Raw genomic sequence first — 57,791 nt, 5'->3', positions numbered from 1 at the left:
CAACCTTTCGCAGCATCACGGACTTTTCCAGTGAGTCAGCTGTTCGCATCAGCTGACCAAAATACTTAAGTTTCAGCCTCACCATCAGTCCTTCCAAGGGGAGTATTCAGGGTTGATTTCCCTTAAGAATGACTGGTTTGATCTCCTTGCTGCCCAATGGACTCTGAGGCGTCTTCTCCAGCACCACAGTTCCCTCATAGGTCCTACTGCTCCCCATGGTCCTAAATAAATAATCTTCGGGGCGATGGTCCTTAATTCTGGGAATCCCAAACCGGAGCAACAACCCACCCCCTGCGGCCTGGCAGCCCCGCCCCTGCGCCAGTGCCGCGCCTGCGCACTGCCCGGCAGGTGTTCCGCGAGCTCAGCTACCAGCCGCCGAGCGCGCGCCTGAGCTCAGCCGGCAGGCTCGCTGTGTGCTTGCTCGCGTGCCACGCTCTCGCCGGGCACCACGGCCTCGTCCTCTGCCTCCGCCACGCTAGTCTGCACACCCCGGCAGGCAGCCCACGTTCTGTATTTCAAGGGGATACAGCATTCACGCCTTCCTCCGCAGGCGGCCTTTCATTGCTGTCCGGGCCAGAGGTGCCCGGCCGCCCGGGAACATGGAGAAGTGGGAGCAAGTCCTGAGCCTCGAGCTGCTGCGAGAGCTCAAATCCTGAGGAAACGGCCCGCCTCCCCGCCCGGGCTGCGAGTTGGGTCACGAATTAAAAACCGAGGTTTGAAGCCCTCTGTGGCAAATGAGCAGCACAAGAGGGCTTATCTGATTTACCGGGACAAAATTCCGGAGGAAAGGAAATGGATAGGCATATGAGTGTAGTGGTCCTGTATGTGAGGAAGGCGTAGATCTTGAAGTGAAAACTTACCAAATGTCTATGGGAGGAAATAACATTCTTATGTGATTCTCAAAATCACACTTGCTTGTAATGTCTGCTGATTGTGTGACACAATATAGTCTTAGAAGTTACTTTGGAAGACAGATCATTGCCAGATGAATAAAACTTTATGTATTCATTGGCCTGCTAGAACTATTTGGCATCCTTTTTAGGAACTCTGGAATGAGTGGGTGGGAGCGAGAGGCAAAGTATACTTTTATGATTCAGGATGGATGGAAGAGGGAAATGGGGATGTGGAAAGCGGACCACTTTCTTTTGTGGGTCCCCTAACCAGACCAGAGAGTGCAAAGTGAGATTAGAGAAGCTGTTAGTTTAATACAGACTGGACTATTTGAGGAAACAAAGGATGGAAAATGCCTTTTTAGGGGGGAAATTAGAGGTGATGTTTTTGCACAAGATTTTAGGTTTTAGAAGTAGACTGCAATATAAACCATACCAGGTAATGGTGTTTACACTCAGTTAAGTCCAACATCCTTGTGGGAGAAGGGAGATAACTGAGATACAATAAGAAGATTAGTTAGTGAAAAGTTGAAAGATACAATATCAAAAGGCAACAACCTATAAGAACCCTACAAATTAAGAAATGAATTTCTGGATTACTGTTTTCAGGCATTAAATTTTCCTTGGTGATTAACCAGCCTAGTCAAAAAGGCTGCTATTGGTAAAAATACCCCCTTTTAAAAATATGGTGAAATTGGCTGGTTGGGGAAAAAGAGAAGTCACTGAATAGTAAGAATTAGATGGTAACTAGAAATAAGGCAACCAAAACACTTGGACTCAAAACCAACTTAACAAAAAACCCTCCTAAACCTTTAATTACAGTCTAACGCTGACATAACTCAGTGTGAACACATCCATGTAACCACCACCCCAGTCAGGACGAGCACATCCACACACACCCTCACCCCCAGAAGCTCCCCTATTCCCCAACCTCGGCCACTGTCTTGAATCCTGCCTCGTTGATCTTCACCAAAGTTAGGTGTCTATTTTGACTTTTAATACCATAGATTAGTTTTGTTAGTTTCTGAGTTTTATAGAGATGGACTGACAATAGGTCTTCTTTTAAATCTGCCTCTTTTCTTCCCCTCAACATTATGTTTGTGAGATTGTCCAGGTTATTGTACATACCAGTGGTTAATTTTTATTGGTAGTATCCCATGAGAGATTACCATTCCACAATTGTATTTTTTCCTCCTACTGTTGATGGACTTTTGGGCTGCTTTCAAATACACTGCTGTTTTGAGCATGCTTGTTTATGCTTTATGATGCAGATATTTCTTTTGGGCACATTTCTAGGAGTGAAATTGTTAGGTGAGGGGATATGCAAGTTTTCAGTTTCCCGATTGAGGCTGTCAAAGTGGTTGACTCAGTTTACACTCCCTTCATCACTAGAAGAGTTCCTGTGGCTCTCCTTGCCTAAACTTGTATTATCAATCTTTCTAAGCCATTCTGGTGATAGTGTTGCAGGAAGTGGGGGGGGGGCGGGACCCCTTCCAGGGCCCGAAACTGGGCTCTTGTCTAACACTCGGAAATGAATTGTCTGAGGAGACACATGTGCTGACAAAGCAAGAGATTTTATTGGGAAAGGGCACCTGGGTGGAGAGCAGTAGGTAAGGGAACCCAGGAGAACTGCTCTGCCGCGTGGCAGTCTTGGGTTTTATGGGGATGGGATTAGTTTCCGGGTGGTCTTTGGCCAATCATTCTAATTCATAGTCTTTCCTGGTGGCTCACGCATCGCTCAGCCAAGGTGGATGCTAGCAAGAGGGATTCTGGGAAGTGGACGGACAGGCAGTGTCTCCTTTCAACCTTTCCCGAACTCTTCCGGCTGGTGGTGGGTTATTAGTTCCTCATTCCTTATCAGGATCTCCTGTCATAAAACAACTCATGCAAATGGTTACTATGGTGCCTAGCCCGGGTGGGCGGTTTCAATCAGTGTGCTTCCCCTAACAATAGTGTAGTGATAGCGCATTGTAGTTTTAATTTGTATTTTCCTGATTACTGATAAGATTGAGTGCCTTTCACATGCTCATTGGCCTTTGGGATATCTGATTTTGTCAATGTCCTGTTCAAGTCTCTTGTCAGTGTTTCTTTAGGGTTGTTTGATCTTTTCTTATTGATTGATGGGCATTATCTATAAATTCTGCACGTGAGCCCTTTGTTGACATATGTGGTGTATATCTTCCTCCGTGGGGTAGCTTGCCTGTTCACTCTCTTAAAGGTCTCTTTTGATGAGTGGAAGTCTTTCTTATAATCTGATTTATCAAATCATTTTCCCTTTAAGACAGTAGGTCTCAACTGGCGGTGAGTTTCAGGTAAAATACAGGACCCCTGGTTAAATCTGAATATTAAATAAGTAGTGGAAAAATTTATTGCCTAGGAAATTTTTGGGACACACACTATTTTTGTTGTTGTTGGAGCTGAAATTCAGCTTTACCAGGGTGTTCTGTCCCTCTCCCCAAATAGCAGCAGTTCCCCCGCAGGAGCCATTTGAAAGTGTCTTGGAGACATTTTTGGTTGTCATGACTGAGGCTGTGATGGTGGTGCTTTTGGCGTCAGTAAGTAGAGACCAGGGATGCTGTGAAACATCCTATAATGCACAGGACATTCCCTACAACAAAAACTTATCCTGTTCCAAATGTCAGTGGTGCATGGTTGGGAAATTTGCTTTAAGTTTAGTGATTTTTGTGTGCCTCGAAGAAATCTTTTTAAACCCCAAGGTAACAGAGATACTCCTGTCATGTTGTCTAAAAGTTTTATTATTTTACCTTTAATGTGTGGAACACCTGGTATTGATTTTTGTGTGTGTGTGAGATGAGGGTCAAATTTCATTTTTCTCAATAGATAGTCACTTGGTCCAGCAATATGCACTGGAATGAGTGCCCTTTCCCACTGCCCTGCACTTCCTCCTTTGCCTAAACCAAGTATCCATGGATGAATGTGTCTTTTTTTCTGGACTCTGTTTCATTGCTCTAACTGATTGTCTGCATCAACATCACATTGTACTAATTACGGTAGATTTAATAAATATTGATTTCGAGGGATATCTTAGATTGGGTTTTCCGAGAAACAGACACTGATACAAAGATTTGAGCACAAGTAATTTATTTATGATGTGATTCTTGGAAGGGATGTGGCTTTAGGACTATCAACCAAAGACATGAGAGACAGAACAGGCCAAAGGACTCAATGGAAGTTTCTCTTAGGAACTGGGCGCAGGCAGGAAAAAGCTCTATTCTCTACTCACCTCCTCAGATCCACCCTCCACCTTGCTCTGGGATCCATTTTTTGCCCTGCTTCTAAAGTCCTCCTTGGCCTTTGGTTTTCAATTTGGATTGGCAAGCGGGGGCACTGACAGGAATTGGGGGGCAAGGGAAGAGTGAGATGGTGGAGTTTTCCACTCAAGCCCCTTTGTGCCAGAGCACCGGTTGTGAATCCTCCCACGGCCCACGGCTCCTGTGCTGCAGCCCCAGCTGGAGCTAGCGGAGGCAGAGCTTCAACTTTGCTTCTGAAGTCCAGGAACCTCTCCTCCCCCAAGTCCGCTCATGGCCAAGGGCAGTGGTGGCTTCTCACTCTTGCCAACTCTGGGGTGCGTCACCACCTACTATTGCTTTCCTATAACTCTGCTCCCTTTGCAAATAGATCCTCCGTTAAACTTTCCCTAAATTATTCTGGGCAACTGTGCTGTTGAACAGACATACCTGACAGACACACCCTTTGAGGCTGCTGCTGCTACTAAGTCGCTTCAGTCGTGTCCGACTCTGTGCGACCCTAGAGACAGCAGCCCACCAGGCTCCGCCGTCCCTGGGATTCTCCAGGCAAGAACACTGAGTGGGTTGCCATTTCCTTCTCCAATGTGTTAAAGTGAAAAGTGAAAGTGAAGTCGCTCAGTTGTGTCCGACTCTTCGAGACCCCGTGGACTGCAGCCCACCAGTCTCCTCCGTCCATGGGATTTTCCAGGCAAGAGTACTGGAGTGGGGTGCCATTGCCTTCTCCGACTTTTTGAGGATAACGGCCCAAAGAACAGATTGATGTGGTTGTTCCACAGCCCAGAGGTGGAGCTGGTGACGGAAACATTCATTTGGTTGTGGTGTGCTTTTCAGAGCCAGTAGCCCCAGCAAAGATAAGCTCATGTGTGAGATGAAAATCAGAGGAGATTTTCATCAGGAAAACCATTATGAAAACTAGGAAAGAGCTTATCGTCCTATCTACCCTTGCTAATGACAAGTTATTGATGAGAAAAATGAACCCGAAGTGATGCAGGCAACTCCTCTTCTGGGGAGCCATGGTTTTGGATAGCCCTAAAGCCATGCAACAGAAACAAATTTCCCAAACTACAGAAACTTCCAAATAAACTGAAAGCCCTGAAAGGTTGAATAAGGACAGAAGCTGTCCATCATTTAATAAAAGACATATACTTAGTAAATAATAGCTCCAGCTGCGAACCATGTAATCTGGCCAGGGATCTATTATCTTCTCCACCTCTGTCTGGCCTGGTAGACTGAAATGAGATGTTCAGTCATGTGAGAAGAGGAAAAGTCCAGGGTCTTCCCAGGAAAAACAAACCCTGCCTTAGAACCCCCATCAGTTCAGTTCAGCTCAGTTCAGTCGCTCAGTCGTGTCCAACTCTTTGCGACCCCATGAATCGCAGCACGTCAGGCCTCCCTGTCCATCACAAACTCCCGGAGTCTATTCAACCTCATGTCCATTGAGTCAGTGATGCCATCCAGCCATCTCATCCTTTGTCATCCCCTTCTCCTCCTGCCCCCAATCCCTCCCAGCATCAGGGTCTTTTCCAATGAGTCAACTCTTCTCATGAGGTGGCCAAAGTATTGGAGTTTCATACTAACACAAATTTCCCCCACCCTTACAACATACTCAGTGCTGGATCTTGGCACATAGTCAGAAAAAGCAGTTTTATTTATTTATTTTTTAAGTTTTATTTATTTTGTGGCCATGCCTCACAGCCTGCAGTATCTTAGTTCCCTGACCAGGTATCAAACCGGTGCCCCTTGAGGCAGAAGTGCAGAGTCTTAACCACTGGACCGCCAGGGAAGTCCCTAGCCTCCTGACTTCTGTTCCTGCCTTTTTGGTAGAACCCAGGGTAAATGGCTGCTTTGGACTCTGACTGTTAGTGTTTGTCCTGGGTAGGTCCTGGGCCGTTCTTTTCCATGGCATGGGGAAATCCTCTTATATCTGAGCTAATTCTACTCTAGATGTTGTAGCATTTTCCTTCGTCTTATCAGACCCCAGCATCTGATATCTGGAGCGGTGGCTTTCTCTGCATCTCTGAATCAAATCTACACTGGTTGATCTTGTTTTTTTCTGAGTAAACTAGTTGATTAGTGTGCCATCAACAGCTTTTTCCACATTCTGTGTCCAAGAAGAGCTTATTTTTTCTGGACTCATAGCCCTGCAGAGCAGCTCTGGAAGAGGCCAGAGAACCGGCCCATGATCCTCACTGAGCAGTTCTTGGACAGCGCTGCCCTGGGCAGGGGATGTGGCCTTGGACGAGAGCAGCTCCTGGGGAGGGACTGTGGGCCCCCCGCAGGCCATGCTCACCCTGACCCTGCAGGGTTCCTACTGCTGTGCAAGCACACCTCTCTGAGCCTTCTTCCTAGGGTCCCCAGGCCTGGTACTTGGACAACTTTCTAATATCCTGAACTTCCTCATCTGCTGGGGAGCTCCATGGTGTGTCCACATCTCTCTCTGAGCAAGAAATGGAGGCTTTTGGTCCCAGTTTCTAGAACTGTCACTAAGTACTTTACATGTGCTGCTGACTTTAATTCTAGGAGGGGCATTAGCTGTTATCCCCATTTTATGGATGAGCAAACTGATATTCAGAAAGGTGAAATGAATGCTCAAGGTCAGGGTCAGGATGTCCCCTAAGTCTGCCTGGTACCTTCACTGCCCTGTGACTTTTCCTCTCACCATCCACCATTTTCTTATTAACTGTGTCATCTTGAGCAGGTCGCTTAACCTCTTTTGGCCTCAGTTTCTTTGAAAATAAATTCTAGTCTCTGTTGTGACTCCCTCTGAGGGTTGTTTCTGTCTGACTTTCAAGGAGACAAGACATAGTAGACCTTGTGTCTGGGCCTGTGACCCTGCTTCTCTGACTCCCTGGGCCCAGCCAGCTTGCCCTCACCTCTGTTCCCCCTCATCCAGGCCCCTAGTAGCTCTAGGCCCCTGATCCAGAAGAGGAGGAGGAATGATGGGGGGTGGGGTGGGGAAAGATCTCCTCTCTGACTGCTTGTGGTTTTCAAGATTGACTTGTCACCTTTGTAGTTTCTCTTAATGCTGGGAATTATGCAGGACTGCTGTGAATGATCATATGGTGTATATGCTGGGGCTTTGCCAAGGAAGAAGTGGGGGGTTGAAATCCAGCCCACGCTGGGCACCTCTTGCTTGGCTCAAAGGCACCATCTGCCAAGAGGATGCATCTGCCCAGAGGGGACAGCCTTTTAAAATTCTTACAAAGGCCACACAGAGGTTCGCTGTGGGCTGGGAATGTGTTGGCTTTGCAGGAGCCCAGGGCTTGCAGCTCAGCCATCAGACCCTGGAATCCAGATGGAGAAGGGGAGTGAGGAGTAAACCCCAGATGCAGGGGGTTTACAGGTGCAGTTCCAGAAGCCATTGGAATCCCTCTCTGGAAGCTGCCCAGCCTCCCAGAGACATGCAGAGGGATTCTCAAAGCCTTCGGCTCACTTCTCCCTGCAGACCTCTGCATGGAGGGCCGCATTCCAGACTGAACTCCCTAGAGCAACCACAGCCAGTCACAGACTATGTTTTTACTTGCTTCAGAGAAGTTACTTCCTTATTCATCTCTCCCTTCCCAGTCCTTTCTGTATGGCCTCCAGACTAACATGCCTCAAACCCAGACTTCACTACATTCCTTCCTTCCCTGACTCAGAAGCTTGTCCAGCATTCAGTGTACATGATCTCACAAACACACACACACACACACACACACACACAGAGCAATCTCTTCAAGGCCAACAGCTGCTTTCTTTAAGCGCACATGATCTCACACACACATACACACACACACTCTTTCCAAGGTCAGTGGCTGCTTTCTCCTCCCTAATTTTAATTTCCCTTCGACCTACCACCTCCTATCCCCAGGTCTCACCTTCAGATCTTTGCCTCCTGGATCTGTATCCTCACCCACTCCTTTTCGCTCTGTAAATAGCGGCTTCCTGTATGGGCTACACAGAGCTCCCCTCATTCCGGGCAGAGGACCATGGGCTTCAGGGGGTGCTGCAGGCCAGGTAAAGCAGCTCCAGGGTGCAGCTTGGTGCCTCAAGTGCCTTGAGGACTGGATTTGAAGCAGGTGCTCTGTGGGGCCTGCACCAGACAGCAGCTTCCTGTGTGATGGGGGCTCCCTGGGCGGGACTTGGGGGCCTGAGGGTGCTAACAGCCTTGGCAGGGAGGCCAGAGGTCCCCAAGCAACAGGAGGAAATAAACTGCAAGTGGCAGACTTTTTTCCCTTCTCTCTTGACACCTGGTTCCTCCTGAACTTTTCTTAAACTTTGAGCTAACCAATGCAGTTTTTCCTATGGAAATGTTTTTCTTACGTTAATGAAACTATGTATTTGCTTTGGAATCTGTCTTTCTACAAATCGGTTCCACCTAAGGCTAACTTTTTTTCTTTTCTCAAACCTTGGGCTGATAATGGCTCAACAAACCAGTACTCATGTGAATTGTTTTATGGCCAGGGATGACACATCTTGTGCCGCTCCATCTCAAAAGTGCATATTGTGGGAGAGGGGCCTGGCGAAATTCCCTCCGCCTTGAGGTGTCTCTCATCTGATTAGCAGCTCGCTAACAGACATAAAATGGCCTTGCTAAAAACTAGCAAGTGGGCATTCTCTCTGCTGTCTTTTGATGTCTATGTCAGAAGCTTTCTCTATCTCTATCATACTTTAATAAAACTTTGCTACACAAAAAGCTCCGAGTAGTCAAGCCTCATCTCTGTCCCCGGATCGAAATCCTCTCCTCTGGAGGTCATGAATCCCGGCGTAGCACATGGCTCACAACTGCAACCTTTCAGGCCCTTCTAGCTGTGAGTGGGCTCCAGGTCCCCCAGAGGCGCCCAGGACCCCCTGTATGGGAGGATGAAAGGTCAAGAACTTGCAGCTCCTGGGGCCCCTTGGCCCCTGCTGTTGTAGGATCCCCAGGAGACCCCAGGCTGTAAGCCAGACGGCACACTTCTAGGCCCAGAAGGTAACAGGGGCCGTGACTAAACGCTGCTCTCCCCCTCCCCCTATGCTCCGGTCACTGGCCACGGGTGGCTGCTGAGCACTTGAAATGTGGCTCATTCCAGTTAGGATATGCTGAAAGTGTGATATACTAGTCCGTAATAATATTGTGGATATATTGGGTTAGATAAATCTTTTCACCTTTTTTTTTTTTTAATAGTTTTAATGTGGCTGTACTCCTTTTCCTATTGGGAACCAGTCTGTTGTTCCATGTCCAGTTCTAACTGTTGCTTCCTGACCTGCATACAGGTTTCTCAAGAGGCAGGTCAGGTGGTCTGGTATTCCCATCTCTTTCAGAATTTTCCACAGTTTATTGTGATCCACACAGTCAAAGGCTTTGGCATAGTCAATAAAGTAGAAATAGATGTTTTTCTGGAACTCTCTTGTTCTTTCGATGATCCAGTGGATGTTGGCAATTTGATCTCTGGTTCCTCTGCTTTTTCTAAAACCAGCTTGAACATCTGGAAGTTCACAGTTCATGTATTGCTGAAGCCTGGCTTGGAGAATTTTGAGTATTACTTTACTAGCATGTGAGATGAGTGTAATTGTGCGGTAGTTTGAGCATTCTTTGGCATTGCATTCTTAGGCATTGGAATGAAAACTGACCTTTTCCAGTCCCGTGGCCACTGTTGAGATTTCCAAATTTGCTGGCATATTGAGTGCAGCACTTTCACAGCATCATCTTTCAGGATTTGAAGTAGCTCAACTAGAATTCTATCACATCCACTAGCTTTGTTCGTAGTGATGCTTCCTAAGGCCCACTTGACTTCACATTCCAGGATGTCTGGCTCTAGGTGAGTGATCACACCATTGTGATTATCTAGGTCATGAAGATCTTTTTTGTACAGTTCTTCTGTGTTTTCTTGCCACCTCTTCTTAATATCTTCTGCTTCTGTTAGGTCCATACCATTTCTGTCCTTTATCGATCCCATCTTTGCATGAAAAGTTCCCTTGGTATCCCTCATTTTCTTGAAGAGATCTCTAGAGACATTACTTTGCCAACAAAGGTCCGTTTGGTCAAGGCTATGGTTTTTCCAGTGGTCATGTATGGATGTGAGAGTTGGACTGTGAGGAAAGCTGAGCGCCGAAAAATTGATGCTTTTGAACTATGGTGTTGGAGAAGACTCTTGAGAGTCCCTTGAACTGCAAGGCGATCCAACCAGCCCATCCTAAAGGAGATCAGTCCTGGGTGTTCATTGGAAGGACTGATGCTGAAGCTGAAACTCCAGTACTTTGGCCAGCTCATGTGAAGAGTTGACTCATTGGAAAAGACCCTGATGCTGGGACGGATTGAGGGCAGGAGGAGAAGGGGATGACAGAGGATGAGATGGTTGGATGGCATCACCGACTTGATGGACATGTGTTTGAGTAAACTCCAAGAGTTGGTGATGGACAGGGAGGCCTGGCATGCTGTGATTCATGGGGTCGTAAAGAGTCAGACACAACTGAGTGACTGAACTGAACTGAACTGAATGTGGCTGTTAAAATATTAGAAAATACATTTGTGGGTCACATTGTATTTCTGTTGGACACTGCTGGTCTGGGTGTAAAAAACATAGGAGAGGACCTTGGATGACTGTTCACACTGTGAAACAGGTGATGTTTAGGTCTAGGTTAGAGGAAACAGAGGCAACACACAGAGCCCAGACCATCGCAGGTGCCAGGTGTGGCCCTAGTGCTGCTCTGGGGCGGGAGGGCATGGCTGGTGCAGCTGCTTCCTGCTCTGGGTGCATCTCGGAACCGAGCCTCTGCTGGTGGGAATGGCAGCATCCTGGTATCTGAGCGCATGGTGTGTGCAGACGAAGACCTGTGTCTGGGGAGGAAGCTGACAGATCCTTTCCAGGTGGCTCTTGTTACATTCTGAGAGGTGACTCATCCAGACCCTGCTCCCCTCAGGCCACCCTGCATAAATGACCATCACTCACAGCAAATCACTCTGAACCACAGTGTGTGGGGGACTAGGGGTGGGGAGGAGGGGCTTCCCAGCCAAGAACTGGGGTGTGAAGGAGGCCATGGTGCTCACTGCATCCACCCACGGGGCTCTGGAGCTGTCAAGAGATGCTTTCAGGGGGACCTTGATGGCTTTTCTGTCCTAAGCTAATTGCCAGTTCCCAGCAAATCTGCAGCCAGAGTGAAAGGCTTAGGACTTCTGAGAACCACCACCAACACCAGATTCCTTCCCCCACCCTCTTCAAGTCCCCCAGAGTTTCTCTGGCCTAGCTAGAGGCTAGGCTTCTTCCCCTGCCACCCTCCACCCCAGCCAGAGCACAGGGATTGCAGAATGACTCTATGGGCTGGCAGGGTGCCTTCTCCCTGGGGCAGCCGGGCCTGCCAGTGGAGTCCTGGTTTGTGGAGGAGGTGCACCCTCTGCAGGACTAGCGTGCAGGCGCAGGTTCCACAGCAAGGAGGTGGTGGCTGGTTCTAGAGTCTATACCTGCAGCTGTGGGAAGACACAGTCTTGAAAAGGCCTTTCCTCCTGTGGCTGCTGCTTCTTGGGTTGCAGAATAAATGATCATTGTTGTTTTTGTTCAGTCGCCAAGTCGTGTCTGACTCTTCTCGACCCCGTGGACTGCAGCATGCTAGGCCTCCCTGTTCCCCACCATCTCCTGGAGTGTGCCCAAGTTCAGGTCCATTATATCAGAAATGCCATCCAACCATCTCATCCTATGTCAACCCCTTATCCTCCTGCCCTCAGTCTTCCCCAGTATCAGGGTCTTTTTCCAGTGAGTCAGCTCTTCGAATCAGGTGGTGGAAGTATTGGAGCTTCAGCTTCAACATCAGTCCTTCCCATGAATATTCAGGACTGATTTCCTTTAAGATTGACTGGCTGTCCAAGGGACTCTTGAGTCTTCTCTGGCACCACAGTTCAAAAGCATCAGTTCTTTGGCACTCTGCCTTCTTTATAATCCAGCTCTCACAACCATACATGACTACTGGAAAGACCATAGCCTTGACTAAATGGACCTTTATCAGCAAAGTGATGTCTTTGTTTTTTAACACACTGCCTAGGTTTGTCATAGCTTTCCTGCCAAGAAGCAATCATCTAATTTCATGTCTGCAGTCGCCATCCTCAGAGGGTTTAGAGCTCAAGAAGAGGATATGTCACTGCTTCCACCTTTTCCCCTTCTGTGTGCCATGAAGTAATGGGGCTGGATGCCATGATCTTTTTTTCTTTTTAATAGCTTTAAGCCAGCTTTTTCACTCTCCTCCTTCACCCCCATCAAGAGGTTCTTTAGTTCCTCTTTGCTTTCTGCCATTAGAGTGGTATCATCTGCATATCCAAGGTTGATATTTCTCCTGGTAATGTTGATTTTAGCTTGTAACTCATCCAGCCTGACATTGCTCATGATGTGCTTGGCATATAAATTAAACAAACAGGGCGACAATAAACAGCCTAGTCGCATTCCTTTATCAGTCCTGAACCAGTCAATTGTTCCATACAAGGTTCTAACTGTTGCTGCTTGACCCACATCCAGGTTTCTCAGGAGGCAGGTGAGGTGGTCTAGTATTCCCATATCTTTAAGAATTTTCTACAGTTTATGACCCACACAGTCAGAGGCTTCAGCATAGTCAGTGAAACAGAGGTAGATGTTTTTCTGGCATTCTCTTGCTTTTTCTATGATCCAGCGAATGTTGGCAATTTGACCTCTTGTTCCTCTGCCTTTTCTAAACCTAGCTTGGACATCTGGAAGTTCTCAGTTCATGTAATGCTGCAGCCCAGCATGCAGGATTTTGAGCATGACCTTACTAGCATGGGAAATGAGTGCAACTGTCCGGTGGTTTAAACATTCTTTGGTACTGCTCTTCTTGGGAATTGGGATGAGGATTGACTTTTTCCAGTCCGTGGCCACTGCTGGGCCATAGATGTTCATGGTGCACCTGAAGCCTGCAATATCTGCCCAATAGCTACCAGTTCTTTGAGTTGACATTTGCTGGACTAAACACATTTTTAGTCATCTGTGTTATAGTCTGTAAAGTAAGTCTTTTTATTGCTAATTTATAGGTGAGAAAACAGAGGTGCAGAGAGGTTATATGTGTTGTCCAGAGGGCCACACAATAGTTACCTGGAGTCTGACTCCAGAGTTCATGGACTAAACCAGTTTACCTTGCAACCTGCTTAGGGTGTGGCCTCCCAGGAGGGAAATAGGGCAGACAGCTCTGGTGACTGTCATTGTGGTGACCTAAATGAGGGGAGGGTGATGGAGAAGTGGAGGGGACATGGGCCCAGGGGTAGGAGTGACACCAGGCCATTTCTGAGTTCTGAGAAGAACTTGTCAATCTCCCAAGCCCCAGCAGCATGTGGTATGTCCCCCTGGCTTTCCTAACCCCTCACCAAGACAGCTTCATTCTGCTGCACATACTCTGTGGTCAGCCACAGGGTCCCTGTGGAAGAGAGAAAAACTCATTCATTCATTTGGTTTTCATACTTCATCCCATTTCACAGAGGGAGAAACTGAGGCCCAGCTGTGGGCAGTGTGATTTCTCCAACCACAGGTCACCCCACTGGTCGCTTGCAGCCCTCAGGCCTGCTTCTGTCAGTGAGTGGGACTGAGTGGTGTAGCTGCATCTTTGCTGAGGAGAGAAGTCAGGAGTTGTCGCTGAGTTTTTTTTGGGTCTGTGCTTGGGAGCCTCGCCCCTCCTCTCCCCATCACAGCAGACCTTGCGTGTCTTCTACGGATTCCTTCCCTCCTTCCTCCTGCCGTTGTTCTGATAGGCTAACATCCTCCTCTACTGAACTTAAGAGTTTTGAGAACTCATCTTCCCCAGTTCTGCCTCGTCACTTCTGTGTCGCTTCTGCATTGCTCTCATCTCATGCTGCTCGTGACAGTGACCTTCACCACACCCACCTCTCCCCCTACCTCTGTTTCCTGTACCCCTCAGCCTCTGCTCGCACTACCATCACCTGCCATTGCTAGCGGCATCGCCAACAGCACTGTCTTCCTCCTCATGACTTCCATCAGTCTCCCCTCCTTGTCGCCATCTTTTCTGCCACAACCATTGTCAACATTACCTCTAGCATTCATAGCATTACATCCTATATCACCCCCATAGTTACCATCACCACCACTCCTGTTACCTCCATCACATTTACCATCACCTCCATCACACTTACCATCACCTCCATCACATTTACCATCGCCTCCATCACGTTTATCATCACCAGCGCCGTGGCCACCGTCTCCTCCAGGCCCATCTTCACCTCTGTCATCGTCACTGTTTCCAGGAGCTTCACCCTCCCCTTCACCTCTGTCATCTTCTCAGCCATTCCCAGCCCTGCCACTTCCACTGTCATCTCCCATTACCTCCATCACCTCCACCACCCCTGTCAGCATTGCTCTTTCCCCCAGAGAGAATGACCGGCATTGCATCAGGGACTTGGGTAAGGAACCCTGGCAGAGAACAGCCTCCTGCCTGACACTGGCTCCCAGATTTCTCAGAGAGAACAGTCAGCAAGTGGGTGTCAGAACAATCCTTCCTCTTGACCCTTCCTTAGGATGCCTCTGACAGGAGACAGCTCAGCCTTCCGTGTCAACCATGCCTGTACCTAAAGAGACAGCTGCTGTTTGGATGAGGGATCAAGGCCATTAATCTGGGACTGCCCTTGTTTGCATAATGATTGCATATATTTGCATCCCATTTGCTCCCAGCTTCTGAGCGCAGCACTGTGGGTGTTTAGGAGCCATTTGCACATCACTGCAGGTGAGGCTCAGGCCTTTGAGATGTGGGCACTTATTAATTCCCTGTTCTTTTATGTGCTGGTTCAGAAAAAAACTTGAAATGCCTAATTCTAGAGTCATTCAGATGCAGGGTTCTGAGGGTGGGGGAGTTGGGAAGGTCCAGTTAAGAGCCGGTGGGGAGAGGGCAGCTGGAGCCTTTGGTGTGTCCAAGGTGGAACCGATGGTGGGGTTCAGAGACCAGCTGCAGAGGCAAGCTCTGGTTCTTAGTTATCAGTTTAGAATAGTGGCCTTCGGAGCCGCTCCTGTCCTCCCCCGCTATGATCCCTTCACGGTGTGACCTTGGGAATGTCTCTCCCCCATCCTGTGTGGAAGGCATTAAGCCTCTAAGCCCAGTCCATCCAGTGTCTGCTCTGAGCGCAGGGGTTCTCCTGACTGCATACTGGAATTAACTAATGAGCTTTTTAAAAATACTAGTGCCCTGGCACTGCCCCCTGAGATTCTGATTTCATCAGTGGGCCCCGGGTACGGGTTATTAATAAAAGCTCCCTGGTGACTTTAATGTGCAGCCAAGATTAAAAGCTACTGCCTCTGGCTGTATCCTTCCACCCTGCCCCGGCCCCCCACAGCCTCCTAAGACCCACCTCCCTCATTTCCAGTTGCTGCTAATCTTTCTCTCACTATAGGCTCACTTAGCCCCAGGGTCTGGCAGGGCCATTTGGTTGTTAGTGCTTCTGTTGGAGGCCTCAGAAATAAATCCCTTTTCCCCACTCCCCCCCTACCCCCGCCCACCACGTGGTTGATGGCCCACATGTGGCAGGATGGCACTTGGCAGCGGCTGGAAGCTCCTGTCTCCACCTTGGCCTTGCCCAGTTTCAGCTCCCTCAATCTCATCACTCTGCCTGTGGCTGGTCCAGAGAGGGGTCTGCAGGGGCCAGGATGGAGTGGGGGGCTTCTTCCATGCAGCTCCCCTCCCCACTCCTCTCCCAGCCTCATGCATCCAGCTCATCCCACCCGCCCAGACTTGGTTGTCACTATTTCCCCACCCCCCAGAGAGGCCTGGTAGCCCCTCTTGGCTCCTTACCCTCAGCCCTGTGCAGTGGTCTCCCTGTAACCCCAGAGCCCCAGCCCAGCCCCCTCCCTTCTCCCACCCCACTTCCCCACCGCCCGCCCCCAGACCTATCCTAGAGAAGGAATGTCCGGAGCAGCCTGAGCTTTATTTCACACCGAGTTGTAGTAGATGTGGCTGTCATTTGGCCTTCCCCACACTTGCTGGGCTCCTAACAGGCGTGTCCTGCACGGGGCAGGATGAGAGAAGTAGAATGGAGCCTCTGCACTTCCCCCCCACGTAATCCAGCCCTGGAACATCCTGGCCCACGTGGGTCCTCAGTTGCCAGGGGCCTGTGGGATGGAGGTCTGCCCACAGAGGACCAGACAGAACACCAGGCAGATGTGTGCCTCCGGCGAGATGGCAGACCTTGAGAGAGACTATGGGCAGGTGAAGATGTGAACGCGGGGACCGAGGCTACCGGTGTGGGCCACGGGGCTCACTGTCAGCGCTCACATTCTGACTTTGCCGTCACTGGCTGTGCAGTCCAGCGCCTTGGGCTCCCCACCAGTAGGAAGAGTGCGATGCTGGCTTCTGTCTTCTGAATTTGAGGATTGTGGGAGAGAAAGACTGTGATGTGCTTAGCATGGGGCTTGAAAGAAAAGTGAAAGCGTCAGTCGCTCAGTGGAGTCTGACTCTTTGCAACCTCATGGACTGGAGCCCACCAGGCTTCTCTGTCCATGGAATTCTCCAGGCCAGAATCCTGGAGTGGATAGCCATTCGCTTCTCCAGGGGACCGAACCCAGGTCTCCTGCATTGCAGGCAGATTCGTTACCGTCTGAGCTGGGCTTGGGACATAGCAATTGCTCAGTAAGGCTGTTGTGATTACTGCGCTCTCCTTCCTGACCTCCCGGAGCTCCAGCCACTCCTGTGGCCACAGTCCCCTCTCCCTTGGGTTTCAGGCCCCTAAGCGGTTAGTGGGAAAGTGGGATTAGGGAAGACTTGTTCCCTTGCCCTTTGGGGTGGGGACTTCAGCTCCACCTTCTGGGGCCTGAGGCTTCTCATTGGGGTTGGTGGTGACAGCAGCAGGAGCACCAGAGCTGGGGCAGCCCCTCCCACCTACCAGGATGAGCTCGGTTCCCGGAGTTCACAAGCTTTGTTCCTGCAGACCCTGGCCCGAGTCCACCCAGAGGGAGGGGGGTCAGTGGGCTTGGTCAAGCCGTATTCCCTCCCCAGCAGTGACAGAACTGAGCAACTGGCCTAAGTAGGTGTAAAACTGGCGGAACTCGGTGATCAATTGAAATGTGTACGTGTGTGTGCATGGAGGGGAGGTGGCAAGTGCAGAAGGGAGGAGGAGTAGAGAGTTCCTTTAGTCTAAATGGACCTGAATATCCTTCTTCTGAAAGGTGGACAGAAAAGACATTTCCAGCTTAGTTATATCTCAATCAGGTTGAACAACAAAACCACCAAGGATACCCTGGGGCCGCAGTGTGGGTGTGTAGAGTGTGTGTGTGCGCATGTGTGTCTGTGCACACATGTGTATTGTGGCTGGGATGGGGCAGTGGCCTGGGAAACACATCTGTGAGAAGCATTAGGCTTAAGGCTCAGCGCACAAGTACCATTTGTCACTTTGCCATGTTCTGCCAACACTAATGTCTCTGTTGATGGTCACTAAGATGATCGCTAGTTGAAAAAGAAACCTTACATTCCCACCTATTTCACTGCCTCCCCCAATGTTCTAGCACTTCTCTTTTTCTTTCCTTAAATTCCTGTTCATTCTTTTTCTTCCCTCCATGTCTGCTTGAGAAGCCAGTGTTCTATCCTCAAGCCCAATCACATTAGTGCAATTGAGTCCTGGGTAGTGGAGGCCCCATCCACCAGCTATGTCCTTCCCCCTGCAATATGTAGAGCCCTTACCCCCCCAGACAAAGGTCTGGGCTTCAGCACAGGACTAGGCTCTGCTGGTCACCGCCCTTTTCCTTTATCCCTCTCTGAGTCAAAAATACAGACTCTGGGGCCCAGAGAACTTGAATTTACACATGCCACCTCTGTGAAGCCTTAGCTGGATAGAGAACCGTTTTGGTTCCAGGAACAAAGAGTAGGCTTAGGGTCATTCAGGGAGAGGGAAAAATGAATAACCTCCAGGAAAGAGGCTTAGAACAAGAGTGAAAGGAGGAGAGGTGGGATGAGATCATAGAATGGATATAGCCAGTCCAAGCTTTCATATGAGGCTCAGGACCAAGTTTTAGAAAGCTTGGATAGGGCCTGGGTGCTTCCATTTACTTTATCTCTATGCTCATGACCACTATCGCTCTTTTAAAATATTATATTTAGGTCTTGCTCACTGGAATCATGTAGACACTAGTCTTTCCAGAATGAATTTGTCCCTGTTTTCATCTCCACCATGACTGCCATTACCACCAACCCCATCACCAGTATCAGTACAGAAATGGCCATTGTAGACAGTTTTTGTTGGCTGAATGAAAGCCAACCACCACTGACATCTTCATCTCTTCCACTGCCAGAATCAAATCATCCCTACAGCCACCTCCACTGTCATCAATTAATACCAACAATATTGCTAACAACCGCCATTATCACCAACATCCCCGCCATCATCACCCAAACTTATATTGCCCCCTCAGGCACCAATACTACACCAGTTTTGACATCAACTCTACCACCACCACCACCGTCATGGACATTACCGCTATGGTCCTTATTGACATCGTGACTACAGCCATTCACCACCATCATTACCAACATTGCAACTTCTCCCACCCACTGTCCTCCCCATAAACATCATGCCTGAATCACCACCATTGTCATTGGCACCATCATCACCACCACTCATTGCTATCTTCTCTCCTAGAACCATGTTCTTTCCTTCAGAGCACAAAAGGAATGTGCAGTTATACACACTTCAAGGTAACTGTCTGGTTCCCACTCAGCTCTGAGTGCCATGGAAACAGGGATTGTGTCCTTCTTTTCCCCACAGTGGAATTCCCAGTGCCTGGACAATGCCTCGCAGTAAGTGAAGTGAAGTCGCTCAGTCGTGTCCAACTCTTTGCGACCCCATGGACTGCAGCCTCCCAGGCTCCTCCGTCCATGAGATGTTCCAGGCAAGAATACTGGAGTGGGTTGCCATTTCCTTCTCCAGGGGATCTTCCCGACTCAGGAATTGAACCCCGGTCTTCCGAATTGCAGGCAGACGCTTGACCCTCTGAACCACCAGGGAAGCTCACAGTAAGGACTCCATGAATATCTGTTGAATTAGCAAATTATTTAGACCCACACAGTCTCTACACTGAAGGGAACTTAGTCTCTTGGATCTGAATGCTCCCCATAGGTCTACCTCAGCACTGGACTTGACTAGAGAAAAAAAAAAAAAACACTGGGTGATAAAAGTGATAAACTGAGAGAGGAGAAGCCTGTGCTGGCTCCATGATGCACACAGTAACAGTGTGGGAAGATCTTAATCTACAGTCCACCAGCCAGGAGCACAGTGGGTGAGCTGAGAGATGTTCAGTCCTCTAAGATCTTCATTTCCATCACTGTATCACTTGGAATTTATCTGAGCCTGGATCACTTCAGCATAAAGACTTAATCCAGGTCACCTTGAAGACAAACAGTGGTGTTCAGACATGCTCCCAGTAAGTCAGAGCCTCCTTGGAGGTAACTTGGAGGAAATGATGAGCTCCAAAAAGGGGTCTGAGAGAGAGATCACAGACAGACAGGCTCTGGACTTCCCAACCAAATTTCAACCATTGAACTCTTAGTGTAGATTTTGTAATAATGGGGCTCCAGTAATTTTAAAATCAGGTTTGAAAACCACTGGCCTAGAAGGCAAGTACTTGAATTGCTTAGTTGTGGAGTAGATGTTTGTCATTGATGTCCCAAGCAAAAATCATAAGCCAATTAATGCCACTAGGCCAAAAACAAGCATTAGAAGATGCACACCTGATGTTTCTATGGACTCTTCCCAAGGCCGCAGTTAGCTCATCTTTTATTCTGGTTCTTTTTTGAAGTAGAAAACAGTTTTGTTCTTTGTTCAGTGTATTCCACACAGGATCCTTATTTAAATAAAATGTCTTGGGAACAGAAACTTTAGGAGGTGCACAGTATATGAATTTACTCATGTACCCTCTTGCTCAGCAAATGCTGGTTTGTTAACCCTGCAGAAAAGACCCTGGGGTGGGGGGGAAGCAGGACCCCACTCTTCCGAGTAACCCCCTCCAGCAGAGGCACAGCAGGCAAGAGACTCAGAGCCAGCCATGGATGGGAGATTGTCACCTGAGGGGAAGAAGACCAGCCACTAGAGGGGACATAGTGCCTTTCCAGTGATGGTCACTGGGAGTGACAGGTGGGAGCAAGGGTGTGGCGGTGATGGTCATGCCTCACCCACTAGAGCCAGGTCCACTGCGAGACCACAGATCCCTCCCGCCCATCCATCAGCCCCCTGCTGAAAAAGTGTAGCCGCTGGGCAGGGCTCATGTGTATACATACACATGTACATACACACAATAGGTGTACACGCTTGCCAAGCAGCTGTGGAAGCACCTGGCCAGACTCCTGTCTCTCTGTAGGTTCAGCTTCTTCTGGCCAGTCTTCATGTCTGCCCTCAGGGTCACCCTCAGAGCATGGGCAGGCTGGGTGGGGGGCTTGGGGCAGGTGCACATTTTGGGGAGAGCAGGTGGCAGGAGCCTCTGCCCTCAGGGAGAGACTACTTTGCCCGAGTCAGGGAAGAGATGGCACTACCTGGAGAGATTAAGGCTGAAAAGGGGAGTTTAGTTTGAGGCGGTATTCCAGGCTGAGAAATGAAGGTGCAATTGTGAGGGGCTTTGAAACAAAAGAAGGAGCCTCTTGCTAGCCAGAGATTTGTGCTGTGTCCTTCCACAGGCTGCTGGGGAGGTTCTGGAAAAACAATGTCATGTATGATTCGTGTGTGGGGAGTATAGAAGAGCCATGGGGTGGGAAGCCCTGGGCTCGGGCCCCCTCTCCGGACCAGGGATTGAGCAAGCATGTTGGACGTGTCCATCTCTTCCACAGGAGGCAGCCTGCTCACAGAGTCGGTTATGCCCTCAACCCTTTGCTGCCTGGTGCAGAACCACTGCAGCCTTGGCAAACCCTCAGCCCCTGAGGAGTCGCCGACCAGCAGTCTCTTCCCAGTATGTGCCCTTTCTGTAGCCTTCCCATCTCTCTTCTCATCAGACAATCCTCTCTCTGCCCTCACTCCCCACCCCAGGAAACACACTGCTCACCGCAAACCATGACTCCAGAAGGCTGTTGTTATCACCGCTGTATTACCTACGCCCGAATGCCCCATTGGACTTCATCCTGACCTCACAGCTGAAGCACCACCTCCTCCTGTCCACGGAGGGTGTCTGTCCATTGTGAGCAGTCTCAGAGAAAGAAATCCTTTAACGACTGAGGAACCTGGGGAGAGGGGGGTTCTCACAGGTAGGGGTGGACAGACATTGGTCTGTCGCTCTCATCCTTCAGTTTGTTCAGCCAGTAATGTTCCCCTGAGCCCCTGGGTACCCAGCCCTGTGCCCCGATCTACCCGGATGGATGCAGGGAATGAGGGGTGAGGGCTGGGTTCTCAGGAAGCACAGTCTGCTCGGTGAAGCACGAATTATGCATGCAAACAGTGAGAAGTCTGTGCAGAGCAATCCCCGTGGGTTGGTGGCAGAGAATATAGCTCAAGCTATGTCTCTGAAGTTGCATTACACCTGCCATGGACTGGGCTTGGGCGACCGGAGAAGGCCTCTTGGAGGAAGAAGGGGAGGACAAATAATCAGAGTGACTTACATCCTTCTGGATGAGCTCAGCGTAAACCACGCAGGCAGCGGAGATCAGCTCGTCGGCATCGAGGTCAATGAGGTGGTTGCAGGCCTGTGCCGGAAGAAGGTGGGTGGAAGCAGGTCTGCCCAGGCACAGGCAGCGACCTGCTGCTTCACGGGGATGAGGCCGCTGCTCGCGGCAGTCACTTGGGGCCACCCAATCTCTTCTCAACTAGTTTGGCACAGTGCCTGAATTTTACCCTCGGAATTTTATATATTGGAGAGATGGGGAATGCAGTTTTCATTCTTGGCACTAGAGGGTCCCCAGGGTTTCCCTGAGTTTTTCATGGGATTCTGGGAAGACTTGTTTTATGATGGGGGCGCCATCTAAGATGTTTTGGATCAAAGACTTCAGCTGCTTTTCCAAATTGTTGGAAAACTCTAGGTCTTTTGTCACAGGAGGACTCTAGGGCCAAAGAGTCAACTGTCAGTCAGTCCAGCCTCAAGGTTAAGAACCGTTCAGGGCCTCAGCTCCCCCAGATGCTAAGCAGGGGTACTGGTGATGATGATGGTTATCATGCCTCTGTGTCAGGCTTGTGTGGAGGTTTACATGAGCTGGTCTATACAAGCAGTTGGCACGGTGTTCGGAGTATGTCAGTCTCCCCACTATTGCCCAGGGGCAGCCGGGGCCCCTGAGTCTGTGTCAGGGGTCCCCGGGAGCCGGTGGGGCTGGGCTGGGCCTTGCAGGAGGCCGCTCTCACCAAGAGGATGTCGTCGCCCGTCATGCTGTCCTGTAGCGCCTGCTGGCGCACCATCTGCAGCATGCTGTAGGCCACCAGCACCTGGAAGTTCCTGCAGGGCTTCCCTGTGAGCAGCACCTGCAGGGGCCAGTGAACCTCGGTCTGGCCTGTGGCCTGAGACTGCAGATGCCCTTAAGGATGGTGTGGTACCCACCAAGCCCGTGACCCACCAGCCATGTCTGGGCCTTGCTGCCCAGGTGCTCATTCATTGACTCTCATTCATTCATTCAACCTCTGGGGTTCTAGGCATTGTGCTTGCTGTTGGGGGACTCAGGGAAAAAGGCTTTAGGGAATTCATCAGCTAGAGGGAGAGAGAGAGAGAGAAGGAAGAAGGGAAGGAGGAAGGGAGGGAGCAGGAAAGAAAAAAGAGACGGGGGAGAGAATGCCAAGAATGACTGGGTAACTCTCTCTAGCTTTGAGTGGTGCTTTGGCAAAACAACAGTTGATGGAAAGTCAGCAGTCCAGGGGTGTCACTAAAGGCATGGTGGTTGATCACGGAGATCAACAGGCCAGGATTGAGGAGTGAGGTAGGGGGAGTTGACTTGTGGGGCACTGAATGCCATGAGCCATAGACCCAATCCTGCAGTCAGCAATGGCCATGGGGTAGGGCGGTGGGTGTGTTCCTGGGGGAGTGCATCTTGCCTTGGAGACTGGGGTCAAAGAAGTGCAGGTGTGACCTGTCCTTGGGGGGCCCCTCCTTCTCCAGGAGTCAGGTGTGGGCACTCAGGTGGAGGGGAAAGCCAAGGAAGAGGCAGCTGGGAACGTGAAAGCAGAATGAGGGCCCTTCGGCAGGCAGGGTGGCAGGGAAGCTGAATACCGACCAGACTTCTGCTGCACGAGCCTCGAGGCCCCTCCTGCCTGCGCTGCCCTGAGAAAGTGCAGTGGAGGGATAAGATGAACAGAGGGATCAGCTGATGTTCTCACATCTCTCAACAGGGCAGGAGCAGGGTCACTGGGCCAATAAATCCCACTGAACTGTATCCAAAATGAAGTGAAGTGAATTGAAGTGAAAGTCGCTCAGTTGTGTCCGACTCTTTGCGACCCCATGGACTATACAGTCCATGGAATTCTTCAGGCCAAAATACTGGAGTGGGTAGCCTTTCCCTTCTCTAGGGGATCTTCTTAACCCAGGGGATCTTCTTAACCCAGGTTTCCTGCATTGCAGGCAGATTCTTTATGAGCTGAGCCACCAGGGAAGCCCAAGAATACTGGAGTGGGTAGCCTATCCCTTCTCCAGCGGATCTTCCCGATCCAGAAATCGAACCCGTCCAAAGCTGGCAGTTAAGAGAAGCAAAGACAAGGGCCTCCCTGCCGCCTGCCCCAGGGGGAGGGCCTGTCCCTCTGCCCCAGAGCAGCAGGCACCTCACCTCCCAGAGCCTCCAGACGTCGTCAAAGGTCTTGAAGGCACGTTGAAAGCAGAGGCAGAACCAGGGGAAGAGGGATGGCACAGCCCCCGCACCCTTCCCTTCTGTGGGGAGAGAAGCCGGGCACCAGCCCAGGGGCCATGGTTAGAGGATGGGAGATAAAGCAAAAACACATGGGTGAACAACTGAGCGCGGAAACACACTTGGGAAATTAAAAAACCCCAGGCTTTCACATTTCCATCTGCCCTTGGAGAGTGTTCGGGGTGGATTTTCAACTGTCCAGATCATCCAGGTGAACCCTCCTCCTGGAGCCGAAGAAAAGACCAAATGATCTCACTTCCTCCCCCATGCTTGGGAGCTGCTGCCTTGGACCGGGTCCCGGCCCCCTCCCACGCCTTCCCTGGGGTTGAGGGAGGTGTATGGTGGCAGAGGGGGCCACTCACTTAAGTGCTCAGCGAACACGGGATCCAGGAAGTTGATCAGGGTGTTGAGCATGTCGAGGTTCTTGCCTACCCCGATGTTGATGACACAGCTGTGCTCCTGGGGGAGATGAGTGGGCGGGAGGGACCCCCTTGAAACCACCAGATGAGTCAGCCTTGCTCCATCAACTTCCCAATGCTGGAGGCCCTGTGTGTGTCTGACTGGGCCTGGCCTGAGTCTCTGTATGTGTCTGGGTGTTGGAGTATGGGTGTTTATAAACACACATTTTGTTTGTGGTGTGTGTGTGTGTGTGTGTGTATGTGTGTGTGTGTGTGTGTGTGTGTGTGTGTGTATGTAGAGATGGACCGGGCATGGCTCACAGTGCAGTGAACTCAGATATTCTTCCAGACACATACCATGGGTCTGAACCAATGAGGACAAGGAAAGAGCAGTGGCATATTGTCTCAGGGATGGAGAAGGGGATGAGGGTGGGTTCTGGGCAGCCTCTCACAGATCATGAGGAAAGGGAGTAACAGGAAGCAGCACCTTTAAAGCTCTCAACCTCACAGTGTGGCAATACCGAGTCCCTGAAGGGCCTGGATGCAGGTCAAGTAAAAGTAGCAGTGAGAGACAAGAGTGAAGACAAGAGGCCTGGAATGTTTGGCTGCGGTTTTGGGATTCTATTACGGAGCCTGTAGGGAACCGTGGAGGATTTGCAGGAGCAGAGCCATGCTTGGGGCAGGGGGAATGTCAGGGGAAAGGTGCGCTCATTGGGCCTTTCCAAACCTTTCAAGGTTTGACAAGAGCTGGACCCAGTGCATCGTTATCCTCGTTTTCTCAGTTCCAATGCTTCCACCCCCCAACCCAGAACAAGCCCCACTGGGGCTGACATTGCCTTTTTCTGGGAGAAGCTCCTCTGGGACTCAGAGGGCTGTTTCAGGGCTGGAAGAAATGCCTAACCTCAAGGGGTCATTTGAGGAACATGGAGGTCCCTAAGCCAGGCCCAGCTCTCACCGTTTTCTGTAGGAAGAACTGGAAAAGCCAGAAGGTCTCATGGTCATGTTCTACCATCAGCTGGAAAATCATCACCATCTCATGGAAGCCCTGCTGGTACTCTGGAGTGGATGGGGGACCAGTGAGGAGGGGCCGGCGGGGGGAATGATGGGGGGAGGTTACGGCAGAGCCTGGGCTGGGGCAGGGGCACTGTCCCAGGAAGGAGTTGAGAAGGGGGAGCTGAAGGGATCCCCAGCCCTGTGGCGCACCTGCTTGAGTGTTGCAGACATAACTCAGGAGCAGGATCTTCTCCAGCCTCTTCTTATCGATGAGGACATTACCGAGGGGGTCTTTGTCATAGAGTTTTTTAATGTCGTATGCTAGGTTGGGGGCAAGGGACAGGTGGGCGTCACCAGATCACGTCTAGCAGAAGGTCCATGGGTGAGTTTATTACCCCCAATCCAAGAGGGTTGGACCCAGGACATCCTGGGAAGAGGGCTATGAAAAAGTTTACATTGGGAACTTCCTTGATGGTCCAGTGGTTGAGAATTCTGCCAACACAGGCACATAGGTTCTACCCCTGGTCCAGAACCTAACATCCTACGTGCTGCGGAGTGACTGAGCACAAGTGCCACAAGTACTGAGCCCAGACGCCCTAGAGCCCATGCTCCAGAACAAGATGAAGCCACTGCAATGAGAAGCCCATGCAGTGCAACAAGAGAAAGCCCCTGTGCAGCAACCAAAAAAATAAAATGAAAAAAGATACATCAGACCACCAAGCTTTACCCTTCACCACAACCTGAGCTGCCTGGAATTTCTCCTGCCTCCAAATCTTTGACCAGTCTGTACCCTTTGTCCTGCATTCCTGCAGTACAAATCCAACCTAGTTCAAGGCCAAGAGGGGAAGAGGTGTAGACAACCAGTGAAAGAGCATACACCCAGGGCACACGCTGCTGGGCCACTTGGGCAGCCGGCGGAGCCGGGCTGGTAGACTAACCGAGATTGAGCCGGCAAGATTCGCAGCATGTGTCAAGGTAGCACCCAGGAGCCAGGGCACAGACGTGACATAGGAAGCGCCGGGGAGGAGGGCTTCCAACCCTCCCCTCTGCCGGGCCCAGCCCACCCTCCTCGGCTCACTGATATTGTTCCGAGTCTCTATGAAGTTCCGGTGCAGGTTTTCCAGAAGGGGCTGAATCTTCTGGTACATCTGGCATAAGGCCTCGTAGTTCTTCCTGCGAGGACAGACCCAGGCTGAAGGAGGCATCCTTCCCTCCAGGCCAGTCGGGGGAACTCCGAGCAGTGCCCTGACCCAGGCGGTGCATGCCCCATGTGCTGCCCCCCATGCCCCCAACTTGCCCAACCCTAACCATCCTCCGATGGGTGCCTGGAGTGCAGGGGAGGTGGCTCTGCAGTCTGACCACTGCACCTGAATCCTGGATCCATAATTTAAGAACTGGGTGTCTGCCATTAGGGGATATCAAGACTTGGGGATATCACTGACCCTCCCTAAGCCTCTGTTTCCTTGTCTGTAGAGTGGGCTAACACTAGCACCTGAGCCTCAGGATTGGAAGGGCTGGATGAGGCAGGGTTTCATGCCCATCATTGGAATGAGTTTAGGTGTGTAGTGGGCTGAATGGTGACCTCCAAAGATAGGTCCATGCCCTGGAACTTGTGAATGTGACTTTCTTTGGGAAATGGGTCTTTTGCAGGTGTACTTAATTAAGGGTCTTGAGCTGAATTATCCAGGTGGCCCTAGATCCCCAACTGTCCTGGAGTGCTCTCTGGCTGGCCCCTGAGCATGTGGATATTCCCTACCTCAAGAAGGCCACACAGGCCTGGGGACAGCTGGGCTGGGCAGGGTGGAGGGGCAGCGCGAGGAGGTGCTAGGGTCGAGCTCAAGTTGGCAGGGTGTGGACTGGTAATCACGAGCAGGCGGGGCGTGCAGGGTCCAGGGTGCAGGTGGTGGAGGTGCCTATGCCCCCTGAGTCAGGAGAGCCATGGGGGTTTTGCCTCTTGAAGAGAGAAGTCCATTTGAAGGAAGCAGCCTGAACCTAACAGGCTGGGGTGGGCACCCCCTCCTGCTAAGGGGGTAGTTAGGTGACACCTACGCTGTCACCTCCCTCCCTTGAAAGGATCTGAAACGTTCTACCTCCTTGTGCTGTCCACCGTGAGCCGCTCATCCTGGGAACTCTGCCACGAGTAGTAGCCCGTGAGGAACTTCCAGGCTTCTGTCCTCACCGTGGGGTGCAGGCCCTGGGTGGGGGCAGAGGTGAGAGGTTGTGAGCCCCCTGAATGCCTGAAAGAGCCCCTTCCAATGCCATGCCCGCCCCCTCGCCCACCCACGCCCCCAGTTTCAGGGTGAGGCCAAGGGTAGCTTAGGACTGTACCCTTTCCAGGATGTTGACACAAATGAAGTCTCGTGACTTGGCCAAGTGACCGTTCTCATCAAAGAAGCCATCCCATTCCGTCTTGTCAATGGGTGGTTTTCTCTTCACCTGGCAAGGACAACCACCTCAGCCCTCGATTAGGAACTTTGGCTTTTCTTTAAGAGTAAGTTTTAAGTGATATACTCTGGATTTTGCAACATGAATCAAAGTTCACAGCCTCTGACTCACTTCTGAAAATTTTAACCTGAGGAAATTACTGAAAATATATAGGAAAATGCTGTATGCACAATAGTTTTCATTGCACACTACTTACTGGAATGAAAAATGCAAGTACTCTCTACATGTTGTGCAATAAGGGAATAGTTAAGTAAACTATGGTTTATATGCTCAGTGGAATATTGTGAAGCATTTAAATCGATACTTACAAGGAATGAGTAATAATCTGGGAAAATACAAATGTTAACGGAAGAAAGCAGAAAGCAAAGCTGTATATTCAGTCTGTATTCTGTCTATGTACAAACTCCATAAAGGTCTGTTACATCTTGTAAAAACCACACCTTATATACTCTTAAAGTGAATTAACCACTATAAAAATCCTTTTTGAAAAAAGACTGAAAAAACACCCTGAGAAAAACCACCTAAAAACAAAATAGTGATTATCTTTGAATGATAGGATTATAAGTAATTTTCCCTTTTTCTTGTATTTTCAAGCTTTTGTATAACTATAATGTATCCTTGCCTTGATAATGGAAAAATAAAATAACTGATTGAATACATCTATGAGATCCATTTTACCTTTTCTAGAAGAATAAAATGGTACATCATAAGGGATGGTTTCTGTTTACATAAAGGGTGTGTGTGTGTGTTGGGGAAAGGTGAGTACAGTACATGCAAAATAATCTAAAATGCTCATAAAACAATAATTAGGAGTTGAATTCCTGTTGGAACAGGGGAAGATGCCTAGGGGAGTGTTGTATTGAAGAGAATATCTTGAAATGCCGCACCTCAGTCTGGAAAGTGTGCTGATAGGGAGCTTGGCAGGTGACTAGACATGTCTGATATATACATTCCCAACTTCCCATTAATAGATACCCGAATATGCATAGATGTGACTCAAACTTAAATTTGCATACAAGTCACCTGAAGATCTTAAAATTTTGATTCTGACTCAAAAGGTCTGGGGTGGGGGCCAAGATGACACGTTTCTAACAAACTCCCAGGGCACTGCTGACGCTGATCTATTGACCACAGGTGTAGAAAGGTGTCACAGACAAAACAGCACTGGCAATCAAGAATTAGAGCCCACAGGCCCAAATGTGGGGTAATTTCCGCTAACTCTGTTTGGTAGAGATGGATCAAGCAAAATACTTTAATGACTCATACGTGCTCCATCTTCTAAACCAAAATAGGATATATGGGCCCAAGAAGGTACAAAAAATCTTGGCCTTGGCCTAACCTTGGCAAGCAGGGCCTGCCCTGATGCCACGTCCCAATTGTGTAGATGCTGTCATCTGAGCTGATCAGAGCCAGGCTTTGCCCTCTGATAGCCCTCATGTTCTCACAACCAAACTGCAGCTCTTGGCAGGAAGTAGAAGGGAATAGGAAGAGCTGGGCTGTGTCCTGGGATCTTTCATTATAAAAGGGAAAGACTGAACTTGAGGAATAGATTTCCTTATGAATTTTAGTCAGTTGGTCAATTTCTAAAAAAAAAAAAAAAAAAAAAAAGGCAGCTGTGATTTTGATGGGGATTGCACTGAACCTATAGACCAATTTGTGGAGAATTGATAATGCTATTGAATCTTCTGACCCATAAAGCATAGTATATTTCTCCTTTTATTTAGGTCTTCTTTAATTTCTCTCAGCAATGTTTTGTGCATTTTGGTATGTAGGTTATTGATATATTTTGTCAGATTTATTCACAAATGTTTCATATTTTGGATGGTGTTGTAAAAGGTGTCATTTTTAAACTTTCAACTTCCAACCCCTCTTTGCTAGTATTTACAGATATAGCGGATTTTTATGCATTGATCTTGTATCCTACAACCTTGCTAACCTCACTCATTAGTCTTAGTAGCTTTTTTGGTGGATCAATAGCGCTTGTTATATAGGCCAGCAATCAGCAAACTATAACCCACGGGCCAAATCTGGCTTTCAATCTGTTTTTTTTTTTTTCAAATAAAGTTTTATTGGCACACAGTCATGCCCGTTCACTCATCTGTTGTCCACAGCTGCTTCTATGCTACAAAGGCAGAGTTTAGCAGTTACAACAGAGATGTATGACACACACAGACCAAAGTACTTACTACTTTGACCCTTACAGAAAAAGTTTGCCAACCCTGACATAGATGGTCATGTTTTCTGTGAATAAAGGCAGTTTCGCTTCTTATTTTTCAAGCTGGATGTCTTTTATTTCTTTCTCATGTTTCATGCACTGACTAGAACTTCAAGGGCAATGTCGAATAAAAGTGGTGAGAACAGACATCTTTGCTTTGTTCCTAATCTTAGAGGGAAGGCATTTGGGCTTTTATGTTTCGGTGTGATGTTAACTGTAGGCTTTTTGCAGATGCCCTTTATCAGGCTGAGGAAGTTCCCTTCTGTTCCTAGTTTGGTGAGAGTTGTATCAGGGATGGATGTTCTGCATCAATGGAGGTGATCACATGGTTTTTCATTTTTGAGTATGTTAATACAGTAAATTACATTGACTTATTCTGAATGTTGTCATTCCTTGGATAAACCCTCATGGTGATGTATTATCCTTTTTAGACATCATCGGATATTATTTGCTACAGTTTTATTTAGGATTTTTGCATCATTGTTCATGAGAGAGCTTGGTCTATAATTTTGTTTTCTTGTAATGTTTTTGATTTTGATATCAGGGCAATGTTGGCCTCATGGAATAAGTAGGGACCTATTTCGCTCTTCAATTTTTTTAGAACAGTTTGTATAGAATTGGTATTATTTCCTTCTTCAGTATTTGGTGTAACTCACCAGTGAAGCCAGCTAGGTCTGGAGTGTTCTTTGTGGGAAGATTTTTGACTACAAATTCAATTTTTTATTAGATTGAAGGATAGTGTAAGAAATTATTTTATTTTTGACTTTTTAAAATTAGAGATTTATCAGAATAGTACATTTCCCTTCTAATTCACTTTAAAAAACAATACAGGAAACAGCAAGGAATCAGTAAATGCATAAAGCATAAAATGATTGAAACCCAAATAAATTATGGAAACAAATGCTTAAGTTTCCTTAATAGTTGTAAACACTTTAAAAGCACTGATTTTATTTATTTTAAGCACTTTATATTTACAACTGTTTAATCTTCACAACCACCTATGAGGCAGGTGAAATTGGTTACACTGCTTTACATGTTAGGGAACCAGAGGTCTAGAGGGTTACTTAGTATATCTGAAGTCACACAGTAAATATCAGAGCTGAGATTTGAACCCAGAGTTGTTTGGTGCAAGAGTCAGGGTGCTTAGCTCCAATGCCATGCCACCAGGGAGTGTAAAAGGCAAGGATTTTCAGTTTAAATAAAAAATATACACCCTACTCGAGCTGTTAGGCTTTCCGGGTGTCTCAGTAGTAAAGAATCAGCTTGCCAATACAGGAGTCTCAGGAGACACGGGTTTGATTCCTGGGTCTGGAAGATCCCCTGGAGGAGGAAATGGCAACCCACTCCAGTATTCTGGCCTGGAAAATCCCATAAACAGAGGAGCCTGGCAGACTACAGTCCATGGGGTCACAAAGAGTTGGATATGATTGAGGGACTAAGCTGTTAACAACAGGGGTATTTTAAAATTAAATGCCACAGAAAGATTAAAATATAAATGATGAACAAAGACATGAAAAAAGGGTTAAACATAATGAAAGTTGCAAACTAATCAAAGCTATATTCACAGAACACTATAATAAAAGATATGGCATCAACATAATAAGGCAGAGATAATTAGAAACATCACAAGAAGGCATCTGCTGAGTGCTCGGAGAATCTGCGTCACTAAATCTCTACCTGCAACAATTGGCCATCTGCCTACTTTGCCTTGGCTGAATTTGTTTTTAAAAAGCCACTGACTTCTTCCAGTAAACTCTACTTCTCTCTGCCCAGCCTCTTCCCTGTATCTCCCTGGACCCCAGCAAACTACGGGGCACTCACAAGAACATGTAAGACGTTTGCTAGCAAGCCAAAGTGAAAAAGTGAAAGTGAAGTTGCTCAGTCGTATCTGACTCTTTGTGACCCCGTGGACTGTAGCCCACCAGGCTCCTCCGTCCATGGGATTCTCCAGGCAAGAATACTGGAGTGGGTTGCCATTTCCTTCTCCATAGCAAGCCAAGGACAAGCTCAAAAAGCCTGACCGTTGCAGAGGTCTACAGTTTGGTGGGTCGGGGGTGCAGAGGGAAGGGGGGTGGCGATAGGAATTTCTACAGAAGTCCCCTCCCTCTCTTCACTAGTACATCAACACTGCCTGTCTATGCCAGAAACCATAGAATCTGTATCTGGGGTTCTTCAGAGTAATGAGTGATCTCAATTTGAGTGAACTCAACTCCATCTTCATCCTCCTATATTCCTCTATTCCTTGCTCTGCCAGCCTGTTAACACCCTGCCCACGATCTGGGTACAAGGACCTGGTCATCCAGCAGGAGACGTTGGTAGTCCGTAAGGCGCTGCAGTAACACCTTTCCTAGTCCTGACAACACCTTTCCTAGTACTCCCTAGAGGAGTACTTCTAGGCAAAGCATGTGTGGAAGTCTCTTTCCGCCTTTGTGGTGTACCTCAGCAGGGTGAAGCTCTCTACCAGCAAACCTGGAGAAAGCTGGGTCATGCTCCCCCTGGAGAAGGAGGCCAGAGGTGGGAGCCTTTAATTGTTCAACCCCTCTAACCGCTGTTAGTGGCTCTGGCTGCAGGCGTACATCTGTCAAGTTTCTTTCCCCCACTGCATCATTAGGTTAAGGATTTTCTCCAGTATTTTTTAGTAAAATAAGAAAGCCACTGGAGGATAAGAACTTTTCTTTAAGGGTGTTTTGATGCCATGTTGCTCTGAGTCCTCATAGCAACGGTTGTTGTTTAGTCTCTTGTCGTGTCCGACTCTTTGCGACCCCATGGTCTGCAGCATGCCAGGCTCCTCTGTCCTTTACTGTCTCCTGGAGTTTGCTCAGATTCATGTGCATTGAGTTGCTGTTGCTATCTGATCATCTCATCCTCTGCCACCCTCTTCTCCTTTAGCCGCCAATCTTTCCCAGCATCCGCGTCTTTTCTAATGAGTTGGCTGTTCGCATCAGGTGGCCGAAGTATTGGAGCTTCAGCTTCAGCAACAGCCCTTCCAGTGAATATTCAGGGTTGATTTCCTTTAGGATGGACTGGTTTGATCTCCCTTGCAATTCAAGGGACTCTCAAGAGTCTTCTCCAGCACCATAATTTGAAAGCATTGATTCTTGGGTGCTCAGCCTTCTTATGGTCCAGCTCTCACATCCCTCATAGCTACAGAGCCCCCAGTAACACCTGAGTTCAACTGTGGGACAAGACATATTCCCAACAGCAGCCATAGCCGTGTCGGTGACTCCTCCTAAGGAAAGAGAGGGGTCCCAAGGAGGGCTGGCATATTCAGAGTAAGTTTAGGGGGGATGTGTATGACTTGAGAGTTATCTGGGTGATATTTATCAACCCAGGTGTGGAGTGTGTATCATCAGAGTAGTACAGTTATCTTTAAAAAATGGCTTAGGGACTTCCCTGGTGGCCCAGTGGTTAAGAATCCACCTTGGAAGGCAGGGGATGCAGGTTCGATCCCTGGTTGGGAACTAAGATCCCATATGCCGCGGAGCAACTGGAGATCCGTATGATGCAAAGAAGAAGTTAGGTGCACGGTAGAATCACCCAGAGGGCTTGTGAAGCTATAGATCGATGGGCCCCACGCCCAGAGTTTCTGGTTCAGAAGATCTGGGACTCAAGGATCTGCATTCCCTATTAGACTGAAGTTGATGCCGATGCTGCAGACTCAGTCACCACGCTTGGAGAATCACTGATTGGGAGATGGACTCCACAGCTTGGGTTTAAATACCCACTCTGCCACTGACTGGGCTTCCCAGGTGGTGCTAGTGGTAAAGAACCCGCCTGCCAATTCGGGAGGAGTAAGAGATGCAGGTTCGATCCCTGGATCAAGAAGATCCCCTGGAGGAGGGCATGGCCACCCACTCCAGTATTCTTCCCGGGAGAATCCCATGGACAGAGGGGCCTGGTGGGCTGTGGTTCATGGGGTCACAGAGTTGGACATGACTGAAGCTGAGCACAGCTGCCATCTACTAGCTGTGGGTCTGTAGGAAGTTGCTTAGCCCCCCGGGGCCCAACGTTCTCATTTATAAAGTGAATGTAATAGCTTCATCCACCTCACAGAGTTATGATGAGACTGACTGTAAATAAATCATTTACAACAGTCATTGTACATAATAAATGCCATATGACAGTTTGTTATTTTATTATTATCCTTCTCTAAGTTTAGAGAAATGAAGAGAGATATAAAAGAAAATTCAAATCAAGGCCTGGTGATAACTTGCAATAAAGCAGTAACATTTAAAACTTAGGAAGAGAGGTGCCCATTTTGCATTTCTGCTTTTCTATGTGTCACTCTCTAAATCACAATGATTCATGAGACTTGAGATTGGTTAAGGTCATTATAATTAGTCACTATGATTTTGAGAAATATACAGTGTGGAAAATTCTATGACTGAGGCTGAATTCAAATGAATAGCTCCTCTTATTAACTGGACGTGGAACCACCTGCTAACAAAGGCATTACTGCCACCTGGTGGCATCATGCCAAAATTGTTGGCAAAAACACGAAGGAAAATTCAGCATCTTTACGACAACTTGCAAACCAGGAACTTGTTGGTTAGAATGTCACGAATGGGGGAGAAGTAACACTGGCTTAGATAGAAGGGTAAAGAAAGGACTTGTGTTTTTCAGTCCTGTTGGCGGTGATGATGGTGAGACCAAGGTTTGACCTACCCTGCTCCGCCTTCTAGGCCAGCTCAGGGTTCTGGTCCTTCCCACCCAAGAGGGGAAAATAGCCCTAACAGGGGAAAATAGCCCTAATGCAAACCAGAGATTGGGGAGGCAGGGACTCGGAGTTGATGAAGAACACCCACCAGGATGAAGGAGGCCGATTGCCTGGCAGAGAGACTGTTTTCGGGAGAGAGGGTGGTCATGGCCCCTGCTGGCTGTCTTCAAGCAGCCTCTGACTGGAGCTTACTTGGAGCCCTAAGTGATGCTTTAATTAAGCAGGGGATGGTGGTCTTCCTTTGGGGGGATGAGTTGCTTTCCCAGGAGAAACTGGGCCTCTGCTAACCTCCCGTACTTGAACAGAGCCAGCCAATATGACATAAATCCCCTGGAATGCTCGTCACAATGGCCTTGGAACATGGGAGCACTCAACTTTGGAGGTAAGACACACCCAAGAACCAAGGGGACTAAACCTCCCGGTCACCCAGAAAAACTAGTACTCACAGGATGTGTAATGGGGGCTGTAGAGGGCATGTAGGGGTCTACAGAGGACATGTAGACCAGTGTGATGGGCTGATCAGGGAGGGCTTCCTGGAAGAGGCGAACCAGGAAGTCTTTCCATCTCTGGCTGTCCCTCTTCTGGGCCCCCTTCACTTGTTATCCCACCAGACTAGTACTGAAACCTGGAAAGCACCTACAATAGGAGATTTAGGTCTCTTGGGTGTAACTTTCAGAGATTCAGAATCAGAATGTCTGGGCTGGGGACATGGGGAACTGTATTTTGAAAAACTCCCCGGGTGACTCATATTAGGTATTTGGATGGTAACTTCATGGGGTAGAGGTCAGTTTCATTTATCTTTATATCTAGAGCACTAAAGAATGCGCAAGTGACTGAACAAATAATTGAAGAGTAAATGAAGCCCTTGGATCTCCTCTTACTTTCCTCTCTGTATATATTATAGAGGTTTCTATATGTGCCCCATCCCCCCTCCTTCCCTGAGTTCCTTTTGGCCAAGGTCAATGTCTGATCCTTGTGTTTTCCCCTCCCAGTACCAGCCCCATCTCCTGGCACTTGGTGGGTGCTCAGTATTTGCTAAATGAACCTGAGGAGCTGGCTTCTCTTGACTCCAGCATCAGTTCTCCACCTTAACCATCACTTGCATTCCTGCTCAGGTCTCAGCCGTTAAAGCCATCTGGCTCTAAAGCATCCTTAGTCATTAGGAGAGGATAGTAATTAGACCAACCAAATTGAAATCAGGAGTTTAGAGCTGGAGCGTGGACTCTGACCTCAAATTTGGATGTTCCCCCCTTCTGAGCCATGGATCCCCCAGCCATGAAATCAGAATACAGTCAGCCTCTGGCTTGCACTTCCTTATTAGCATAATGAATCAGTGTCCATATGGAATTCTTCAGTGGACACAATTCACTGTCTCATTTACTGTTACTGTTCTGCTCACTTGCGGCACTGTATGAAGCCTTTTAAATCAAAACGCTTTATTCTCTGCCTCTCTCCACTACTCCATCCCACCCTAGGAAAGCATGACAGCCTCTTCCTCTTGATCTGTTGCTCCTAGGTCTTCAAGGAGCAGGAGGTGGGGCAGCTTGGAGTAGGGGAGGGGTGGAATAAGGACAGGGCAGCCTCTAACAGCAGGATACCGTCCTTCTGCGCCTTTCAAAGCAAATGTCCAGAGTGGGAGGCTTGGCAAGGGCATTACTCACCATTTGGGATTATCTATGCCTCTGTTCCTCCACATCAACGACGTCGACAACTGAGAATTAACTATGATTTTGCCCCGAGAAGCTGAGGATCAGGCAGGGAGTTGGAAATTCTGAGTGCTAAACCCGATGTGGCTTCTAAAATGAACATGACGGGCATAGATCATCTACTGAACTTCCTTTCACCTCTGGCTCCTTATCTGCAAATTGCAGATAATAACCCTTCCCCAATTAGCCAGTATAGTTTGGTCATATTACAAAAGCCTCATAGCAACTGCATGGAGACTTAATATTCAAACAGGATCCTGCGCTGAAGTGAGAAGGATTTTGATCCCATTTTCCCCTCTTTCTGATTCTTATAAGGAATTTACATGTGTCAATCTCATATTCTCTAGGGCTGAATGGTCCTTCCCATGTCCATTTATTTGCATGTAGCTCAGCTGGTATAGAATCCGCCTGCAATGCGGGAAACCTGGGTTTGATCCCTGGGTCAGGAAGATCCCCTGGAGAAGGGAACAGCTATCCACTCCAGTATTCTGGCCTGGAGAATTCCATGGACTATATGGGGTTGCAAAGAGCCGGACACACTGAGTGACTTTCACTTTCCAAATTCTGTAGATTCTCCTGCATTACACTCCCCTGCTCCCTGATGGGGGCCCACTTTTCTGATTTAAATTCCTGTATATAGGGATTCTTCAGGGCACAAGAATCCCAGGTTTTAAAATATTATTCTTGGTATTAGAGTGTAGGTAAATGTTGGAGAGATGGAGCATTTGTTTTTAGAGAAGTCCTGGGAGGGAGAAAACCTCCCAGTACATCTTTGCTCTGAGGACTCTGGTTGTCCAGGGGCTGCCGGGACAGTGGTGGGGAGGTAGATTCAGAAGAGAGAGTGGCTATGGGAGTCTCTTGGTTATAACTTACCCACCACCCCCACCAGAGCCTATAGATCTATGCCTGTTCCACACTGCATATTTATTTGCCATTTGTAATGCCGATCTGGGTTCGATCTCTGGGTGGGGAAGATCCCCTGGAGGAGGGCATGGCAACCCTCTCCAGTATTCTTGCCTGGAGAATCCCATGGACAGAGGAGCCTGGCAGGCTACAGTCCACAGGATCACAAAGAGTACGACACGACTGAAGTGACTTAGCGGGCACACACGCAGTGCTGATCTGTGGTACAGTTTTTCTGAACCCCAGTGAAACTGAAACATGCCTGTTTCCTGCGTGGAAATGGTGAGAGGTGCCTGGTGGAGTGACCGACAGTGCTGGTGCCATGAGAAGGCTCGTGGGCTTTGATGCCAGAAAAACCCAGGTTCAGATCCTGACCCTGCCACCCAGCCCCCAGGTGAACTTGGTCCCACTTGTTGGGAAAGACCACTGCGTGCGTGCTGTCTTTCCACCCCTGCTTGGCATGTAAGAGTGGGCCTGAGGCCTGGGGTGCTCCCTTGCCAAGAGATAGGGAGCCCTTGCAGGCTCTGCTGGACTTATCGCCTCGTGTGGGGTAGTCTTTCCCTGTTTTAGATTCAGTGTGTGCTCCTTGTTCTGCTTGAGTGTGTGCATCATATGGCACCTGGCCAATCCTACTGCTGTATCTCCACCGGCAGGGAGGGAAAGGGGTCTTTCTGGGGCCCCGGGGGACTGATGCCAGCTACTGAAGCTGATTCTGCTCTGTCGCTTCTCTGAGTAAAGCACTCTTCCCTCCTGTGCCTGTGTGAGTCGTGTCTTTCCTGGTGACCCTGACACCCTTGCAGACCACGGAGCAGGTTGACATTCTGGGCTGCTGGTGGCAGGCATTACTGTGCTCTTTGCTCTCCTCCATGCAATGGGACACCCCTCACCCCCACCGCCTGCCCCAGAGGTGGTAACAGGTGTCATTTGCTTGACACCATCTCTTAACCTTTCTGAGTCTCAGCATCGTATGTCCTGAGGCAGGGGAATGATAGCACCTCATGGAATAGGTGGGTATGAAGCAGCATGTGTTGAGAGCTGAGCAGGGTCCAAGAGCCCAGGGCACGGGCATGGTCAGGTACCTCAGCATCACCGTTAGTATTACCAATGCCCAGGAAACATCTGTGAAAATCCCTGTGAACTAGACTTGAGTCAAGATGCCGCCGGCTTCCACCAGGCTTGCAAGAACATCAGTGCAGAAGTTCAAAGAGCTTGTGAGCCAGACAGTTCCTGTTTCTCTGCCTTTCTCCAGGAACCCGAAGACCACGGTTGCTATGAAAGCGGGGTGAGGCCCGTATTAGAAACCAAGTTCACTCCAGTTCCCTTCATGTCAATGCAACATGACATGACTCTGTGAAATGAGATGCGCTGGGTCCCTGTAACAGTTATCAGGTAGCCTCCTTCAAAGGACACCTACCCATGACTGTCGAGGCTGGGGCATGCTACCTCTTGCTGTAAATCACATGCATTCTGATTTGATTTCACTGCGAAGCGCCAACAACCTTTTAGGCTAAAGCTGTGCTTTTCTCTTTGCCCCTCCTTGTGGGGAACCAGGATAAGTTTAGGTTTTCGGCAGCAGGTTTTCTGCCCTCGCCCCCGTGGAGTGCGGTATTTCTGATAATGCTGGAGACAGCTGCACCTCATATGTCACTAGCGGGAGGGGAACAGAGGGCTGGGGGTTGGGGGTGGAGACAGCTGTCTTCTGAGCGTGTGATGTTGGAATTCCCCAGAGCAATAGCCCGCCCAGCCATCTGAAGGCCCTGGAGCCAGTTGGGGTGTCCCGGGTTATTTGCTGCACTGGGGGTCAACCTCATCATCTTGGGGAGCCCTCCCTTGCTCTATCCTTCCCCTTAGTTAGTTGAAGATGACACCTCTTGTCACCTTCAATCCAGCTGTCATGCACGCCAGAAATAACTCATAGGAGCAACTCTAGGTAGAAACTACCACAGTCAGCGAAGAAGAGGTTCTTTCAGCCCTGGCAGCTGTCCCCACAGGCTCTCCCCTGCTCCGAAGGTGGTCTTGCTCCTGGGGGGGTCCTCATCATGGTTCTTCCTGACTCTTGCCCTCCAAGCCCTGGGGCACCACCACACACAGGACTCCGATTCTTGGTGAGAGGCTGCCTCTGTCATGCTGCCCCGTCTGCTGCTCATTCAGTCCCCAGAAGCCCCTGTCTTGTCCCTGGACATCCTGACCATGCCCTCCTTTTAGAGGTCACCTGCTGTGTACCTCAGGGGAGGGGCTTTGTATATGTCACTGCCAACCTTGGCCACCTGGTGAGGGCAACGGAAGTTACTTGCTTGGGATCACCCAGCTCATCAGTGGGGAGCCAGGAGCCTCCATGCTTGACTTAGACTGGCGACCAGCCAGGCCAGCTGTCTGTCAGGTCAGGCTGCCCCCTCGTCCTATGAGCAGAAGTGGGCATCTATGAGTCCCTTGCCGGCTCAGGGCACTGTGACCCCAGAACCCGGGGAGCGGGGAGGGAGCTTGCTCTAACTCCTCATCCAGGCTTTAAAATAGTTATTCAGCCCAAATTCGGAATCTGCAGTGGTGGTTGGGGGAGACAGTGGGGCAGTGTTACAACCTACATGTAAAGAGGATGGAAAAGAGTGAAATGGAGAGGAAAAAGGACAAGGAATTCCAGCAAACTCCAGAGACGGCTAATGGAGAGAAATAACATGGCTAATTACATCTCTGAAGGCTATCTGTTCCAAAATGAATTTTTAATGAAAAAATAATGCATTTCCCCTGCAACTGAAATCCAAGAAAAAAAGGAATGGGCAGCATCTCCCAGCACAGGCAAGAGCCACTGTGGTTCCAGTGGAGTCTCTGACCACTTGACCTGAGTCCCTTCCCAGCATCATGGCCCCTAGGGTGAGGCAAAGCAGGCACAAGAACCAGCAGTGGGAACCTTGTACATGCAGGGCTCCAGGGACAGCAGTGTGGGCTGAGATCTGTACATCGGGCTCCACCCCCTGTCAAAGCTGAGAGGGACTTCTCTCCAGGCGTTCCAGGGGCCTTCTCTAGGTGGTGGTGGTGGTGTTCAGTCGCTCAGTCATGTCCGACTCTTTGCAACCCCATGAACTGCAGCACGCCGGGCTTTCTTGTCCTTCACAATCTCCTGGAGTTTGCTCAAACTCACGTCCATTGAGTTGGTGATGCCATCCAACCATCTCATCCTCAGTTGCCTCCTTCTCCTTCTGCCCTCAGTCTTTTCCAGCATCAGTGTCTTTTCCAATGACTCGGCTCTTCACATCAGGTGGCCAAAGTATTGGAGCTTCAGTCACAGACCTTTCAATGAATATTCAAGACTGATTTCCTTTAGGATTGACTGGTTTGATCTCCTTGCAGTCCAAGAGACTCTCAAGAGTCTTCTCCAGCACAATTTGAAAGCATCAATTCTTTGGCATTCAGCCTTCTTAATGGTCCAACTCTCACATCCATACATGACTAACTGGAAAAACCATAGCTTTGACTATATGGGCCTTTGTCAACAGAGTGATGTCTCTGCTTTTTATTTCCCCTGCCCACCCCCTCCTATTCTTCTCATCAAGAGTCATGGATCTTAAATCCATGGGTATAAAATGCCTTCTGTGAAATTAAGGCTTATCCATGGCTTTGTGAAGAAGTGAGCCCCATTCTCCCCTCTTTCTAGGACAATCTGTAAGTGGGAATGGGGAGAGATGAGCACAAATTTTAGAGTCAAACAGTCCCAGGTTCAGATCCGAGTCTTACAACCTCTTTGCTGTGTGACCTAGGGAAAGTTATTTAATTTCTCAGGCTCAGTTTCCTCACCTGTAAAATGGGGAAATAGTAGCTACTTGATATACTATTGTGAGGTTTAAATAATGTCTGTATGGTGCTTAGCACAGTGTCCAGCACAGACTGAGCAGTTGTTTGTGTTATTATTTCTTCTAGAACACATCTAGGCTAACCTTGAACTTCCCAAGAAACTCTCTCCTGGGTCCCCAGAGAAAGTTATTTAATGTCCCAGGCTCAGTTCCTGCACCTGAAAAAATGGGGAAACAGTAGCTACTTGATATACCCCAGCCTCAGTCAGCCCCTACCTAGCATGGCCACCTGGGCCAGGTATTAAGAACCGCAGGGACAGCTAGGAGCACTGAGCTTGCTGCTGACAGTTGACCTCAGACAGGCTGTTTGGTCAGAGGCCCAGCTTGTCCTCTGGTGCAGAAGGTGCAGCAAGGCTAGAGTTGGCAGGAGGCTTCTCCAGGAAAAAACGTGACCATGATGCTCGAAGGTCCACGGGTGCCCAGCCCGCGTTGCCCCCAGGGCAGACAGATCCCTATGTCGGTGCCCTATAGCCACAGGCTCACCTCTCGATGGGTTCACAACCCTGTCACTCATTCCACATGACAGCTCCAAAATCATGCATAACACCCCTCAAATTCAGGAATACACAAGCGCCCCTAAACTGCGGGACCACAGGCTTTAGTATCATTCTCCATGTAGTCACACCCAAACAGTCCCATCAAAGTGTGTGCAAACACACATATGTACTCCCGCCCGCTGACACACACACATCCCCACATTTCCTAAAACACAGCATGATGTCCGTCCAGGGCACCTCAGCTCTACGCCAAACTTGCCGTCCAAAGTTTGTCCTGCAGATGATGGGATGGTAAAGGCTGCCATCAGCATGCGTATTTCTGAAAGGGAGGTGGGAAAATAGGCTCTTTATCGGTTTTATAGAAACAGAACTCCTTTAGAAGATCAAGTTCCCTCCCCGATTAAAAACCAGATTGAAACCAGAAGCCGGTTTGTTGAATTCATGAGCCTCCCCAGGTGACTTCGTCAGGTCTAGCAGTGGTACTGCTCTTGTGTTTATCAGCCATGATGACTGATGTTCTTTGGTCTACACGTGAAGCGGAGAAGACACCGAAGGGGAACTGCATTGGCTTTAGGTGTCTTCTGTGGTTACCAGGCTGGCTGCGGTAGGACGAGGGCCTGAAGTTCAGTGACGCCAGGGCTCTCGTGAAAAGAAATGTAGAGGGCTTCAGCTGGACAGAAAACTTGGGGGCCAGCGCTCCAATGGTGATCTTGTTGGAAGCAGAAAGAGACAGCATTTGAGAATGAACTTCCATGTGAAGCAAGGCCATGAAAGGAAAAGAAATTCTACATTGGGAGTCCTCCAGTTTCACTCCACCTTAGTCTTCTTCATGCTCATCCTTTGGTCAAATGGGTCGAGTTACCCATGGCTTCAAATTCAACATCGTTTACAAGAGGTTTTGCTACTAGAGATTAGAAAGACTAGAAAAATAAGGAGGGAAAGAACCATGTTATCATGGACACATACAAAATTAGGACTTTAAGGAAGGTATGCATGTGTGTCAAATTTGATAAAATCTCATTTTACATGTTTTTTATACTTTCAAATTGTGTACTACAGAGTACATGCACGTGTGTATATGCGTGTACACACAAACACACGCCCACCCACAGGTGCACACATCTGGGCAGGATGGCAGGGCTGGCACATCTGGGCCTAACCAATCCTGGCAGCAGATCACAGGGGGTTCCCACTCCAGAGACAGCCCGAGCTGCAGAGGCCAGTGAGGGGTGGTAGGCAAAGGGCTGACTCTGGGGACTTCCTGGAGGGCAAAACAAGAGGACCCCAGGTGTCCAGAGTGATGGGAGGGGGCCTGGGGAGGTGAACGAGGATGCTGCAGACCAAGTCCTGGAGGCAGAGAGGAGCTCCTGACACACATCAGAACCTCACAAAGCAGGGAGGTCGAAAGTATTCCTTTCCCACCTATGTTTTCCCTTTTCTGGAACAGTTCTATCCCCCAGACCCTGGGAGACTGAGACCACTGGCTCTGAACTCATGAGTAGGTCCGTGATTGTTCTAGGGGCCAGACACAGGAAACTTATCACTGGGATTCTCAGAAGGAGGCGTCTGGCCGGTGCCTAAGGCATGGCAGCTCGTGGGTCCTGCTTGGAGGACCAGGACTCTTGCAGCCTCTGTCCTCTGTCTTTGGGGTCTGCTCTGGAGGGCGGGGGGTGGGGAAGAATTAAGTGGAGGATCTTAATTCTGTGCGTACAACTGTTTCACTCGCCTAGCTGGGGAGGGGCTGTACCTGGGTGGGGTAAGCTGGCATTCAGGGTAGAAGAGGCTTACCAGCCCTAACCTAACTCACCAGTCTGGTGGGATTATAAGCACGCAACATGCAGAAGCAGAAGGTCCTAAGAGGTTCCTTCTCCCACAGCCTGCTCCTCCCCTGTCCTGTGCCTCCTTCTCTTCTTCCTCCAGCTTTCCAGGGACACAGCCTGCAGGCTTCTCTGCCTTCTGTAGTCCTCGAGCAGCTGGGGACGGCTGTTACAGGAATTGTCCCTCCCCTTCATGGGCAGAACCCGTGGACTCATCTTTCCAGCGATAGGATTATACAGAAAACATTTGGCCAAGGACTTGGAGGCAGACAGAGTTATGAAGGCAGTTCTTCTGTGACAGGATCTGACAAAGACAATTCTACCATCTGAACCTGAATGGAACCCTGGCCTGGGCCCAGGCTGGTCTTGATCACAGAGTTGTAAATGGAAAGCTGGAAAAACACTTAGAGCAACTCAGCTCCATAGATAGAGAAATTAAGCTCCAGAGTGGGGAAGTAACTTGCTCAAGGTCACACAGGAAATCAAAGGCGGACTTGTAAGGAGAATCCAGTCTCCTGCCACCTGTCTTCATATCTTTAGATCTCAGCAAAATGTGATGTTTTAAAGCCAGGCTTTGAACAAAAGAAGGGGGACGTACAGGTGAGGAGGGACCCTGATGAAAGTTTAATGAAGGAGTCGAGGAAGCTCTCACTTTCTGGGGTGTAGGCGTTCTTTTTCCTTCTCCTCCCCTCTGAGGTCGGGCCAGGTGAAGGCCAGAAAGTGCCAGGTTCCTCTCATCCCCGGGGGGTGGATAAGGAGTTGACGGGAGGCAGCAGGCCTGGGTAAGGCATCACCTTCTACTCTGGTCTCTCCCGGAGTAGCAGCGGCTGCAGAAACACGTGGTACCTCCGCACAGAGAAGCTGAGATAAGAAGGAGGATTGATCTTTCTGCTGCTTCAAAGAGGATGGAAGCCGTCCCTGTCATGACTGTTGATCAAAGTCTCTGCAGAGGATGTTTTATGTGCCCTCCCCTCCCCCACTCCAGGCCGTTGGAGCAGAAGTCCCACTCCTTCTTGTCATGCTGAGGCCTTCCTCCAAGTCTCCCTGCAAACTAGAGAGACGTCCTCCAGCTAGAATCCCACAGCAGCTACCAGGAGCCAGGGGTCCAGATTCTCCATTCAACCTTTTCTCCAGGTCGCTCAGCCCAAGGTCATGACCCAGTCTATGGGAACTGATATTAGCCTCATTGTACAAAGGACAAATTGAGGCATAGAGAGGTTAAGTGACTTGTCCAGAGCCACAGGCTAGTTAACCCTTGGGAAACCTCCATTATTATGGAGTTGCGTGGCCCTTGTCCTCAGAAAGTCCCCTGGTTGGTGGCAGAGGCATCTTCCTGCCTCTGGAGCTGGTTCACTTAGCATGTGTAGACTCCAGAAAGACCATGAAAATAACCTCTGTGAAAAAGGAGGGATAAGCCTGCTTCTAAAATGTCTTATTTCAGGCATCTGGAAACATCTAGATTCTTTACTTTTACTTTGCCTCTTTTGCAGGACAGAACACAGGTTTTTCCTGCCCTAGCCCCACCGTCCCCCAATCTATATCCAACTGCCTCTATCTGCAAATACGTGCCTTCTGTGTGAAAACCCTTAAATGCTTATCTATTAAATGTAGTACCAATTCCAAATTCTGTAGCCTGGCCTTCAAGGTTCTGAAGAACTTTGAGAGCCACATGGCCTGTGGTTAAGAACTAGCTTGCCGGCTCCTCAAACTCCTAGATTTTGATCCATGTGTTATTTAGCAGTGTGTTGCTTAATTTCTAGTGTTTGGGGGATTTTCCAGATATTCTCATTTTTGCTTCTTTTCTTTTATTCCTTAAGTTCCAGGTTTTCTTCTGGTATCTTTTCTTTCTTTCTTTATTTTGGGAGAGGGCCTTACCATCTGGCTTGTGTTCCTCCACCAGGGACTGAACCTTGGTCACTGCAGTGGAAGTGCTGAGTTCTAACTGCTGGACTGCCAGGGAATTCCTTCATTTCTCTTTCTCTTAAAGAACTTCCTCTTAGATTTCATTTAGAGTTGGCACGCTGGCAATTAATCTTCTTCATTTTCTTTCAACTAAAAATGTCTTTATTTTGCCTTTAAAAAACGTTTTCACTGAATATAGAATTCTGGGTTGACAGTTCTTTTGTTTCAGTACTTTAGAGTTGGTGTTCCACTGTCTTCTGGTCTCCATGTCTTCTGATAAGAAATCTGTAGTCATTTTAATTATGTTCCCTTATGTGTCATGTATTGCTTTCCTCTGGCTTTTTAAAAAGTATTTTTTTTTTTCTTTTTTTTTAGCAGTTTGATTAAGATGAATTTGAATCCGGTTTTCTTTGAATTTGTCTTTCTTTTGGGGTCTGCTGAGCTGTTTAAATCTATAAATTTATGTCTTTTCACCAAATTTGGAAAATGTTCAGTCATAATTTCTTCAATATTTTTCTGCAGCAAGCCTTTGCTCCAATCTGTCTGAGACACCAAAGATAGGAATGTTAGAGATTTTGCTCTTATCCTATAAATCCCCAAAAGCCTATTCATTTTTTCCCCAATTTTTTTCTGTTTTTCAGGTTAGATAATTTCTACTAATCTATCTTCAAGTTTGTTAACTCTTTCCTCTTCATCTCCATTTTGCCATTGAGCTCATGGAGTGAATTTTTTATTTTGGTTATTGAATCTTCAATTATAAAGTTTTCTTTTGGTTCTTTTTTATAGATTTCATTTCCTTCTAAGAGTTTCTGTCTTTCCATTCATTTCAAGATCATTCCCCTCCACTTCATAAACTACAGTTATAACAGCTGCTTTATATGATATATGCTATGTGATGTAACAGTCTTCATGTGATAATTCCATCATCTGGATCATCTTGAGGCCAACATCTGCTAATTATCTTTTCCTTTGAGGGTAGCTGAGATTTTCCTAGTTCCTTGTATGTGGAGTTTATTTGGGGCATTTTGGATAATCATTATAATTGTATAATCAATCCTATTTATTTTAGACCCCAAGTCTTGACCTGCCTTCTGCTTTGAGTCAGTTCTGTGAATGCACAGCTCAAGAGTGAGTCCAGGACTTTATACACAGATTTAAGAGAACTTCTTTTCCAGCTCTCCATGACTGACCTCACCCTCTGTGGCTTCTAGAAGCCCTTTTCCTGATCCTTGGGCTAGAGACCTGGGCTTTTAGCCTCTTATGTTGTCACACACTTCCCCTGACTATGTTTACTTTCTGGGTAAAGCAAGATAAGAGAGAGAAAAAAAATAACAGAATTTTCTCCTACTCCCCACAGGGTCCCTTTACTGTGTTTCCCCAGCTAGAGAGAAGGATTTCTTTCAGAGTTTTAGGTCCTGCGCCACCAACACTGCAGGAGTATAAACTCACGACCAGGGCTTTCCTCATATCTAACTCTGCACAGTAAATGAGAAAAGTGGAGATTCTGCACCCCCTATCCTGCTTGCCATCCTGCAGGGTCCCTCTCCCCAATCCTCTGGTAAGACAAAGAGGATTTTTCTGGAGCTCTTTCTGTTTGTGCCCACTGCACAATCTGGGGTTCATGCTTTCTAGAGTCTAAGCTGGGACATAGTGGAGGAAAAAATACTTAAGAAACTCACTTCCATATTGGTCATTCTTTGAGTGTTTATTTCCCTCTCCAATCCACCTGCTATTATTTATTTTTCAGAGTCCTTAGGCAGTGTTGTATGTACCTTTTCCAGGGTTTTTATTTATAACCAATGGGAGGGGGAAAAAGAAGTATGCTCATTCTATCTTAGCTGTAACCAGAAGCCTATAGACATGTAGTTTTATGTTGAAAGGTATGGGAGACTAACGAATTTTGCAAACAGTACTGCAAAATTTAAAAGAATGTGAAAGTTACTGTATTTGTAAATTTAATTTGTCAGACTCACAACAATTATACCAGTACCAGATACTTGTTCAATTAGACATTTAAGTTACTTAGGAAAATCAAATACATTAAATGTTCCTATGTAGTTGAAATTGTTTAAGCAAATTTAATTAAGGTGTAAATGGCACTGATTGTTTAAGAGTTTAGTTTTTCCAACTTGAGTTAATCAAACTTTAATTGAAGAAAAAGTGAAGGTCTTGTGGTGATTATATTACATTTATAAATAAAAAAGATCAGTAAGTGGAACTTAATCCTGAAGAAAAGCTTTGCTTTCAAATGTGTGTCCTTAGTAAATTGAATATTAATTTTTAAAAGGCAACTATAAATAGTATTTTTGTGTACACAACCTCCCCTCTCAGTTCAGTTCAGTTCAGTAGCTCAGTTGTGTCTGACTCTTTGCAACCCCATGGACTGCAGCACGCTACGCCTCCCTGTCCAACTACTCCCAGAGCTTACTCAAACTCATGTCCATCAAGTCGGTGGTGCCATCCAACCATCTCATCCTCTGTCGTCCCCTTCTCTTCCCGCCTTCAATCTTTCCCAGCATCAGGGTCTTTTCCAAGGAGTCACTTCTTCACATCAGGTGGCCAAAGTATTGGAGTTTCAGCTTCAGCCTCAGTCCTTCCAATGGATATTCAGGACTGATTTCCTCTTGGATCGACTGGTTGGATCTCCTTGCTGTCCAAGGAACTTTCAAGAGTGTTCTTCAACACCACAGTTCAAAAGCATCGATTCTTCGGTGCTCAGTTTTCTTTATAGTCCAACTCTCGCATCCTTACATGACCACTGGAAAAACCATAGCTTTGACTAGACAGACCTTTGTTGGCAAAGTAATGTCTCTGCTTTTTATTTGCTGTCTAGATTGGTCGTAACTTTTCTTCCAAGGAGCAAGTGTCTTTTAATTTCATAGCTGCAGTCACCATCTGCAGTGATTTTGGAGACCCCCAAAATAAAGTCTGTCACTGTTTCCATTGTTTCCCCATCTATTTGCCATAAAGTGATGGGACCAGATGCCATGCTGTTAGTTTTTTGAATGTTGAGTTTTAAGCCAGCTTTTTCACTCTCCTCATTCACTTTCATCAAGAATCTCTTTAGTTCTTCACTTTTTGCCATAAGTGTGCTGTCATCTGCATATCTGAGGTTATTGATATTTCTCCCGGCAATCTTGATTCCAGTTTGTGCTTCATCCAGTCAGCATTTCTCATGATGTACTCTGCATTTAAGTTAAATAAGCAGGGTGACAATATACAGCCTTGACGTACTCCTTTCCTAATTTGGAACCTGTCTGTTGTTCCATGTCCAGTTCTAACTGTTGCTTCTTGACCTGCATACAGATTTCTCAGGAGGCAGGTCAGGTGGTCTGGTATTCCCATCTGTTTAAGAATTTTCCACAGTTTATTGCGATCTACACAGTCACTCTGCACGTACACTAAAAATCAGTGATGGGGGATCACCTCCTCCAGAGATGACCATGTCACTCTCATATCACTCTCACTGTTGGAAAAATGTCTTTCTTTTTACCCGAAATCTTGGGGTAGTGTGGACTGAACAACTTTGAGAGAATGACCGGCATGTTACTTTACTCCTTAGAGACTCAGTTTTCTTATCTCCAAAATGGGAATAAAAAGAACCTACCTCTAAGGTTTGTTTTAAGAGCCTATAAGATGGTGTATGTAAAGTGCTTGTGTGTGTATAAGTGCTCAGCATAGAAACTGCAGCACTTGGCATAGAAGCAGAAGTAACAGTGAAGCTATTGTTGCTGGTGTTATGCTCTGAACCAGTTCCCAGAGATGCCAGGCCCTGGCACTGGGAGAGACAATGAGAAAACCAAACTGAAATGGTGCTTGGCAGTAGGACTCTCACTCTTGTCCTACCTGCATGGCTGTTCCCTCCTTGGCCCAGAGCTCCTGACAGTGCAGGCAGTTGTCTGGTGTTGCCAGATAGTGGTTGAAAGATGCAGAGCTTTGCAGAGAGACCCACATTCAGACCCAGGCTCTGCCCTTCCTCCTAGATGGTTTGGAAAAGATCCCCAGACTCTAAAAAACAAGCCTCTGTTCCTTCCCCTACCCATGGAGGTGAGGATCATGAACCCAGTGGGTAGATCTGAGTCTTAAATGAGGCCCTGTGCAGTGTCTAACTCAGTACCTAGCATGTGCACATACACAGGGCTTACCGTATGTCACTGCAGTGTGAATTTTATTGCAAAATGGATTCTTTTGCTCCTGGTAATCCAGTTGTCTGCACTGACTCAAGTTATCTGGCTATCTTGTCTGGTTATTCTGTCATCTGGTTATTTTGTCTATACTGACTCAGCTGAGGAGCAGAAGGCCAGGTCCTAGTCCTGGACCTCGATTTAGGTCAAACCCCTTCTTCTCCCTGGGACACAGATTTCCAATCTCTAGATTGGGTATAATAATTCCCACTTGGGGGCCACTGGACCCACATAGCTCAAATGGCCTCTGGATGTGGAGGGCTTAGTTCTGAGAGGCGGATTGCCCTGACAGACCTAGGAGATCTGTGGATAGAGCAGGATTCCCTGGCCCCCTCTCACTAAGACTGAAAATTGTGCTTCTGAGGGCTGATAGTCGGCTTCCGTTCTGGTCAGGCCCAAGGGCAGAAGCAGGCAGCCACCTGCAGGCCTGTGTTCTGGTCATTCATTCGTCAGTCCGGTGCTCACTCCTTCAAAGAAAAGGCAGAAGGGGAACTCCTGGGCACCAGTGCCATCCTGCCTCTGCTCGAATCCCCTTGCAGCCACGAGTGGCTCCCCTGCAGCTGGACTCCTGTTTTCGGGGGTCTGTTCCTTAGCACTGCCATGGGTGGCCTCCCAAGGAGTTTTGTGTGACTGCCTTTGAGCCCTGCAACCTCAACCAGCCATGCCCAGGCTCACAGCAGCAGCAGTCATGTCCTTCAAGGTCAACTCATGTCCTTCCCTTCTGCCAGGAAGCCCTCTTGGCTCCTCTAGCCCATGCCACCCTATCCCTTCCTGGAGAGTCTGAGCCCCACCCTTTAGCTCCTGCTCTTACTCTGTCCTGCACTGGCCTCTCCCTCTTCTTTAGGAGGCTCTGTCACCTCATCAATGCCCTAGGTGGGAGCTTCAGAAGGGAAGACCCAGAACACCTTCTCTTCCTCCCTGACAGACCTACTCTGGAGTGGGCCCAGAGGGGCTCTGAGGCTGTTGACTGGTTGGGTGAGGGACTGGGACCAGCTCCTGACTATGTTCCTCAAAGTATAGGCTGCAAAGAGGGTCTTGAGCCCCCACAGTGAGACCCAAAGCTCCTTGGGGACCAATTTCTGGTCTTAATAATGAGAACATCTCCCATATATGTAGGGCCTCATGGATTCAGAAGGTCTTTTTCATCCCTGCACCCATTTGATAGAGTGGGTTTGATGACCTCTGCATGCAAAAGAGACATTCAGCTATAGAAAAGAAAAACTGGATCTCCCAAGGGTGCAGAGGTGCTAAGGCAGTTACCCTGGCTAGAACCGCAGGTTTTGTTTGATTTCAGCCTCTTAATCTCTGTGTCTGACTTGCATGGAGGTGAGGTGGGAGGTGGTGTGGGCACAGAAGTGAGTGAGCGCCTACCTGCAGCCTTTCTGTGCTACCTTCAAGCCTTCTCTGCTGGAGAGGGGGCAGAGGAAGGAGGTGGAGCAGAGAAGCAAAGCTGGAGACTCTGCATTGCGTCAGCCCCCATCACAGTATCTGAAAGCCATGGGGGTGGGGTGGATGTGAGTGTAGGCCTGGCGTCCCTCCACCCTGCTGTCCCAGCCCTGGACACGGGGACCCTGTGAATTCCTATCCCAGGTTCCTTCCTGGTATCCCAAGGGGCACAGATCTGAGTGTCTCTAGAATGAGCTGGAGGTGAGGTTGGAGATAGAATGATCTCGGCTTGAGGCTGCGATCTAGCTCAGAGGCCTCTGCCTCCTCCCTTCCTGCACTGTATCCCAGGAAGATGTGCTGTCTGAAATCTCTCATCCTTGTCTTCAATAAGCTAGCCTAGAAGGGTTTTCCCCTTTCTGGATAATTTTGCTCTGGTTCATTATCTTCCTTTCTCTTCTTTTCACCTGACTCTAGTACAGCCTGTCAGCATTCCTTCCCACTGGCCCAGCAGAAGCTGCCAGAAGAGGAGCTTGCGTGTGTGTGTGTGTGTGTCTGTGTGTGTCTGTGTGTAAATGTCCCTGTGTGTATTTCCTAAAGACAGGCCGAGACTCCCCTGTCAGACAGGCAGGGACCCAGCCTTGCCCAGCAGAGCTTGCAGGAGAGATGATTCCCACCACCAAGCTCACTGGCAGGCTCGGGAAGTGAAGGCTGCTGGTAGTAAAAAAAAAAAGCCAGGCCAACTCAGTAGCCACCTTCCAAAGGTTTGGCCAGGGCTGCCGGCGGGTGGGAAGATCTGATGCTGAACTTAGGGCCAGTGAGGAGTGGTGGAAGGAACCAGACCAGAGCTGACAGAGGACTAGACACATGGAAAAATGTCACAGATGCTCAGCATTGGCAGGGAGTGTGGAGAGGGGTCAGAACAACCCCTCATTATACATACGGGGAATCTGAGGCTCGGAGGGGTCAGGGCTTGGCCAGGTGTCACAGAGCAAGGCTGTTGTTCAGTCGCCCAGTTGTGTTCAGCTCTTTGCGACCCCATGAACTGCCATGTGCCAGGCCTCCCTGTCCCTCACCATCTCCCGGAGTTTGCCCAAGTTCATGTTCATTGTATCAGTGATGCTGTCTGGCCATCTCATTCTCTGATGCCCTCTTCTCCTTCTGCCCTCGATCTTTCCCAGGATCAGGGACTTTTCCAATGAGTCATCTGTTCACATCAGATGACCAAAATACTGGAGCTTCAGCTTCAGCATCAGTCCTTCCAGTGAATATTCAGGGTTGATCTCCCTAAAGACTGACTGTTTTGATCTCCTTGCTGAGGAGCAAGGTAAGCACTGAAAATAGATCTTTGGCAGGGGGGTTGGTTTTGTTTTTTAGTTTTATTGAAGTACAGTTGATTTAAAATGTTGTGTTTAATTTCTGTTATACAGCAAAATGACTCCGTTATACATACACACATATATTCTTTTTCATATTCTTTTCTGTTGTGGTTTATCACAAGATATTGAATATAATTCCTTGTGCTACATAGTAGCATCTTGTTGTTCATTCTATATATAATAGTTTACATTTGCTAATCACAAACTCCCAACATTTCCCTCCTCCAGTCTCCATCCGCTTGGCAACCACAAGTCTGTTCTCTATATCTGGGTCTGGTTTTTTTCGTAGGTATATTCATTTGTGTCATATTTTAGATTCCACACATAAGTGATATCATATGGTATTTGTCTTTCTCTTTCTGACTTGCTTCATTTAGGCTGACAATCTCTAGGTCTATCCATGTTGCTGCAAGTGGCCTTATTTCATTCTTTTTTAATGGCTAGGTAATATTCCATTGCATGTATATTCATACAATATCTTTATCTGTTCATCTGTTGATGAACATTTAGGTTGTGTCCATGTCTTGGCTCTTGTGAATAGTACTGCTGTGAACAGAGGGGTGCATGTATCTTTTTGAATTATAGTTCTGTCTCGATATATGCCTAGGAGTGGGGTTGCTGGGTCATATGGCAACTCTGTTTTTAGTTTATTTAGGAACCTGCATACTGTTTTCCCTTGTGGCTACACCAGTTTATATTCTCACCAACAGTGTAAGAAGGTTCACTTTTCTCCACACCCTTTCCAGCAATTATTATTTGTACATTTTTTAATGATGGCCATTCTGACCAGTGTGAGGTGGTGCCTCATTGTTTGATTTGCATTTCTCTAATAATTAGCAGTGATGAGCAGCTTTTCATGTGCCTATTTATCTATGTTTTTGTCTTCTTTGGAGAAACATCTTTTTAGATCTTCTGCCCATTTGAAAATAGGTCTTTGGATTTCAGGGTTTTTTCCCTTTACAATGCATCATGTCATGTTGTTCTAAAAACTGAAAAGTGTATTCATCTCTATTTGTTGCTGGCTTCCCAGATGCTTCTTAGTATCAGAAGCTCTGCTGAGCCTCTGTGAGATCTAGGAGTCCTGGAGGTCTGCTCCCTCTATGGCTGGGCAGGACCTACTTACTATTCAGAAACCAGCAGAGCTCCCTGAGTTAATGACTGTGCCACAGTAAAGCTGAGGCAGACCACAGTGGAATGTGGGGAGGGGCAGAGAGAAAAAGGAGGGGATTTACTCACTTATATCTTGTGTTGTTCCTAAAAGGTTTGAGGTGGCTAGGAGGCTGTGTATCCATAAAGGTCTCTAGACTATGACCTGACCTTGAAGGAAAAACAGGATACAAAAAAGACAAGACAGAACAAGCATTCTAGGAGGAGGGACTAAGTTGTGCAGAGATACAGTGCATGTGTGAGGCCTCATGAAGCCCAGTGTGGCTGGAAAGGTGAGGGCAGTGGGAAATGCCGAAGGAAAGGGGGACTCTACTCAGACTCCCTAACAACCAGCCCACTGTGGGCACCATTGTGGATAAACTCACATCTCCCTAGGCTGATCTCCTTAGCCTTAGTCACTGTATAGTCTCAAGAATGCTGTGTAACAAACCCTTGGAATTCAGTGTCTTGAAATAATAAGCATTTAACTTACTATTCTGTGAGTCAGCAATTTAGGCTGTGCTCTTCAGGTCTCAGTTGGGCTCACTCACATCTCTGGAGGTTGGCTGGCCATTGACTGCCCTAGACTAGCCTTAGCTGGGGTGACCATGATGACTTGGCTCTGCTCCACGTTTCTCATCCTCCAGTAGGCTAGTGGGGGTGTGTTCTCATGGTGATGGCAGAGCACAAGAAGGCAGGCTCTGATGTGAAAGCACATTTCAGGCCAGCTGGCATCCCATAGGCCCAGGCAAGTCATGGCTGTTCTCAGGGGCAGGGTGGGATGGGGAAGAGCAATGCAGAATCACACAGTAAAGGGCACCAACATGAGGAGGGTAAGGCCCTGGGGCCATGACTGTGATCCACCATAGTCGTTTTCCATCCAGACTCGCTTGGTGCAAGTATCCACACCTGCGTCCTTGGACAGGAGCAGAGCAAGCCTCCAGGGCCTAGTTCAAATCCTGCCTTCTCAGGGGCACACTCCATGATGGCTTAGCCTTCAACTTCTTGGTCCTCTGAGGGCTCAAGTCGGGGTGTGTGTGTGTGTGTGTGTGTGTATTGTGTTATCATCTCAACCAGATGACTGGATCTAGTGAGAGGCTGCCTGTTATTCTTTTTTTTTAATCATCCCTCCATGCTGGGCTGTGGAGTACAGAGGTGAATAAGACATATCCCGTGCCCTCCAGGATGCCCAGTTCTCTGAAGGAGACACTCCTACCAGCAGCGACAACCCAGCAAGGACCAGGACCCAGACCATGGGGCACAAAGAGAGACCACGGGCATTATTGGGCCTGGCCTGGTGACTAGGAAAGTCTTTCTGAAGAAGGTAGAGCTTCAGAGCTTCTAGATGCGGAGTTGAGGACTAGGGGACCAGTAGCTCAAGGCAGACCTGGGAGAATCTGTCCTGTGCAGAGGGCGTAGCACGGGAGAGGGCAGGAGAGAGCAGGTGGGTGTGTTTGGGGAATGGTCGTGGCTGTGTGAAGCTGAACCCAGGGAGGTATGTTGGGGAGCGTGTGGATGGGCCTGGAGAGGTTACAGGGACCCTGTCACTGTCCCGTGGGTGTTGGGGCAGGATGAGGGTGGCCATGAGGCTGAGCTGGAAAGCTGGCACTGCAGTGGATGGGGCAGAACAGAGGCTGGACGAGCATATAGACAGCAGTCCAGGGGTCAGGTGAAGGATGTCTGATCTGAGCAGAGGTAGTAGAACCAAAGAAGAGGGGGTGATTTAGAATTTGTTGGGCTTGGTGGCCTGAATCACCTTGGGCCCAGAATTTGGGGGCTGGGACCCCCTACAGCTCCAGAGACTGCCCGCTGGTTGGAAGTCATTGGACCTAGGCTAGGGTGGCTCGGAAGCCAGGGTCCCCCAGAGGTCAGGGCTCTAGCCTCCTGGGCTGGACCTGGGCTGCTGATGGGTTTCAGGGCCCTGACTCTGCACAGCACCCAGCCAGGGGCCCCAGCCTTCCTCTGGAGCAGCTTGGCACAGCCCACCCTCCCCCACCCCTGCTTCTTTACTGGGCACATCCTGACGTGACAGCGCTGCTGCCAAAGAACAGAGGGAGCTTGAAAAAGCCACCAAAGAAAGGAAGTGTCAAAGTAACTTCCCAGACTTGCTCTCTGTCCCCAGCTCCAGAGCTTGCTCCAGACACCTCACTCATGCCCCAGGCCTGAGGGGACTGACTAATCCTCAAGGAGGACCCGAGTTCCACGTCCCTTCCATGGGGAGCTTTCGAAGACAGCCCTGGATGGCCAACCTCCTGTTTTCCACCAGAAGTGGAAGTCTCAGCCCCCCGGGAGCCTTTGCTGCCTTCTCCCCTTCCCTTTGGCTGATATTGGCTCAATAAGCACCCCTTCCTCCCCCATGGTGTCCTCTGGCCCCTGGGCTTCCTTTGAGAACTTGTCAAACTTGTCACTAGCTGTGCCCCGCTTGCCCAGAGCAAGGGCTTCTCCGCTCTGCCAGAGCCTGAGACCGGCTCAGTGTGCCGGTGGCCCAGACTGCTAAGGGCAGTGAGGCCCCTAGAGCTCAAATTAAGAATTCCCTGGGGAAGAACCATGTTCTGTTGGAGTCTTTTCTTTCCTTCTTTTATTTATCAGCAGAAGCTGGGCTTTGGAACAAGCTCTGGCTGCAGAATCAGGAACCCTGGGTTCCTATCATTTGACTTCGGGAAACTTCTTTGGGCTTCAGTTCCTTCAGCTCTAGAATGGTGTTAATAAGCCTCCGAGGCTGGTCTGTGAATCCCTTGGCACATCATAGGTGGTAACTTTTTAAAAATTCATTAATTCAATAATGTGCATAAGAAGTTATCATACACCCTCTATTCCTAAAACATGGGGAAGCCCCAGAAGGGAGAACTCCTTGAGGGGAAGGACCTTGGAGAGTTCACAGGTGTATCCTGTTAAATGTCCCTGCCCCACACCCTGCATCAGAGAACACAGTTCAGTTCAGTTCAGTTCAGTCGCTCAGTCGTGTCTGACTACTCGCAACCCCATGAATCGCAGCATGCCAGGCCTCTCTGTCCATCACCAACTCCCGGAGTCTACTCAAACACATGTCCATCGAGTCGGTGATGCCATCCAGCCATCTCATCCTCTGTCGTCCCCTTCTCCTCCTGCCCCCAATCCCTCCCAGCATCAGGGTCTTTCCCAATGAGTCAACTCTTCACATGAGGTGGCCAAAGTATTGGAGTTTCAGCTTCAGCATTAGTCCTTCCAATGAGCACCCAGGACTAATCTGCTTTAGGATGGACTGGTTGAATCTCCTTGCAGCCCAAGGGACTCTCAAGAGTCTTCTCCAACACCACATCAATTCTTCAGCACTCAGCTTTCTTCATAGTCCAACTCTCAAATCCATACATGACCACTGGAAAAACCATGGCCTTGACTAACTTTTGTTGGTAAAGTAATGTCTCTGCTTTTTAATATGCTATCTAGGTTGGTCATAACTTTCCTTCCAGGGAATAAGTGTCTTTTAATTTCATGGCTGCAATCACCATCTGCAGTGATTTTGGAGCCCCCAAATATAAAGTCAGCCACTGTTTCCACTGTTTCCACTGTTTCTCCACCTATTTCCCATGAAGTGATGGGACCAGATGCCATGATCTTAGTTTTCTGAATGTTGAGCTTTAAGCCAGTTTTTTCACTCTCCTCTTTCACTTTCATCAAGAGGCTTTTTAGTTCCTCTTCACTTTCTGCCATAAGGGTGGTGTCATCTGCATATCTGAGATCATTGGTATTTCTCCTGGCAATCTTGATTCTAGCTTGTGTTTCATATAGCTCAGCGTTTCTCATGATGTACTCTGCATATAAGTTAAATAAGCAGGGTGACAATATACAGCCTTGACGTACTCCTTTTCCTATTCGGAACCAGTCTGTTGTTCCATGTCCAGTTCTAACTGTTGCTTCCTGACCTGCATACAGGTTTCTCAAGAGGCAGGTCAGATGGTCTGGTATGCCCATCTCTTTCAGAATTTTCTACAGTTTATTGTGATCCACACAGTCAAAGGCTTTGGCATAGTCAATAAAGCAGAAATAGAAGTTTTTCTGGAACTCTCTTGCATTTTTGATGATCCATTGGATGTTGGCGATTTGATCTCTGGTTCCTCTGCCTTTTCTAAAACCAGCTTGAACATCTGGAAGTTCACAGTTCACGTACTGCTGAAGCCTGGCTTTGATAATTTTGAGCATTACTTTACTAGCATGTGAGATGAGTGCAATTGTGCAGTAGACAGATCAATAAATCCAGCCAGCAGGTTCCAGGGTTGGAGGGTACAGGTCAGGCTTCCAAGGCTGGGGCAGGAGATGGTGGCATGGGCTGGGTGATCAGGATGAGAGAAGTGAGCTGGGCCTAGCATTTTGAAAGGCAGAGAGGAT

General features: G+C 48.4%; 1 protein-coding gene across 2 annotated transcripts; it reads right to left on the bottom strand.

Annotated features, from left to right (window-relative positions):
* Positions 1 to 21,271: 21,271 nt before the first annotated feature.
* Positions 21,272 to 34,812, bottom strand: TBC1D21 (TBC1 domain family member 21). Of its 2 annotated transcripts, XM_065941668.1 has the most exons (11): positions 34,753 to 34,812; positions 27,616 to 27,723; positions 27,378 to 27,481; positions 26,366 to 26,460; positions 25,498 to 25,608; positions 25,250 to 25,350; positions 24,259 to 24,355; positions 23,819 to 23,919; positions 22,413 to 22,529; positions 21,680 to 21,763; positions 21,272 to 21,304 (listed from the first exon to the last, which is right to left on the bottom strand). In XM_065941668.1, exons 1-11 carry the CDS (start codon positions 34,810 to 34,812, stop codon positions 21,272 to 21,274), a joined length of 1,011 nt encoding a protein of 336 aa, XP_065797740.1. The 2 variants fall into 2 exon arrangements, with proteins under 2 accessions (XP_065797740.1, XP_065797742.1); XM_065941670.1 differs by lacking the exon at positions 27,616 to 27,723.
* Positions 34,813 to 57,791: the final 22,979 nt, after the last annotated feature.

Source organism: Muntiacus reevesi, chromosome 7 (genome assembly GCF_963930625.1).
Source record: "Muntiacus reevesi chromosome 7, mMunRee1.1, whole genome shotgun sequence".
NCBI lineage: Eukaryota > Metazoa > Chordata > Mammalia > Artiodactyla > Cervidae > Muntiacus > Muntiacus reevesi.
The sequence above is the reverse complement of the archived record's forward strand: the minus strand, read 5'-3'. Positions and strand labels throughout refer to the sequence as shown.

Coding starts and splice junctions, on each gene's coding strand:
- TBC1D21 (XM_065941668.1), bottom strand. CDS start 34,812: ATGACCACCCTCTCTCCCGAAAACAGTCTCTCTGCCAGGCAATCGGCC. Junction 25,351..25,497: donor TGTCTGCAACACTCAAGCAG/GTGCGCCACAGG, acceptor CATCCACTCCAG/AGTACCAGCAGGGCTTCCAT. Junction 22,530..23,818: donor ACGTCTGGAGGCTCTGGGAG/GTGAGGTGCCTG, acceptor TGGCCCCTGCAG/GTGCTGCTCACAGGGAAGCC.